This window comes from Rhinolophus ferrumequinum, chromosome 16, assembly GCF_004115265.2.
Source record: "Rhinolophus ferrumequinum isolate MPI-CBG mRhiFer1 chromosome 16, mRhiFer1_v1.p, whole genome shotgun sequence".
Taxonomy (NCBI): domain Eukaryota; kingdom Metazoa; phylum Chordata; class Mammalia; order Chiroptera; family Rhinolophidae; genus Rhinolophus; species Rhinolophus ferrumequinum.
Window position 1 is genome coordinate 65,247,406 of NC_046299.1, and position 72,089 is coordinate 65,319,494.

General features: G+C 40.8%; 1 pseudogene; it reads right to left on the reverse strand.

Annotated features, from left to right (window-relative positions):
• Positions 1-20,902: 20,902 nt before the first annotated feature.
• On the reverse strand, positions 20,903-25,437 carry LOC117035882 (eukaryotic translation initiation factor 2A-like; annotated as a pseudogene).
• Between the last annotated feature and the right edge of the window lie 46,652 nt (positions 25,438-72,089).

Here is a 72,089-nt window from a genome sequence, read left to right on the forward strand (position 1 = left end):
TGCCCCCTCTGCCCAATATGGCAGCCTCTTGCCACACTGAGCACTTGAAGCATAACTAGTGCAACTGAGATACTGACCTTCTCGTTTTTCAAAAGCCTTCATTAATTTTTGGCTACTGTGTGGGACAGTACAGTGATATACAAACCGTATGGACTCAAAACCATATACCTCTGCCAAATGTACACTGGCTGTGTGCCCTTATTTCCTCATTTGTTAAATAAAGATAATAGTATACTTACTCCTTATTTTTTGCAATGATAAAGTTAGTTATTAATGTGTTAGTTATCTATTGCTGCATAAAAAATCACCCCAAATTTAGTGGCTTAAAATACAATAATTTATTGTCTTCCTGATTTCTGTTGGTCAGAGATTTGGGCAAGGCGTGGCTGTGCAGTTCTTCTCGGTGTGTCTTGTGCAGTTGCAGTCACGTCAGCCTGGGCTGCAATAGTCCTGTGGCTCGACTGAGGGAATCCTCTTTCAGTGCCTCATTCACAAGCCTGGCAGGTTGCTCATGGGCCTCTCAGCACAGCATCTGATTCCCCCAGAGTGCACAACCCAAAAGACCAGGGGAAGCAGGAAGGCCTTTAAAGTGTAGCCTCAGAAGCCACACACTGTCTCACAACCTGAGGGCCATCTTGGAGGCAGCGACTGCACTCTGAAGTGTTTGGAGGGGTGCTTGGCACACAGTGAATGCAGTGATTAGTGGTTCTTATCTGATGCTTCCCAAGTGCAACAAAGCCTTGTGGCTCCCAGCTGACATTCACAAGTGCTGGAAGCCCCTGTGCTAGGGCAGAGCAGGGAGCCTGGGGCTGCAGACACCCCTCTGAAGTGCCCACAGCCTGACACTGACTCCCATTGTCTCCCTCCCAGGGCAGCACCGGAAGACACCTTCATGGAAACTTTTGGTGAGGGTCAATCAAAAATGGCCAGGGCAGTCCCACCCAATTTAGAATCTGACATAACTTTGAGAATGCAGCATAGGAAAGGAACTTAGAATCAGAAGTTCTGGCACCGACTCCCAGTTCTTACACTCAGGATTAGGAAAAATAAAACAAAACCATTTTCAATGTATGTGCCCAAGAGGGAATGCTATTCTTGTCCTATACAATGATTGTTTAGTTTAATCCATTTGACCGGTTTGCACAGGGCGCTTCCTGTGTCCCAGGCACTGTGAAGACTGCGGGAAGGCCCAGTCTTCACGCATGAAACAGACTGCGGCGCTGATGTATGTAAAATACATGCAGGTGTGGGAACCCCGGCTGTGTTGATGCCTGGTCTGAAGACCCAGTGGAGGAAGAGGCTAGCTCATCAGAAATGCAGAGAGACAGCCACTGTGACTGAAGATGGCCAGGACGCAAGTGTCAATGCAAGGACGCCTGTGAAACGGGTTTGTAAACTGCTCTTGTTTATGAACTGAGCCTTTGCTGCTCCCAAGGCTCCCTTTTTACTTTTTTCTGCCCTCTATTCTTAATAATATTTCCAAACGAGTAGTACCAACCACAGTCCTGGGGACGGTGTGATGGCCTGATATTTGGGGTTTCTCTTGATCCTCACATGCCTGGAGATTTCCTCCTTCTGGCAGGTCCATAGCTCAACCATCAGAAATGGCCTCTGGATGGAGGGCATGTCCTCTTTGCAGAACTCAGTAAGAACCTGGCTTGCAATTCATTGTTAAATGGCTCTTGTCTTGCCACCTGTTCCCCTAGTGCAAATGTCTTAGGAGACAATGACACAGGTGTCTGACAGAGCTACTTGGCCACCACCCTCCATCCATATATCACCGTGAGCCTTGCCTTCACAGCCCCTCTCCTTCAGCAGACAGCCGGGAGCCTCGACAGACGCCGTGCTGCCTCTTTTCCTGAGCCATCGCTCTCCCTAGACAGGCCTGTCTGGCCCCACTGGCTCTGTGAGCACATTAATAACAGCCAGGCATTGGCCTCCCTGTGGCCTCCCCTGAGGGCCTCTCAGGGTCTCTGCATGGGTCCTCTGCCCCTTTCCCATTTTCCACGATCCAGCCAGCTATGAGCAGTCTCCTTCTCTGCAAAAGAACCCCCGGCTTCCTGTGGTTTTAGCACAGTGAGAAATGGCAATTTGGGATATTTTACAGGGCTGATTATCCTTTGTCCTCCATGGCCCACCTCTCCCAAGCTCTGAAATGTGAGGAGGCCCGTCAGCTACCCGGTGTGGCTGTCCATCCACGGGAAACTCTCTTGGTTATGGAAGCTGGCGCGGGTCTTGGCAGCTTGTTTATTTATCTAGCTGTACTCCGACTCTTAGTAGTCAGCTCATAGAGGAAGAGGCTTTTGCAGCTCACTGTGGAGACAGTGAGCAGAGAAAGCACAAATATTCACTGAGGTCTGAGTTTCCCTTCGTGTTGTCTGCAGCACTGTTGAGCAGGTAGGGTTCAGGGTCACAGCCGGGAAGCATAGGCTCACAGCCCTGGAGGCCTCAACATCAGGGCACCCAGCCCTCTCTTCCAGGGACCGCAGTACTTTGTTAATCTGATTGTGGAACCCAAGCTCTGGCTTCCATCCATGCTCTCAATCTGACTCCCCCACCTCCCAGGACAATATCTGTGTGTATTTCCAGATATTTGAATGTTAACATTCACCCATCTGGTTGAGATATTTTTATCTACATGTAAGATGGACAGCAGTTGCAAAGGAAAACTATCTGTTTCCTGTTGTGTAATCGGAATGTTCAGCAAGACTACCATCAAATAATTGCTCATTTAATAATAATCTCATTTGCTGAATGAGATAAGAAATGGAAGTTCCTCATACATGAAGTGACTTGCCCAGGCTGATGGAAACTCATTTGACCACTACAAATGAAGATTCTACTAACTTTGTGAAAGAGTCATTTGATTAGCAACAAAGAGCTCGGCACCTGGGCCAGGCAGCAGGGGACAGAGCCTGAGCTCTGGTGGGGGATGGCATCGTGCTCCTCTGCTACCCATACCGGGAGGGTCCCCCAATTCTGAGCTGAAAGACTCATCAGGACGGGGCTTCCTCTGGTTTCCTACTTGCCTCGTCTTGCTCTTGTGCTGAAGGGCCACTTTCCCAGGGAGCCATGCCCTGTCAGGCACACAGGCCTACGGAAGAGTGAGGGAGATGCTGTTGGTCTCGCAAAGAACAGATCATGGAGGGGACTTCTACATGGACCCAGTGGCCTCTGCCTCTGCACATGCGTGGGAGGACACGGCTCTGCCTGGAAAGGTGGCCTGCTGGTTTCACCTGTGTGACATCACCTTGGCTCAGGCCTTCTCCTCTCCCACTCAGGCTTTAGGTATCAAATAAAGGGGTGCACATGATGGCCTTTACCATTCTTCTTGCATCTGACATTCAATCATGTATGAAATAGTTTTCAACTTGCTACACAGCAGTTATGTCAACATTTATATTTATGTTTTTGCTGCATTTGAGAGAGGATGGGTCCTATGAGCTATCTTTCTTTCTTTTTTTTTTTTTAATTCATAGAAAAGAAAAACTTTGGATATTCCAATAGAGGAAGTTGTTTTTTGTTTGTTTGTTTGTTTGTTTGTTTTCCCTCTTCCCTAATGACCGGAGTTTGGCCAGTCTCCCTTTCCTCTGAAGACCTGGTCTTCTGGAGATGCAGGCCTGGCTCCTTGTCCATTCCTGCCTACCTCCTTCCTTTTCCTTTCAGGGAAGGAGGCCAGATGTTCTCCTTGAACTCAGCACTCAGGACAGGGACTTCTTCCAGAAGGGGCAAGCACGGGGGTTTGTGCAGGTGGGGATGACCAAGTTCCCTGTCAGCCAAAGACTGAGGAGCTAGGAACAAAAGAGCAGAGTGTCCGTGTGGCCTCCCATCTGTCGAAATGTGCGAAGTCCTGCAGTGATAAAGCACAGATAGGTCCTAGCGACGGCAAGAGAAAGAAGAACGTGCCATTTCTTTTTACTTTTTAATGTGGGTTACTTGAATGTGGTCACTGGGACGCATTAGAAATCACTTTCTCTGATCCACTGGTCAGAGAATTCCCTCCTGAAGAGAGACCTGCAAATGAGGGAGTGAAAGAGAAACAGCCAGGGAGCCTTACCTCTCTAGAAATGAGAGAAGCAGCAGGCAGGCAGGCCTCTGTAACAGCTTCCATACCCTTGTCTTAATCTTGTGTGTGTGGGACATTTTGTATAAATAAATAATATACCTGATTTGACGTAATTTGAGAGTCATTGTCTTTCAAAAGGGGAATTTAACCCACTAACAGTCATTAGAAGCAGTGACATACTTGATGTTATTTATGCAATCTAATTTTATGACTTCCATTTAATAGACTATCTCAAAGGAGAAGCAGCATAGTAGTTCAGGGTGTGGGCTCTGGATTCAAATTCCAGCTCTCAAAGCTACTAGAAGAACCACCATAAGCAAGCTACCGGTTCTTTCTGCATCTAAAGTTTCTTTTCTTTAAGACTCATAACCCAGAATTGATAAGAAATTTGGTTGAATATTTATAAAGTATTTAAAATAGTACTTGGCACAAAGCAAATCCTCTACTTGTTTTACTCTCAAGTTTTGTAATATTTCTTAATTTTTGGCTGGTTATTTTTTTCTTCTCAGACAGGTTTGATTTAAAAGTCCTACCTTTTATTAAGGCTGCCTATTTTAATTAATATATATTTGCTTTATATTATGTTGTAAATTTTCCTGTTAATTAAAGAGTGATTAATCTCAAGACACTGAGATGTATGGTTTAAAGATGCTTTGAATACTACTGAAAATAACAACAAAACCTAAAAGAAAAAGGAAAGGAAACGAGCAATTTAAGTGAAACAGCAAATTGCCACAACTTCAAACCAGAAATGAGGTAAAACATCTGCAAATGTCATGCCGTTCAGCCAACAGGAAACGAGCTTACCTTTAGCGCCTGGGACCACAGGCCATGCACAAAACCTCCCAATGGTTATTACCACCTAGAAATTGCCTTTAACCTGAGAATAGCCATGGTCTAATCCATGGATGGCTTTACTATGGAACCACTTGGCCACAGCCAACACGACTCACCTGCACAGACACTTTGAAATCTGTGGAATCCTGCGTGAGATTACCTCGTGTTCCCTGCTGCCGATGCATTAGCTAGTAAAATGCTTGTGCTCTGCTTTATTGACTTCCTTTATGCGATGAAAGAAAATCCAACACATTGCCTTTGTTTTGACAGTTCACTGTGGCAGAAATAACCTCAGTGAGATGTGTTTGCATGAGATCAATTTAAGGCGTTCTTTGTCTTGGCAGGAAACATTTTCCCGCTGCAGCCTTCCTAGGTGGAGTTCCTTCTTGCAGACTGTGGCTTCTAGAGCAGAGATGTTATTGTCTTCCCCTGAAGTGAACTGATGTCTCTCTGGGAGATTGGATAAAAAAGTTTCGGCATTTCTTTCAGGGGTGGTCAGGTCTTTTGGGAGGTCAATCTCCTTACCTGCCTTTCTTCTAGAAGTGGCCAGGCCAGAGCGATGCCTTTGTCTTAGCGACTGGGGTGGAGGTGCTCCCCACGAAGGCCCCTCCCCCAGGCCCTCAGACCTGCTGGCTCCCACTTGGCTTCCAAGTGCCCACACATCCAGGGGGGCCCTCCACCTCCAGAGCCTTCACATCCCCTCCCATCCTCTTTGGGACAGACTGGCTTCCCATTTTTCCAATGCTTTGGGGTCTTCTCTGCTCAGTTTCACTAGGAATAAATGAGGCCTTGTCCCGTGAGCTGGGCCAGGCTAAGGCTCTGCCTTCTTGCATGTTCTCCCATCTTAGGCAATATGCCTGCACTCACCTGGGTCCAATGCCTTTGGGAGGCCCAAGAGTATAGGAGTTACATTTGGGTTAACTGTAAAGACAAAATTAAAAGTGATTAACATGAAATATTTTTTACACAGAAGCTAATTGTGTGAGTATCAGATAGTGAATGTTTTGGAGTTTGGGTGTCTTGTAGCTTCAATGGGAATCGACATCATCACACTTTGCTAAAAAGGCAACCTTGGCCTGTACTAATGGAGAATGGGGTGTGGATAAGAGGAGGAGACAGTTATTCTGTCCTCTGTGCTGGCTATTTTGTCTGGAGCTTCATATTTCAACTGTTGCGTAATAGAAAGAACCTTGAAAATGAATATTGGAGAGAGTAATTAACATCTTGAGCGAAGTAGAAAATATGCTGTGTGGAGAGGAGTGAAAGAACTGTCTAATCAAAGAGAGCTGTCTAATCTGAAAAAAAAAGCGATGGCTTCGGGGAAAAAGGTTGCTGTCTCCAGATGTTTTAAAGAAATACAACGTGATAGAGAAAATAAACTGATTCTGTGTAGTCACCATAGGGTAGAACTTTGATCTGTAGGTGGAAATAATCAGGGACGGATTTCATTTCATTCTATTTTAACAACCCCAAGGGAAGCTGTTGTGGGAAAGTGGTCACCATGTCACTCCAAACTGGCTCTTTTTCTACAGGAACTCGGGTGGGTATGCTCCAGGTTTCTTGCCTCTGAGCATAAGTGATTCTACATTTGAAGAGCCAGAGGTGATGGAGTCCCTCTTATGGCTCCTGAGGTTCGGAAAGAGAGCAGCAGGACCACACTGTGCTCATGGAGGGTGCTGGCCTGACCAGCGGCAGGGATGTTTGTTCAGCTTTAAGTCTTGAGCTGATGAACCAGGCCTGGAATTTCACCTGCAGCCCCTCCTGCACTCCTAACATCTGAAGGGAAGGCTCCAAACCCCAACTCAGTCCATCTGTACTGAGGTCAAGGTGGAGGGTGATTCACATTGGCCTGAGGATGAAAGGCAGGGGCTGGAGCTCTGGGGTGAGGGCTGGGCTGCAGACATTCTGTGTGGGACTTTCTCTCTCCTGGGGTTCTTCCCTGTTTGTGAAACCCATTCCCATGAACAATTTAGGTGCTGTCCTTCTCGGAAGGTTAAAAGCTAAGCTGGCTCTGTAGGAAGCAGCTCTAGTGTTTATTCAGATCCAGTGGAGTTGTCTGCCCTGCGCCCGTCCAGCTGAAGGGCACTTGGGCCAATGGGCTTGAGTTGGCTCTTGTCTGCCTTTACTGACGGGAAACTCCTCGGAATACTGGCGGACCAGTTTGATGGCACTGAGCAGGGCTCTGAAGGCTGACCCTGACACCACAACGTTCTGCGTACCTACAGCCTTTCCATGTGGCCACTCAGGAATAAGAATCCTTCCCTGCGTCTTAACAGGCAGATTCTACTGGTTATATATGACAGACAAAAGCCGAAGCAAAGGAAAACTGGTGTTGAATTTACTAACAAAATCAAGTTCCAAGGGAATCCTAAAGTTGGTTCTCATTCTTTCCAATTAATCTACACCTTTATTTTGCTTACATTTTAAAAAGTACATTTTAATATGATTTTATACTTTTAAAGGGAGCAAAAACAGTACAAAGGATTCCTGTATACCTTTTGCCAAAATTTCCCAGATGCTAGTGTCTTCTTATACGCAATGATCAAAACCAGAACGTTAACTTGATATGACACTTGTCTAATTTATAGACTATGCAGGTTTCACCAGTTATCCCAAAAATGTCCTTTTCCTAGTCCAGGTTCCAAACCAGTGTTGTATGTTGGATTTAGTTGTTCTAGCTCCTTAGTCTCCTTCAAGCTGGAATAGTCTCACCTATACCTTTAGCAAATTCAAGTCTAGAGGAGAATGTATCCACTCGAGAAATACTGAGTGTCTGCTTGTCTTGTGCTGTGCTCTGCTAGGAATGAAGGAATGCCACATTGAAAAGGACAGAGACCATCCCTGCCAACCAAGGGCTCTCAGTCTAGTTTTGAACACACACAAGAAAACTGGAAGTTTCCATGCAGGATGGCAATTACTGTAAGAGGAAACGAAGGGAGCATACAAGCTGGGAGGACAGACAACTAAACCAAGTTGGGAAGAGGAAGGAAAGGATTCCTGGAAGAGATGATATTGAAGGTGAGTCCTTGAAATGACTAGGAGGTATTCAGGCTTGGAGAAGGACGCTGCTGGCGTGAGATTGTACAGGCAGTGGCAATGGCAGTGGTGAAAGCCCCGTGGCACAAGCCATCTGCTCTAATCACTGAACGGAAATGCATTGCAGAGTCTGGACATGATGGGGCTGGAGAGGCAGGGAGTGGCCAGATTGTGCAAAGGCTTGGAAGTCATATTAAGAGTTTATTGTTGACCATAGAGCAATGGAGACATTGAAAAATGTTTTGTACAGGAGTGTGATTGGATTGTGTTTTAAAAAGAGAAGAAATGATGTTGGCCTGAACCAAGGTGAAACAGTGGGCATGGAGAGATGTGACCAAATCCGAGATTTGAAGCAGAACTGACAAAACATGGAGATTGGTTGGATGGAGAGGAGGAAGGGGGTGGTGGTGAAAGAGGAAGACAGGCTTCTGGCTTTGGCACTGAATGGAAGTTGGAGCCATTCTCTAAGTAGAAGACAAGAGAAGGAAGAGTTCTGAGGATGTTTTTATGCTAAAGTTTTGGGTAATGTGTGTAAATTGGAGTGTGAAGCTGAGGTTCTCTTGACTCTCAAGTCCGGGGCTGTTGACTTTATGGCATGCCTCCTAACTCTTCATCCAGCAAGCCATGAGGTGTGAAACACCAAGACGGGCACTTCTGAGAAGCAGGCTGTGTGGCCTGGTCCTTCTTCCTGGGGAACTCATAGCCTGGGGCCACCCCAGTGTTGGGCAGACGGTACAAGGAGGCCCAAGCCTGGGTGGTGATTTCACAAGGTAGGAGAGACTGCACAGATTGGATCCCATGGAGATGGGGTCAGACTGGCGCCCTAGATGAGGGGATTTGTCCTGACACTGCAGGGTGGCTTGCTGAGAGCAGATGGAGCAGAAGGCCAGGCCAGAACAGGACACAGGAAAATGCCAGGGAGTGGTGGTGGGGGCACCCTTTCCTCCAACCTGTCAAAGAAAGGCTGGCAGGGACAAGGGAACGAGTCAGCATAGAGTTTCTCCTTGGAAGCCACTGTGACAGTTTCCATTCTGCCATTTTACTGCTGAGGAAGGCAGGGCTCTGAGAAGTTAAGTGATCTGCCCAAGGTCACATAGACAGCACGTGTAGAGCCAGGGCTTGGACAAAAAGCTGACTCTAAAGCTCTCTCCTGTGCCCTATGCCTTCTGACATCAAGTAGAAATTCAGGTCCAGTCTAAGCAACTGTCCGAATTGTCCAGGTGTGGGCCGGTGGAGGCATGCCTGGATGGAAGGAATAGAGAGGAAGTTTACAGTTCTCATCTGAAGTAGTCGTTGGCACCATGCGAAGCCCTGAGCTCGTCAGGGAAGTCCTTCCCTAAGAGGAGAGAGACCTAGGTAAGGCCTAATTCTGGGAATGCAGTTGAGGGTATAGCAGGGAGAGAGGTCACACCGCACGAGATCGGGAACAGGCTGGCTTCCGGCAAGCAGAATCCAGCCAGGGCAGTGATTAGTCAGGCTGGCCCATCCGGGGTGAGTGAGGCTCAGTCCTAATGCTCCTTTTTCGTTCCTGATTCAGGATCTTGTTCTTGATCCACTGCAAGGTTACTCTTGGGTAAAAGCCGGTCTAGAAGTGGTGATGCTCCAGCTCAAGCCTCAGCTCCAGGGGCTTTTGCTAATGTGTACAGAGACTGTCTCTTTCCTTCTGACGTGCTCTGTCTCTTCCCTTCCCAGTTTGTAGACCTGCTCTCTCCAGACTGGCTGGCTGGAAGCACTTAAGAAGAACAGGTCTCAGCTGGACTCTTCCTTTCCTTACAGCATCGGATAGACAGACGTTTGCTCCCGCCCAACTGTCTGTACGCCTCTCAGCAGCTCAGCTGGAGGGGGACGTCCAGGCAGCTAGGGGCGGCAATTTGGCTCAAGTAAATGCTCCAGGGTGTGGCACTAAGAACAGGAAACAGAACAGCACTGGGATGAGAGGACTGGGAGAATGACTTGCCCTCCCCAGTTTCTCATCTGCCAGGATTGTAACTGAGGAGTTGGCTGCTATCAGGTAGCGTTAATTGACATCGCAGTCACATCTTCTCATCACTGTGCCTCCTCTGCACTCACAGGCTGATTGTAGATCTGAGAGGCAGGATTGATGGCTAATGTAGAAAGGGACTTACTCCTAGCTGGGTACAGGGTTTCTCCTGCTGTCAATATACCCTGGGGATTCAGTTCGAAGGAGCTTTTTGGTCGTGTAGAAAGAGCAGAGACAAGCAGAGGCAACTACTTGTACTTATGGACCAACTCAGTCCACCACAAATGTATTTATGGACCAACTCAGTCCACCACAAATGTATTTATGGACCAACTCAGTCCACCACAAATGTATTTATGGACCAACTCAGTCCACCACATGTAGCTGGGCTGTGCCTCTGAAAAACGAGTCAGGGGTCTCCCCTGCAGAATCTGAGGGAGGAAGTGAACCATGTGAAGATTTTTTTGTGTGTGCTAAAATTTGATTTATTTCTTGGGAAAAGAACCTCAAGCTTATTCAGTCCCCTTCTATCATGTATTCTTGGCAGCCCTGGGAGATATTTTCCCTATTAAGCAAACCAACAGCTGCTGATTTTGGCTACAGTTTGCCGTGTTGAGTTCTTGGGAGGAAAGAAGATGCTCAGCTGCCCTCAAAAGCTACCAGTGGAAATCAAAATAAAAAACACAGAACAGATGGGCCTGGAGGATGGAAACCCTAAGGGGCGTTGTGGGTTCCCATCCTTAGCAGAAAGCTGTGAACATTCTATAGTTAAGGAGTTCTCCTCCTGCCTAGGCCTGGCCAAGTGTGCTCACCTCTACACGGCAGGGCTGCATGGTGTCCTCAGGGCTCCTCCCATCTGACCTTCAAAGTAGGAGAATTAGGTAAAGTGGCAGATTACTATGAGGGGACAGTGAGCAAGGCACTGGGAAATTTCTTGGATCAAAATTCTTCACCCATCATCACATTACCAATTCTACCATAAATCACTCATTTCTGTGGGTGTCAGTTTCTCCAATACTAGGTTCTGATCTGAACCAACTGAAACAGCACTTAATATATGTATTACTGGTTTCTATGTGTCAGGCACTAGTGTACAGATTTGCAGGTTGCGTTAAATCCTCATCCTATTATTGTGCTGTACCCATTGTACTGTTTAGAAAGCTGAGGCTCAAAGAAGTCAAATAATTTATGCAAAATCAGAGCGTTAGTAATTGGATTGACATTGTTGGTTAGTCCACCACCAAAAATACTTAAATATCAGGATAGACTGCCTACCTGGGAAGACTGATGTCATTCATTCAATACATATAAATGTAAGTAGAAATATCAAACCTAACCCAGCAGCAATATATGTCCATCTACTCTGCAGTCAAGAGAAATAATGCAAAGATGGCCACACACCAAGAATCTCCAAATTACATGAAGAAGATACTGCTTTAAGAAATAAAGTTTAGGAGACGCGGCCCTCACCTATGGTTGTGGAGACGCGGCCCACATCTGCGGCTGTGGAAACGCGGCCCACATCCGCAGCTGCAGAGATGCAGGGGATCCCAGGACGGAACAGAGAACACAAAAGCCAGGAGGTGGGCTCTTTCCCTGTGTCCCACAGCTGATCTCTCCTGCCGAGGGGGCAGCATATCCAGCATTTGAGGCAATAACCTCAGCTGAGACCTCCAGCTGGGCCCTAGGTCGGACAAAGGACACAAACTCCATACCTGGGCCCCTCCCCCCACTCGTCCAATCCTAGCCCCGCCCTTCCAGAGATTTAAACTGGCCCCTGAACTGAGGAGTAGTGTCAGATTACAGAGAAGCCTTAGTGCTCAGGCTCTGGGAAGACTGGCGTGCAGCTCTGACCCAGGAAAGAGGCTGGGAAGAGTGTGATTTTTGCTGGGCTAGGAGAGAAGAGACTTCTCCACCTCCAGCCACCACCTTTTCTGGCCTGCAGGAAGAGGGTGACAGGGCTGGGCTGGGCTTGGAGAGAGAAGACCCCTCCATCTACAGTCCCACCCTTTCTGGCCTGCCTAGGGCAGGGCAATTACAACTGTGGAGGCACTCCCAGGGATCAGCAGTAGGCAGCAGACGCAGCTCTGGGCTTTCAGCTCAGAAATCTCCCGCCCGCCACACACACACACACACACACAGAAGAAGTGCTCTAAGACTCAGGAGAACTGGACACAGGGCTGGTGGTGCTACTCTCAGTGCACATATGTGCAGGCAAGGGCAGAAACTGCACTGACTTTATAGAAACTACCATCCAGACCCATCAGCCTCACTCATCTGAATCTGTAGTCCCAACGTCACTCTGGGCACCAGGTGACTGGCTCTGCCTGCACAATACACAGAGGACTCTTTGGTACAGCAGAGGACAACCTGGTGATTACTTGGTGGGCTTAAGCCAAGACTGGCGCTGCTTTTTTTGTTTGTTTGTTTTGTTTTGTCTTTATATCTTTGATATCTTTGCCTGAGTTGAGTGTGGGGTGTCGGTTGTTTTTACATGTGAATGTATTTGATTTTTTCTTTGTTGTTGTTGTTGTTGTGCTTGGTGATTTGCTTTGTTCTGAGATTGCCCTACCAGGGCCCAGTTTAAGAGGGCCCTGATTCAACACACCCAGAGGCCAACTCCAGACCAAACCAGAGTACTACCGGCTTTGACCTACAAGTGACACACCCAGAGGGAATTCTCTACAGGCACAAGAGCCCATAGAGGCCAAACCACATTTAAGTTGTCAACCCTCACGCAGCAGAACACCCTGCGGTGGGCAGAGCCAAGTCTCACAACTAGTCAGCCTAGGAGTTAACCCAACCTACTCACAAGCGAAAAGCAATTAAAGATCTTCTTTAACAGGACAACATACACAACACAAGAGTCACCTTTGGAGCACACGCAGAGGAGAAGAACGAAGTAGTGCAAGTCAAATATAAAGGACACATATTACATAAGATAACCCAGCAAGAACTAAGAACTCTAGGGGATCTACCTAATACATCGAAGCAAACACAGAGAGTCAGCCAGAATGGGGAAACAAAGAAACATGTCCCAAACAAAAGAACAGAAGAAACCTCCAGAAATGGAACCAAATGAAACAGAGGTAACCAACCTATCAGAGACGGAGTTCAGAACACTGATGATAAGAATGTTTAAGGAGATTAGAGACGACATAAAGAAGTATATAGAAATCATAATGAACAACCAGTTAGAACTAAAAAACACAATTACTGAAATAAAGAACTCACTTGAAGGAATTAACAGCAGATTAGATTAAGCAGAGGATCGAATCAGCGATTTAGAAGACAAGTTAGCAGAGCAACAGAACAACAGAAACAACAGAAAGAAAAAAGAATAAAAACAATGAAGATGGTTTAAGAGACCTCTGAGATAACATCAAGCGCAACAACATGTGCATCATAGGAATACCAGAAGGTGAAGAGAGGAAGCAAGGGATCGAGAACATATTTGAAGTAATAATGGCCGAAAACTTCCCCAACCTGGTGAAGGAAACCGACATACAAGCCCAGGAAGTGCAGAGAGTTCCAACCAAGATAAACCCAAACAGGTCCACACCAAGACACATTATAGTTAAAATGGCAAAGGTTAAAGACAAAGAGAGAATCCTAAAAGCAGCAAGAGAAAGACAGAGGTTTACATACAAGGGAACTCCCATAAGACTATCAAATGACTTTTCTACAGAAACATTGAAGGCCAGGAGGGAGTGGCAGGAGATACTCAAAGTGATGGAAAACAAAGGCTTACAACCTAGATTGCTTTATCCAGCAAGGCTATCGTTTAAAATTGAAGGAGAGATAAAGAGCTTCCCAGAGAAGAATAAGCTAAAGGAATTTATTACCACCAAGCCAGCATTGCAAGAAATACTAAAAGGACTTCTGTAAATAGAAGAAAGATGAAAACAATCTAAATACAAATTTAAAAATGGCAATAACTAGGTACCTATCAATAATCACTTTAAATGTAAACGGATTAAATGTTCCAACCAAGAGACATAGGGTGGCTGAGTGGATAAGAAAGCAAGACCCTTGTATATGCTGTATACAAGAGACTCACCTCAGAACAAAAGACACACACAGGCTGAAAGTGAAGGGTTGGAGTAAGATATTTCATGCAAATGGAAATGAGAAAAATGCTGGAGTTGCAATACTTATATCTGACAAAACAGACTTTAAAATGAAGAACATATTAAAAGACAAAGATGGGCACTATATAATAATAAAGGGATCAATCCGACAAGGGACATAACCCTAGTAAACATCTATGCACCCTAGGAGCACCTAAATATATAAAACAGATATTGACTGACATAAAGACAGAGATCAACAGTAACATTATCATAGTAGGGGACTTCAACACACTTCTGACAACAAGGGACAGGTCTTCCAGACAGAAAATCAATATGGAAACAACAGCCTTAAATGACACACTGGACCACTTGGATTTAATCGATATTTTCAGAGCATTTCACCCCAAAGCTGCAGAATACACGTTTTTCTCGAGCACACATGGAACATTTTCCAAGATAGACCATATGTTAGGCCACAAAACAAGTCTTGATAAATTTAAGAAAATTGAATCATACCAGTTGTCTTCTCTGACCACAGTGCTATGAAATTAGAAATGAACTACAGGGAAAAAACCAGAAGACACACCAATTCATGGAGGCTGAATAACATGTTACTAAATAATGAAAAACAGAGCTTTTCCCCATTGAGTATGATATTAGCTCCCAAACCCTTTTTATGAAGCCACTATCACCCTGATCCCAAAATCACACAAAGACACCACAAAAAAAGAAAACTACAGGCTGATAACTCTAATGAACATAGATGCAAAAATCCTCAACAAAATATTAGCGAACAGAATTCAGCAATACATTAAAAAGATCATACACCATGATCAAGTGGGATTCATCCCTGGTATGCAAGGGTGGTTCAACATCCACAAATCAATTAATGTGATACACTACATTAACAAAATGAAAAATAAAAATCACATGATCATATCAATAGATGCAGAAAAAGCATTTGATAAAATCCAACAGCCATTTATGATAAAAACCCTTAAAAAAGTGGGAATAGAGGGATCATATCTCAACTTAATAAAGGCATATATGATAAACTCACAGCTAACATCATACTCAATGGGGAAAAGCTAAAACCATTCCCCTTAAGATCAGGAACAAGGCAAAGTTGCCTACTTTCTCCACTTCTATTCAACATAGTGCTGGAAGTTCTAGCCACAGCAATCAGACAAGAAAAAGAAATAAAAGGCATCCAAATTGGTAAGGAGGAAGTAAAATTGTCATTATATGCAGATGATATGATACTATATATAGAGAATCCTAAAGACTCCACCAAGAAACTATTAGAGCTGATAGATGAATTTAGTAAAGTAGCAGGATACAAAATTAATATTCAGAAATCAGTTGCATTTGTATATACCAATAATAAAACATCAGAAGGAGAAATTAAAAAAACAATCCCAGTTACAATTGCTTCAAAGACTATAAAATACCTGGGAATAAATTTAACCAAAGAAATAAAAGATCTGTACTCAGAAAATGATAAGACACTGAAGAAAGAAATGAAAGAAGATACAAATAAATGGAAACACATACCATGTTCATGGACAGGAAGAATTAATCTAGGTAAAATGTCCATACTGCCTAAGGCAATATACATATTCAATGCAATTCCTATCAAACTACCAACAACGTTTTTCACAGAAATAGGACATATAATCCTAAAATTTATATGGGACCATAAAAGACCCCGGATAGCCTCAGCAATCTTGAGAAATGAAATAAGAACAAAGTGGGAGGTATAACGATACCTGACATCAAATTATACTACAAGGCTACAGTAATCAAAACAGCATGGTACTGACATAAAAACAGACACATAGATCAATGGAACAGACTAGAGAGTCCAGAAATAAATCCATACCTATATGGCCATTTAATCTACGACAATGGAAGCAAGAATGTACAGTGGGGTAAAGACAGTCTATTCAATAAATGGTGCTGGGAAACCTGGACAGACACATGCAAAAAAATGAAGCTGGACCACTTCCTTTCACCATATACAAAAATAAATTCAAAATGGCTTAAAGACTTAAATGTAAGCTCTGAAACCATTAAATTCATAGAAGAAAATATAGGAAGAAACTTCACAGACATTACCCGGAGTAAGATTTTTATTGATATATCCCTTCGCGCAAGGGAAGTAAGAGAAAAAATAAACATGTGGGATTCCATCAAACTAAAAAGTTTTTTCACAGCGAAGGAAACCATCAATAAAACAAAAAGGGATCCTACTGAATGGGAAAAGATATTTGCCAATGATATATCTGATAAGGGGTTAATATCCAAAATTTATAAAAAACTCACTCAACTCAACTCCAAAAAACCAAACAACCCAATTAAAAAATGGGCAGAGGACTTGAAGAGACATTTTTCTAAAAAGGACATACAGATGGCAAACAGACAGATGAAAAAATGCTCAACCTCACTAACCGTTAGAGAAATGCAAATAAAAACCACAATGAGATACCACCTCACCCCAGTCAAAATGGCTATCATCAATAAATCAACAAACAACAAGTGCTGGCACGGATGTGGAGAAAAGGGAACCCTTGTGCACTGTTGGTGGGATTGCAGATTGGTGCATCCACTATGGAAAACAGTATGGAGGTATCTCAAAAATCTGAAAATGGAACTACCTTATGATCCAGCAATTCCACTCCTACGTATCTATCTGGAGAAATCCAAAACTCCAATTCAAAAATCTTTATGCACTCCTATGTTTATCACAGCACTATACACAATAGCCAAGACATGGAAACAACCGAAATGCCCAGCAGTAGATGACTGGATTAAGAAACGGTGGTACATTTATACAATGGAGTATTATGCAGCCATAAAGAAGAAAGAAATCTTACCATTTGCAACAACATGGATGGTCCTAGAGAACATTATGTTAAGTGAAATAAGTCAGACAGAGAAAGACAAATACCATATGATCTCACTTATATGTGGAATCTAAAGAAAAGAATAAGTGAATGAACTAATCAGAAACAGTTTTGGAGACATAGAGGAAAAACTGAGGGTTGCTAGATGGGAGGAGGGTGGGGGTAAGGGGGAAGGTGAGGGGATTAGAAAACAGTCATTAACCACAAGATGGCCACGGGTTTTGAGAATTAATTTGGGGAATGTAATCAATAATGTTGTAAAGATTTTGTAGGGTATCCGATAGACACTTGTCTCATTAGGGAGACCACCTCGGGGATGATGGAGGTGCCTGATCACTGCATTGTACACCTGAAACTGAAGCTGAACAATAATGAATATCAACTACAAGTTTGTGTATATATATATATATATATATATACACACACATACACATACATACATGTATGTGTGTGTGTGTGTGTGTGTGTGTGTATGTATATGTACATACTTACAAGAAGCGGAGTACAGCATTAGGAATAGAGACAGTGGAAATGTAATGGCTCTGTGTGATGTCAGAGGGATAGTGGATGGGGGTAGGAGGGGTTCACACAGTGTGAGGGATATAAATGATAAACGTCTAAGTATTACTTTTTCTTGTGCATCTGAAACTAATAAAAAAAACAACAACTACAAAGCAGAATAATTATAAGTATTCTATTAATTAGCTTAGTTGTATATCATATATTCTGCTGGTAATTGAAATGTAAATTATATATTTTTTCTTCACCCATTTGCTTTCTAAACAAAAAGTTAGATAAATGAGTCTAAATCCAAACAATTAAATAAAATTTACTTAATGTAATATGTAAAAAAAAAAAAAGAAACAAAGTTTAGTGTACCAGGATATTCTTTCTAATAAGTATAATTAATGTTAATATATGATATAACATTGCAGAAATAGATGAAAGTATTTTATATATAACTAAAAACAAAACTTTTATATCTCTATGGTAATATGTGGCTACAAATTTGTGCTTTCTAATCCCCTCAACCCCATCCCCCTTCCATCTGGCAACCATCAGTTTTTTCTCTCTATCTCTGAAACTATTTCTGTTTAGTTTGCTCATTTATTCTGTTCTTTAGATTTCACAGATAAGTGAGATCATATGGTATTTGTCTTTCTCCATCTGACTTATAAAAAAAGTGAAAAAAAGAAAAAAAAGATTAAAAACAAAACAAAACAAAAAAACCTTAAAGATATGGAGAAAAAATATCAACAAAATAAAAGAACAGGTTAAAGAGCAGAATTAAAATAGCTGAAAATTGAATTTGTAAGCTGGAAGATGGCAACAAAGAATTCTTTCAAAATTGCATTCCAAAAGACAAAGAAATCGGAGGATTAAAGGAGCATTGGGAGACGGAGTGGGTTTATTAAAGAGTTTCAGACTTTGCCAAATTTAACTTGCAAAAAAACAAAAACAAAAACAAAAAAGGAAACCAAACAAGACAAGAGTTGAAGGGAGGCAATAAATAACAGATGATAAAATTTTTAGAAAGGCAGACATAAGTTCTCATATTGAGGCAGCCCACTGGGTGTTAGGTAGGACGGCAGAGAAGTCATACCTACACACCGTGGTGACATTTCAGAAAATCAGTGATGCAAAAAGTGTCCTGAAGTCTAACAAAGCAAAACAAAAGAGAATGTAGTTTCTCTTTAAAGGAATGAGTATCAGATTGGAATCATATTTCTCAAAAAGAAAGAAAGGATTTCTGAAAGCAGTACAGCACTATCATCAAAGTTGTTGGACTGTGATTTTGAACTAGAATCTATTCCAAGAAAAAAAAATTAAATACAAGGTAAAAATAGTTTTTCTTTTAAAAGCTCTTTAGGTACTCAAAAAGTTTACCAATTAGAAGCCCAATCAGAAATTTCTGGGGAATCTATTCCAGCAAACTAAAACAAAAATATTGATAATTAAATTGAGGAAGACCTGAGATATGGAGAGTAGTGCTTAGCCAAAAGAAATAGTTAATTATGAATTCTAAATATTATTTTAAAAATATTTAATGACAATAAAAACTTGAATCCATAATCCTAAATGGTTTCAGAATAGTTCAGATCATGGAACAAAGGAAAAACTTTTTATTTGAGAACTTTTAACAGCACTTTTTCCAGCTTTTGAACAAAGGGACTCACATTTTCATTTTGCACTTGGCACCACAGTTTATATAGCCACCTCTGTCATTCACACACAGAAGACTTGAGATTTCTTTTGCTGAAGAAACTGGAACAAAGAGGATCCATATTTGGAGACATCATGCACATTAGAAAATTGGGTGAAAAAAACGAGAAATAATTTAGTTATTAACTGATTTAGAGGATGACAGGAACTCAATGACAGGTGTCTCAATGACAGGAACCAGACTTCAAACAGTTTTTCAGGAGCCCAGGAAAGCAAAGGCTTTTCCTGCAGTTCCTCGAGCCAAGGAATTAAGGAAAGGCTATGGGTCACGGAGCTACATTGTTGTGACGAGGAATTCCAAGGCTTTCTCTAGGACCAACGGGGAGGCCAGCTTCCTTCGTGCAGAAGCCGCCCTTGTCTTTCCATGTTGACTTTAGAGCCTTTTTTCCATCCCTGAGTTGCCCTTTCCCTTCGGAAGAGAGTCCCACCTCCCCAGCGGTTGCTTTAAGCACCATTTTGTTCCCAACGACCTCTGTCCAAAGGTGTCCTGAGGCATCACAGGCCTGTTTGCCTTGTCCCTGGTCACCGATGATGCATTAAGGAGCACGCCACAGTCACTGCCTGCCTTCCGCAGAACGCCAAGGCCCACAGGGGGAGCCACCATAGTTATTTAGAACAGGTAGCGAACATGGATCGTGGGTGTCCCTAGGCTCAGTACATAAAGTTTAAAAGAGAAATCTGTGCCCTGCAACAGTGCCAACAACTCAAGTTTGCATTCAAGATAAAAACCGAAAACAGGAAAACCACTGGAGACCTACCACTCTGCGTCACGCAGTGCCCTCCCCACAGATTTCAACCATTCTCTGCCTCTGCCGGACTCTTCTGCAGCAGAAGCTTCCTGGCTTCTTCTCCAAGTGGCATCACCGGTCAGGAGTGGACGGAGCCGCCTCCCTGGTTTCTCAAAGCAGCTTCTCTGGATCCCTTTCCTACCACGTTGTATTCTCTTCTCCACGTTCTACCACTTTAATATCGTCATCATCATCATTATTATAAGTTCTGTTACCTGCTAGAAACTTTCTCATGTATTAATAATGTTCTTCCTGACAACTCCAAATAGAATTTATTTTTTATTATATTTTACGATATTTAGACAAAGCTTAGCTTGTGGGAGGCACAAAACACACATACAGAAATAAATGAGACGGTCAGCACAGCAGAATCTGTGTCCAGCTCCATCCCTGACCACCCCAGGCCTCCAAAGAGGTCGCCTTTCTGTAAGGAGAAATGACACCCAAGCACATATTCAGACTCTTCTGGTGGCTCCTCACTGGGTAGAGCAGAGCCCAAGTCTTGGTTTAAAATAGACTCCTGAAGGAAGTGGACTATAAAGCAATTCAGTTTTGCACAAAATTACTGTATTGAATTTCTGTTGAACAGCTTAGTACAAGTTCAAAAGGAAGAGACTAATACTCATTCTAAAGTCACAGAAACAAATTTGTTCTCTACACTTATTTTGCGCTGACTTCTTTTAACCAGTCTAATGGGCTATTCTAAGGAAAGATATACAGGAAGAAAATGAAATGTATTTATTTATTTTAATTTAAAATGCTATTATTCATTTACATGAAAAACAGTACTGAATAAGAATGATATTTGGCTTTTAGTCTGTTGAGCTTAGCTATGAAATTCACATCTTTCTTCTATAACATATATTGAAAGGTAGGAAAATTCAATTTAATTGATGGACATTATTAACTAATTTGACATATATGCCAAAGCTTGGATGAATGGTGAGCGACAGATGAGCAGTAAGTGTGGATACGCAAGTAGCAGATGACATTCAGGGTGCTCTACAGGGTCTAACGCAGAAGATGTGTTTCCACTGACTGAAGCTAACAACTTGCTCTCTGTGAATCTTTAAAGGAACTAATTCCAAAGCTTCCAGCTCCTGGAGAAGGATGGTGTCTTTTAAAATTTTCTCCAACTCGTTGTTTTTTCTAGGTGTTTTAATTTCTGCTTGTTCTTTCAAGGTTCAATTGCTTTTAGGCCTTCTTAGGTTCTTGAAGTTTTCATCTGTCTCAGGGTCTCCAGATGTTAACAGAGACAGTATTTCATGGTGTACTCTGTGGGGCAAGGGTAGGTGCCATGTCTTGGTTCTTGTCACTTACTATTTTCTGCTTTGCAGCTTTCTTAGCCTCATATTTCCTTTGATTTTTGAGGGCTGCTTTTCATAATGACTTATCATTTCCTGCTTATTCTTATTTGGGGGTAGTTTCTCCTCAGGCCAGCTTGGAATTGGTGACTGGTTTCTTTCTTACATCTGGGAGTCTATTAACCATTGCAAATTTAAGTTCCTCATTGGGTACTTCACTTGGAACCCTTTGGTAAGCTATTGATTTGCTGGAAATATTATAGTTCATACATAAATGGCTGCTGTGATAGAGCTGGCATGTCAAACCTTGTACCCAATATTAACATACAACCTGGGAACATGCATGGTAGTCAAAATGTGCTACCCATCTGGGTACCAAGTTAAACATGTAGGATCAGAGGCTACTGGTTTAGAAATAAGTTTGTATTTTTAAACATCCCTTGATTATATTTGTCCCTCAGATTTCTAAATCCAGCTAACATTAATATATGGTTATGAGGACTAAATAAACTGCATTTAGAACACCAGTTCCAAAGTCAAACACAGTACCACATTTCAAGTTGAAATTGTTACTTTGGCAGACATAAAACCATAAATACCATAAAACTAAGTAGAGCTAGAATTGCAAATTATATCATAAATGGGGCTATGTTTTGGTAATTGAATGGATTCAGCACTTTCTCTACTTGCTGGCAGCTAATGAATCATTTGTACCCTGTAGTAGGAAGTTCCTGTCTTGTCAAATCTCTTCTAGCTATTATAATGCAGCAATACCTTTTTCATTCGGTAGCATCACAACCTTATCAACCTTAGAGGAACAATTGTTGTCGGCAGCTGCATGAGGTCCACTAAAGTTGGGGTACAGATAAAATCTAACAAATGGAAGAACACTCTTACTCTTTGGAGCATAGAGTTCCCTTGTATTCAAGTGATAATAGACAATGATTAATTTCTTGGAAATGCAAATTACTTGCAATTTTATTAAAACTGTCTTTAAACAAGTGAGCTTCATTGCTAACATTTCAGGCACAAATAGTTTCACCATCTGAGCAGGATGGTTACCAATTTTGCATTTTTTTTCTGGTTGAAAGACTTCAAGCACGTCCCAGAGTTCACATTATAGAACTACATTTCGAGTCTCCTAGGGGTACATGCATGCGGGAGGGTAAGGCTTCTCTGTTGCCAGGCCACATTTTTTGTTTGTTTTGATAAGTTAAACTGCCTTTGGAGGTCAGAAGAGTGTAGTAATCCAGTATTAGTGAATTGATAATATTTATTGTTTTTTCCTTGCCTTAGCAAACAAGGTCCTACACTTACTAAAGGTATAGATTTTGCAATTTTCCCGAGATTCCCTTGGAAACATTGTGCTTTGTGTAAAATTCGGATCCATTCACTATCGAGCGTCATTTGGACCTTCAGATGGGTTCATACACTGACGGTAGGGTCTTGGAAACACTTCCCAAGAAGAATGTAGGCTCTGTGAGGGAAGGAAGCTTCCTGGTCTCACTCACCACCGATTCCCAGCCTGTATGTAGCACAGAGCCTGGCACATAGTAGGTGCTCAGTATATATTTGTCAAATGAATGGACTTTTGTCCCTTCGCTAGCTCTTAGTGCCCAGTGTGCTCAGTAAACAGCTACTGAATGAGGAGTAAATAGGTGAATGAATCAGTAAATGCATATTTCTATTGTTAATCCTGCTGCAAGTGCCCCCCAGACATGATGTAGCAGCGCCTGACCACAGAACATCTCTTCCCCATCTTCCCTCCTGGTCCTGTTCACATGGCAGCATTGTTTATAACTAGGTTTCCTTTGATCAATTCCAGAACGAGGATGAACCATGTCTAGGTGGAAGACAGCATGACTGTGGGATCCTGAAATATCTCTCTCGGCTTGTCTTTTTCACTGAAAAAGAAGAGCCTGGGGATGGTGAGCCCTGAATGAGAGAGAAAGTTCTGATTTTCCTTGTTTGTGATTTAGATTGAAACAAAAGCGAGTCTCTGACCTGATCTTCCCTCTGACCAGGTCTCCTACTCCTGTGCAAAAGGGGAGGCCATGCCAGGAAGGGCATAGCAGTTGCGGAACTCTGTGAATCAGTGGGTCACAAGCTAGCCAGCGTCTGGGGCCAGAGCTGCCTGGAAGCTTGTCAAGTGGTCAACCTGGGAAGGTATGAGCAGCAGTGGAAATGGTTGGAAGAGAAGCAAGAGAACTTGCCACAGCAGCCATCAAGACCTGCCTCCAAATGCGCCTGCTGTCTTTCCTCATAGGGCTAACCCTGACCCTTCCCTTTGGAGAACGCGCCTCTTAAGACTGAGTGTAAAGTGGAAAGCATCCCTCCAGATCTGACTGCCACCCTTCAGGTCCCAAAGATAAGCCTGGATGAGAAACAAAGGATGCTGTCCTGACTTGCCCGAGTTCCCTCTCCTCACTGCTGGGCCCCGCCCACGGAAGGAGCTGTCTGGGCACACCAGGAGGAGTGGATATTCAAAATCACGTGTCCAGGTGCTCTGTCCAAGTAGTGAAGCAAGGCTCCTCCACAGGAACCCTCCCTCATGTGCCTGTCCTCCCAGGCGCCTGGCTGAGTGGGAGACCCTCTCTTTTCCACCAAGGGCCAGAGTCCTGGTTTGTGTCCTGAAGCTGCTTCACACATTCATGCTTTTAGGTCCTTTGGTGTTTAGCTCACTGCTGGTGAAAACTTGGCACACTCCACATCTGCATCTGAGTAACTCATTTGTTTTAAACTTTGGAAACATCTGAAAAATTAAGACAGTGTTAAAATGTGTGTGTGTGTGTGTGTGTGTGTGTGTGTGTGTGTGTAACAGCAGATGGGAGAATCCCTTTCCTCAGCTATTTATAACCTTTCCCAGGCACTAAAAGCACAATCAAAGCACTTTGATTGTGCCATAACTTGGCCATAACTCTCCCCATCCAAAACACGCTGAGTTCAGTACTTTCTTGTTTTATGCACTTCCTTGCTCTTAAGTGCTCTCTGTTTGAGTTTCTGATCTGATATCTCTATTTAAAAATTGACTTTTATTGAAATTTCACAGTTGTCTGAGCTCTTTCTTCTGACCTCTATGGCTGCTTCCTCTTGTCTGTGAAGCTGGGCAAGGATGGCACCTCTGGTCAGGGCCATCGACTGTCACATGTCTTGGCCACTCAAATACAGTTATCCAGGAGACCCTTACACCGCAGAAGAAATATCGTGTGGGAGACGCAAAGTCCTGCACCTTCTGTCCCTTTCACTTCATCCCTGCCTCTTGACAGAAGCCTGGTGCCCAGAAGGTACTCTGTAAATGCTGTTGAGTGAATGTTCCTGCCTCTAACCTCTGTTCTTTCTGCTACCCAAGTTCTTAAGATTCTCCAGTTAAATCATGATCTTTCACGGATCTGAGTCTATGAACAAGCCCTTTTGTCTTTCCACCTTGCTTTAAGAACTCACATTTTCCAGTTTCACAATGGTAAATTGCGTCCATGTATTCATCTTTGAAATGAAGAAATTGAAAAAGATCTGTAAAGGGGTTGGAAAACGGAAAATGATGCCCTAAACAGTGCTGAGACATAAAGACAGTTTTGGATGATACGAGGCATTGCAGCCAGCAGTTTCTAGGATTCAGCCCAGAGGGAAGGGACAAGTTTTCCCAGAGAGCTCCTAAGCCACCGAGCTCAGAGCACAGGGCTGGGAGCAGAGGACCACACAGGAGACTTGGAGGGAAGGACCGCGGGGATCCTGCTGAGTTCTGTGTAGCTTCCCTTTGTCCATTCTGTGTGTGGAGGAGAAGGAAGATATGTCTACAGGCTCTGAGCTCTGGGCCTCAGCTGAAAATGGACCATAAATCAGGAAACACCAACCTAATAGCTCACCCTGTAGTGAACTCCTAATTCTCCTGGCAGCTGAGGCAGGATAAGCTAAGTTGATATCTATACAGAAGGGAGAATCAAAGTTAAATATTAAGTGAAAAGTGACTCAGACACAAATATTATATGTATATACATACAACACATGCACGCACATACACACTCCTGGGAGAATAGTTACCACCACACTAACACTAGGTTCAGACTTTTAAATAGATATTCTCTTACGGATGTTTTCTGATTCCTTGTTCCATATGATGGCGTGGTGGCTGATTCGGGTTGCGCTGGTGGTCCATGTTCTGGGAGCCAGTCCCTCGTCCCACAAGCACATTTTATATCCCCATTTTCCTTCCACTGCAGCTCCATTTCTGCTCTGCAGCCAATCTGTTTGCTAGGTTGACTGTGGTCTCCCAAGAGAGTCAATAGAGTCTTTGGGGGATATTTACATACCATTGAATAGGGTTGGATGTGAGAACATTTGATTGACAACCAACTTTTAAGTAATGCATTGATTGTGTCCATGGAGGCTACAAGGGCTTCCCCACTTCTTAGGGGCATGCAGAAACACTTGGATTTTCTTTTAAGGTTGAATGGAACCCTAGCTCAGCTCCCACGTCCCTGGCCTCCTTTGGCTTCTGCATAACTACTGGGCAGTACTGGCACAGGGTGGAAAGGCAGTCCTGCCTCCTGGTTCTGGGCCACAGGGAATACTAGGTTCTGAGGACTCAGCTGGAGGTTCCAGAAATACCCTGTGGGGACTCTCACCCAGCCAGTCATTGGCTGACTTGGCTGAAGACACAGTCTTCCTTCAAGGTATTTAGAAAGTGCAGCATGAAGGCTTTTGAAGTGGCCCCAGATGTGGGAAAACAAAATGCATCATTTCTCGGGGACAATTCTCAGTAGCAAGTTCATGTCACTCAGGTGTTCCCAACCAAAATACGTGCTTGACTGTCCCTAGAGCATCCTCCATCCTCAACTGCCTGTAGAACAACTGCAGGCATCATTTCTCAGGTGACTTCAGGGGACCAGGAACTACTGCCCTGAGGACAAGGGACAACCAGAGAGTGACCCTGGTTCTTCTTTCTATGAAGAAGAAATTCACACTATCTGAATTCATAGTATCCTAAGATAATCACTTTTAATAGTCTAGAACCACTTTCATGTCTGTTTTTAAAAATACACACACACACACACACACACACACGTGTGTATGTGTGTATGTGCCTGTGTACAAACATATACCCTATGATTTCATATAAATGGTTCATCTTCACAGCCACTCTGAGAGGTGTTTTTATTCTTATCCTAATTCTAGAAGGAGCGAATTTAATCTAAGCGAGATTCACTGGTGCAGGCCACAAAACAACTAAGTGATGGAGCTGGGATTGAAAGTTGAGCACTTTTGAGTTACGGCGACCTCTCTTTCTGGCATTGGAGCCCTGGGCTGAGGAGTCGGGTGTGAGGTTGGGGTTCCTTGCTCCTCAGGGGCACCTCTGCAGGGACATCCCTCCCTATTTGTAAATGCTACACATGGGTTGGAGACCACCCTGTCCCATGTCTCCAACCCTCCTACTAGTCTCAACTTGGCTCCTTCTGTGTGTCCTTAGTTACAGGACTTCTGTTCAGCTGTACTTGAGGTGATTCTCAATGATGGTTGTTCTGTAGTTTAGTTGTAATTTTGAGGTGGTTGTGAGAGGAGGCAAGCACAGCACTTACCTACTCTGCTGTCTTGACTAGAATATATATATATATATTTCTTTCTTATTTTAAAAACCTATGGATTTGTTTCATAAATAGTGAGTGTACTCATGGTTGAACTTCAAGCATTATAGATTAACTAAAGTCTTCTTCAACCATCAGTTTCAATCCCAGCTTCTTTTACAGGGATGACTGTTAGAATTTTCTGTGTTCCCTTCCACATGTTTTCATAGAAATACAGCATGTTATTTTGTGGTTGGCTTAATTATTTTTAGTTGGCCTTTTAAAAGTATAAAAATACTTAAAGCCAAACATTGTCCTTGAATTCAGTTTAAGTTGTAGAACATAGATATCGATATGAAAGTGTCTCCTTTTCATTAAATTATAAGTAATATTCTATATGTAATTTCTTCTTTGACTCAGGGGATAGAGATGATTTTTAAATTTTCAAATGGATATTTTAGTTATTTTTTGTTGTTGTTGTATTTGGTTTTATTGAATAATGGTTACAAACAGAACTTCTGCAATTCCCTTTTCTGGAGATTAATTGAGATTTTATTTGCGATCAATTGCATGGTTTGCTTTTGTAAGTATTTCATGAAGACAAGAAAACATTCTTTGTAGGGCTGTAGCAGACACCTTTCTATATATTCATGAAATCAAGTTCCCTGATTGTATTGTTACCTTGATCTAACGTTTTTATGTCTGGTACAATCTTCTATACCCGAAGTGAAGGAAATATATCAAAATCTTCTGCTATGATTCAGCTGCTTTTGAAAGGTTTTAAAAGTATTTCCATCAAGTTTTGTTTTATGGTTAATGAATATGTATATCTTACGGATCATATCTTTTGTTATTGGTGCTATTGTCTCAATTAAATTTTTTTGCCAGTAAATTCTACCTAATCTGATTTTCATTTTGACTAACCCTATTTCTTTTGTGTTATAGTCTACTTATTATATCTGTGCCCATATCTCATTTTTGTCATTGTGGGTTTTTTTTTCTTGCATTTTTTAAAATTTTTAGTTTGAAATAATGATAATTTCACTGGAAGTTGCAAAGATAACACAGTGAGATTCTTTGTTCCCTTCATCAAGTTTCCCATATGGTTACCTCTTACCTAATCAGAATAGGGAAATTGACACTGGTACACATTTATGTGTAGTGCTATGTTGTTTTATCACTGGTATATATTTGTATAAACACCAAATCATTCAGGGTACTGAACTGTTTCATCATCACAAACATTACCTTCATGTGGAATCTTTGTAGTCCTCTCTACTCCCCTCTGCCTCATCATCCTTGAGTGCAGGCAACCACTAATCTGTGATTTCTATAATTTTGTTATTTCAAGAATTTTATATACATGGAATCATATAGTATATCTTGATTGGCCTTTTTTTTCCCTCAGGGTTTTTGAGATCCATTTGAGTTGTATGTGTTAATAGTTCATCTCTCTCTCTCTCTGTTTTTTTTTTTTTTTGTCTGAATAGGATTCCATGGTATGGGTGTTCCACAGTTTGTTTGACTATTTACCCGTTGAAGAATATTTAAGTTCTCTCCAGTTTTTGGCTATTACAAATAAAGCAGCTGAAAACAACCACATAAGTTTTTGTGTGGACATAAGTTTTCATTTCAATGGGATAAATGACTGGGAGAGCAGTTGCTAGGTTATATAGTAAGAGTATATTTATTTATTTTTATAAAAACCTGCTAAACTATTTTCCAGAGTGGCTGTAACATTTTACATTTCCACTAGCAATGTATGAGATATATAGTTTCTCCACATCCTTGCTACAATTTGAGATTGTTACTATTTTTTTTTTAATTTTAGCTATCCTCATAGATGTGCAGTATATGTCACTGATATTAATTTGCATTTTCCTAGTGGCTACTAATGTTGATATTTTTTTGTGTGCTTGTTTGCTTTTGATTAAATCTCTTGTCTTTCCTCATTTTCTAATTGGAATTTTTTTTTTAATTACTGTCGAGTTTTCAGAGTTCTTTATAAATTTTAGATATGAGGCCTTTGTCGGATATGTGGTTTGCAAATATTTTTTCCAAGTCTGTCTCTTGTCTTTTTATCCTGTTAGAAGATAAAGTGTTTAGCTTTCACAGAGCTAAACTGTTTAATTTTAGTAGTGTCCAATATATGGATTTTTTAAGAAAATGGATCATGCTTTTGGTTCCACGTCTAAGAACTGTTCACCAACTTCTAGGAATGGATTTTTTAATGCTACCTTCTAAAAGTTTTATACTTTTTACATTTAAATTTATGATGTATCTTGAATTAATTTTGTATATGGTATCGGGTTTAAGTTCAGGTCAACTTTTTTACCTAAAGATGCCCAATTGCTCTGGAGGCATTTGTTGCAAAGACAACAAATTGAAATGCTTTTCAATTTGTAAAACAAACAAAAAAAAGTGTTGACTGTACTTTATGAGACTCTTTTTTGGCTTTTTGTCCTGTTCTATTGATCTATGTGTTTATCCCTCTGAAAATGAAATATACCCTTGAGTAATAAAGCTATATAGTATGTAAGTTTTCCCACTTGATTCTTCTTTTTCAAAATTGCTTTATTTGTTCTAGTTCCTTTGCATTTTATATAAACTTTTGAATATGTCTGTCTATATCTACAAAAGTTCTTCCTGGAGTTTTGATAGGAGTTTCATTAACCTTATTTTTGAATTTGGGGAGAATTGATATTTTTACTGTGTTGAGCCTTTTAATCCATAAACACAGTGAGTCTCTCCATTTATTGAGATCATGTTTTGTTTTATCATTAGTGTTTTGTAGTTTTCAGTATGCAAGTCCTGTACATTATTTGTTAGATTTCCATCTAACTATTTCACTTTGGGGAGAGCTATTGTAAATTGCATTGTATTTGTAAGTTTGGTTTCTATGTGTTCATTGCTAATATATGGAACTATGATTGATTTTTGTGTGCTTATCTTTTATTCTGTGACCTTGCTGAACTAACTCATTTATTCTGGAATTATGTTTTGTTTTGTTTGACCCTTGGGTTATTTAGAAGTGTGTTGTTTAATTTCCAAGTGTTTGGAGATTTTTCTATTATCTTTCATTTATTGAATTCTAGTTTGATTCCACTGGAGTCAGAGAATAATCTGCATAATTTAAATCTTTAAAATTTGTTTGTTAAGCTTGTTTTATGGGTCAGGTATGGTCATCTTGGTATATGTTCTGCAAATTCTTGAAAAGGATGTATTCTGCTGTTTTGGGGTGGTGTTCTATATATCTCAAATAGGTCTTGTTAATTGCTCATGCTGTTGACTTCTATATTCTGCTGATTTTCTACCCAATTTTTCTATTGATTGTTGAGAGAGGGGTGTGGAAGCCTGTAACTATAATTGTAGAAGTGTCTATTTCTCCTTTGAGTTATATCAGCCTTTCTTTCATATATTTTGCAGGTCTGTTGTTTGGTGTCTACAGGTTAGGATTGTTATGTCTTCTTGGCATATTGACCATTTTATCATTATGTAATGTATCTCTCTGTCCCTGATAATTTTCTTTCTCTGAAGTCTACTTTGTTTGATATTAATGTAATCATTCCCTATTTATTTTTGATTAATTGTATGCAAAGTACACTTTTTCCATCCTTTACTTTCAACCTACCTATGTGATTGTATCTGAAGTGAGTTGTTTTATAGATAATGTACAGTTAGATAATATTTTTGGCTTAATCCACCTTGCAAATCTCTGTGTTTTTTAAAAATTGATGTATTTAGATAATTTATATTTATAATAATTGTTCATATGTTAGAGCTTAAGTGTGCCATTTAATTTTTGGTTTCTGATTGTTCTACATTTTATTTTTCTATTTTCTTATTATTCACTTCCTGTGGGTGATTTGACATTTTTTAGAATTCCATTTTCACTTATCTATAGTGTTTTCCAGTTTGTTTTCTTATATTATATATAGTTTTTTAGTCCTTCTTAGGTATTATATCATATATGTGTGACTTCCTTCTGACTTCAATGGTTTCTGATGAGAGATCCATTTTCATTTGAATTGTTTTTCCCAAGCATGGGGAAAACTTATTCTTACCCTCTGGCTGCTTTTAAGACTCTCTCTTTATCTCTCATTTTTCAGAAAATTGCCTATAATGTATTTTGATATGAGTGTCCTTTGGTTTCATTCTGTTTGGAGTTTGTTCAGCTTCTTGAATATGTAAGTTTATATATTTTTCCACACTTGTGAAATTTTCTGCCATTATTTTTTTAATACTTTTTCAGTCTCACCCCCTTTCTCCTCTTCTTCTGACATAAGCATTAGCTCTTTAGTTATAGTCCCATGTGTTCCTGAAGTCTCTTTTCATATTTCTTCTATGTATTTTCTTTTTGTAATTAAGATTTAGTGGGGCTGCTTTTTAAATTTTTCCTCTGGTGTTTGGCTGGAGCAGAACTGTTATTGTCAAAACCTTTTCTGTCTTGTGAAGCCACCCCAATTCTTCTCCTTTGGCTACGGAAAACAGCCTTTTCTTGCGGGGGGCTATTTCTTTCTGTACTTCTTGGCACTTCAAGGTTGCTATCTTCTCTAGTACCCCGTCTAGGATATGCGAAACCAAAAGAAAATCCAAGAAATTCACTTTGGCTTCTGAGGTCCATAACCAGTATGCCTTTTTCTCTTTACTTTTCAGTCTTTTTATATTTGTTGTATAATGTCCAGTTTTCAGCTGTATTCAGCAAGAGGAATAGAAATAAGTATATTTACTGCATCATTGTGGAGGTAGAAGTCCTCCATCATTTTGTTTTTACTGTGTTTCTTCTGTCTAGAAGAAACTGATCAATTTTAATTTTGCCCTATCTGAATAGCTTTACATTTGGATAATAAAATTCAGCCCATTTACATTGATTTCAAATACTGATGCAGAGCAATTATTTTTTTCATTTCATGTACTACTTTTTTTTTTTTTTTTTTACTTTGTAGTGATTGTTTTCTTTCCTTAGTTGATTTAATCAGGTAAAATATTATTTCTTTTCTCTGTGTCCTGGTCTCTCATTCAAAAGAACTTAGATATTCTATTATGCATCTCCATTGCACTCAGAGTGGCTTCTTATATTAAGTGGTTCACTGATAATAAGTGCAGAGTTTTGATCCTCTGTGAGTATTTTCAGATACTGGACAGTTTTTATCTAGGAACATAGAAACTGTGGCTTCTCAATCAGTTAGTTGGAGCAAGGCATATGCTTAGGCCTCTCTTAAAGAACATCAGCAAGGTAAGTTGTGAAGGCAGGAAGCAGAGGAAGTGGACAGCATTGAACCTAGGGATATCTGAAATTAGTTGTCTTCTCTGGGAGTGATGATAATTCCTATAAGTTAAGGCAATGACAACACTAAAACCTCATACCATTGTCCTTTGATTTTGTTGCATATTAAATGAGCCCACTAGTCACAGAACAACGTGAGGCTGGCAAGTCCCCTTTGGATAGGAAACAATCTCAAAGACAGTCCTCTGGCCTCAAGCTGGTTCTTCTTAAAAGGTGACATGAGGGCATGACCTAGAATCTCAAATGTCTGTCTTTTGGGGACAGGCCTTTCTTATCCATCATAATGGTTTGGTGGATGGAGATGGAGTGCCTGAGCCTGGAGCCACCTGGGCTGATAGGGCATTGGGTTAATGGTTTCTGCCTGGTACTTGTCTGTCATTCCTGTTGTCTTTTAGAGACCCCTTGTATTTAGGCTACATTTGGTGAAGAAAAGCAGAGTTGTGGCAATTTTTATTTTATTTTATTTTTCTGAAGCAACACCACCTCCTGAAAGGCTATGCCTTACAAGTCCAAGTATTTACTCAAGTTAGATCAGGATACAGCAGATGGAATATTAACTGTGTGTTTTCCCCATCTGACTCTGAACACTTGCTTAGCCTTTCTATGCTTCCATGACCCCCTCGAGAATTTGTTGTCAGCAATCCCAGGTTAGCTAAGAAATTACATGGAAATGTATCCCAGGATCAACAAAGGATTCATGAATCTGTCCTAATCCGACATGGTGATCATTCTCCTGTTGTATGCTAATACACAAGAGAGTGCTACTGAGGTGTGTCTTAAACGCAATGAACCTGTTTAATCTTCATGAAGTCCCTTTTCCAAATAGAAATATCATAGTTGTACATATAAAACTCAGTTCCTGAAAACATTTGAAATCTTAATGGTATCAGTCCTCTTATTTCACAGTAGGAAAATCTTAGATCTAAAGCATGGCTATGACCAGCCCAGTGTCTCCTGGCCCTGCCCAGAGTGCTTTCCTCCACGCTCAGATCACCGGCCTTTTGGTGCTACTCAGCTCATCACAGAGCTGTGACAGGGGACATTCACATGGAGGGATGAGAACAAGGCTGTTTCACACCAAGAAAAGTGCCGTTTTCCCTCTCCTGTTTCTTTCCCTTTGAGCTGTCTCACAATATGCTTTGTCTATGACCAGAACTTTATTCTTTGAACCACTTTATGGGTTCTCATTTAGTGATTCAAACCACCTTTGTTGAAAATTTGCTCATTTATTCTCCTCCCTCTCTTCTACAAATATGTATTTATGCTGGAAATGAAGTAGTAACAACACAGACAAAAATTCCCCCCCCCCTTTTTTTCCCCTGAAGCCTTGCCTTCTGATATTGGGAGACATACAAAGAAAGGAAAGTACAAAGTAAGTCAGGTGGTGATAAGTGTTATGGAGAAAAGTAAATCAGGGAAAGGAGATGAGGGGATCTGGGGAGGGTGGGGGGAGAGATGCAGTTTTAAATAAGTTGCTGAGAGAAGTCCTCATGGAGAAAGGCAACATTTAAACAAAGAACTGAAGGAGATGAGGGGGGAAATCCTATGGATAGCAGGGCAGAGTATCTCTGGCAGGGGAAACAGCATGCACCAAGGCGCTGAGCTGGGATGTCAGCAAGGAGACCACCATGAGTCGAGCAAAGAGTACAAGGAGAAGAGTGTTAGGAAATGAGAGAGACAGGTGATGGGATGGAAGCTTGGGAGGGGCGTGGCAAGGGCAGGCTGGTCATGTCGACTGTATAGGAAACGGTAATGACTTTGACTTTTATTCTGCTTTTTCTTTTGTTTGTTCGTTTTTTAATTTCTAATAAGGTTGAAAATGTCCTTTCCTAAGGCCTGTCTGGAAAGAGGGCGGGTGCTACTGGATGACTGAAGGTTCTGGTCAGGAGCGTCTTCTCACTTCATCTGGCATCAAGAAGTTGGGACTTCTTGGGTTGAACTCTGCCGGTGAAGAGAGTTGCCTTTTGACCTATCTTACAACTACTCGCCTTGTCAGTTGCCGGGATGAGCACTGCTGTGTCTAGATGGAAAAGAAGAAGCCAACTCTTCCTTTTGCGTGTCTCTTTAAAAGAAAGAGAATCTCTCCTGGTTTTCCAGGGAGAAGCCCTCAGTGATTCTCACTGAAATACAAGAAACTCATGGATGATTGGGTGAAGTAGACAGATGCACACATCACAACATAGTCCACGATGTACTGTGAGAGTCAACCACGGGGTTGCGGGAATGCAGACACCAGGGGGCGCTTCTGCCTGGGGGCAGAGCATTCAGGTTGAGTCTTGGAGGTGGTTTTCAAGGCGACTTCCAAGCTTGATTTCTGATCTTGATCCCAGAAATCAAGTCTGGTCTTCAATGACAATTCCCATAGAATCCCCTGTAATGGAGTATATAAGCCAGGTTTTCATGTGTTGAAAGGTGATCAAATCAGACAAATTGTAAATCTACAGCTGTTGTTTTGTCAGCATGTATATTTTTATAGAAAGGAGCAAATCTCAGCTGAGCTGACTAGATAATTATCTCTGCTTTCCCTTACTTGTTCAGAGCTGTGAAAGAACGCCTTTGGCGAGGACCTGGTTTTAATCACTTCTGATTAACACGGAAGCTTTTGAAGGTGAAGGTGCTTTCTGTAAACTGTGGCAGGGTCCCAAGGCATTAACATTTCAGCCCTTTCCCCAGTATGTGAAATGTCTAGAGCAGGGCCAAGGAATCAAGCCTGCAGAGACAATCCACTGCCCAGTGAGTTACTTTAATGCCTCTGACTCATTCCTCAAAGGATTTTTTTTTTTTTCATTTTTGAAAGATTGCAGGCCATGCAAAACTGGAGACTTCTGGGTCCAAGGAATGTTTCAGCTTGATTTTATTTAGCATGAAAGGAAGGCTTTTAGGAGAGAGTTAGAAAACCAGAGAAAGTCTTGGGAATGGTCCCAGAAATGATTAAGAGGCTGAAAAGATTGAACCTAGGGGGAAAAAAAAGGCAAGAAAGTTTGGAGGACTTAGCTGGGGACAGTGAGGAAAGTCACCTTCTGCCCTCAAGGAAATTCAGAGTTAAAACAAGTGTTCCTGCTGTCCAGAGATTTCATTAAGAGTGGCGTGGTTTGGTTGGAGATGTAGGAACCCTTGGAATGCAGGCAGGATGTCAGGTCAAATCCTGCAGGTCGTTAAAGCCAGGGCCGACATCCGTCCTTTAGCCAGGTGTAACTATTGGCCACTTAGGGGCAATGTGGGTAGCTGATGCCTGACTTTGGGGGGTGGCGCTTTAAGGAGCACAGGAGGGAAAAGAATGAGATGCCAAATGTTTGTGACATTTGCTTTCAGAACCCTTGGAGCATAAGACTGGTTGCAAAGGACTTGAGTAAATACTGAATCAAATAGGTTCATGGGGCCTGGTCATGGCTGCAAAGGTCACGGTGGCTATATTCTCTCCATTCCTTCTCAAGGGCAGGCAGCACCAGGACCATGTTTATTGAGGGAGCCTCTAATTCTTTTCTCAGAGGATGGAACTCCCCTTGGAAAATGCAGCCACTGCTAAGAGCTCATCTTCGGCCTAGGCTTCCTAGAGTTCCCAAGTCTCTGATGCTCCTCATCATGATTAATTTTGCTGGGCCCAGGTGATTCTGCAGCATCCAGCCTACTTGGGATTGTCCAGGAAAGCCAGTTGACAACTTTGAGTTCCAGAAGCAGAGAGCTTCCCTTTAAAACAAGACATATCAGAAGCTACGCCACTGGTAAGGAGTAGGAGAAAATATTCAGAGAGAGGCCCTGAACCTCACTAAGAACCTAAACATGTCTGTGTTCCACGTAGTATAGAATCCTCTCAGAGCTGCTGGGTCTCACAATATCACATTCAGAAGGAGATGAGGGGGAAAGATGCTTGCTGCCCATCTCCCTGGACCTGGGCCTGAAGGTTGAGGTGGTTCTCTACAGTCTCTCTGTGATCTTCACACAGACAATGTTTCCTATTCAGTCATATTTATTTCCCCAGATTCTGAAAATCAAAGCCACCTGGATTGACACGTGTTGCATCCTACTTTCAAATATATGATTCAGCTGTATTTGCCAGCTGGTTTCTGTGATCGCTTGAAAAGTCCAGACTGCAGCCTAGAGGACAGGGCCACGTGTTCTATAAGCTTCGGACCTGCAGCTGGTGTGTCAGATTTACCCCATGGACACATGGAGATTCCAGCACACAGGACATTCGTTTTCCCCGACCCCTGTGGACCCGGCAGGAAGTGCCCACGCAGAAGCCGGGTTGTGCTCTTGTTTCCTTCTCTCTGCCTCTGGCCTCTCTGCATCTGCCCTGACCCTAGGCCTGGGGATTGCCTACTAATCCTCCCGGACAGTTTGAGTTCGTGCTCTCAATGGCAACATTTTAAAATCTATTTAACGTGCTTTTCCACAGTAAAATAATGTGACCATGTGATAAAATGTTTTTGAAAAACGACGCAAGATGAAATAATTATTGCAAATCTCAGCACCACATAAACACCATTATTACTTCTTCCAGTAATTTTTTCTTATCATAGTTGTTCTCATGTCACACAATCATTTTTATGTGCTTGATTTTATCTAATATTAAATTATGTTTTCCATGTGGCTCTATAGTTTTGTTGACCAATACTTTTAATTACTTTGTAATATTACGTATAAGTCTGTGTCATTGTTTACCCAGCTTTTTCATTATTTAACGATAATGCTGCTATGATGAGCAGCATCACGAGAATTTGAGGTTTTCTATTTACTATAGATATGAAGACCAGTAAAGACACTTATATTTACTTTACTGTATATTGACAAATTTCTTTGCAAAAAGATTGTACCAATTACAACACTGCCAAGAAATATGAGTATACAAAGCTCATAGCTTGTTTGGAGTTTTTTTTTAATGAATTAATTAATTTATTAAGCTAATTTAACTAGAAAAAATCGTACATCTGGTGTCTGTAACATTGGACACCCAACATGACATCTTAAGGTCTGAAACAGAATCAGAGGGTGGACCATGGGCCCTCATTGTCACTGTGCTGAGCTGCAGCTCGTGTGCTGGGAGAATATCTGCCACTGGCTACTACAGCACCTGCTAGTGTGCTCATCTCTGCCCATTCAACTGTCTGTCCACCTTGCCACCCATTTCCCTATATCTCTCATGCTTTGTGAACGGCTGAGTGCTGTCATATAGCATAACGAAATACCACACATTCCAAGTAAGTGTACTAATGAAACGAGGGGACAATAAAGGCAGGAGGGTCAGGACGATTTAGAGTCTTCATGGCCACAGACCTCATGGAAGGCCGTAGAGGTGGTGCTGAGGTCCCCACTGACCAAAGAGGAGGGACAATCACAACTGGTGACAAGAGCTGCAGTGTCCATGAGGCAAAGCCAAGGCATCTTCACCAGGAAAGCACACCAATGCTGAGCACCAATCAGGAGAGACTTTCCCCATGGTACTAGTGATGAGACTGCCATGTTCTGTGATGGGCGCATCCATCAGCACATATAGCATGGTTCTCAGAGGTGGTTTCCGCTCAGGCGCCCTGTATGCACCGATGTCTCAGCCCAATGCTCAGGTCGCTGAACCAGTGCCTCCCAGAGCCTTGTGCAGAGGAAGACACACAGTGAGGCCAGCAATCAGGTGGGGGCTCTCAGCTGGTTCAGCTCAATCCAGGAATGAATCTTTTAGGGTATCTGGAGAAATGGATGGACAAGAGTCTCTAAATTGCCATAAACTTTGTTTACCTCAGTCACAGTTTGAACAAGTCTGAGAGGTAGTGTGGTTATGGCAGTGGGATTTGACAAGTGCCCAATGCAACAAGTCTCTCTGTTTGGTCAGTAAAAACTTGAGAACCAATTAGCCTCTTTGTGGGCACAATTGCTTATCACCAACATCCAGGATATGAATGACAGCCCTTGTAGGGAAGAAAGGTGCCCCCCTCTGCTCAAAGGTAAGTCAAGGGAAAAAGCATAGGGAGGGTCAAGTTTCTCCTCCAAGGAGGTGAAAAGAACTGGGGACAAGAGCACCGGTGAAAGGGTTAGCCCACATCAGTAGTTTTTAATGTGGTCCCTTGATCACTGGGATCTTGTTAGAAATGCAGGTTTTTGGGCCCACACCAGACCTGCTGAGTCAGAAACTCTGCAGACAGGCCCAGCACTCTGTTATGGAGGAAGGATCAATTAACTTGAGACTTAGTGAGTTGGTGGAGGGAGCACAGTGGAGCTGATAGAAGAGTGAGCATAGAGACCTGCCATCCGAGTTTCCTCCCTGCTCTGATGGGAATTTGTGGTGCAACTTTGGGTAGGTTGGATTCAGTTGACTCATGTGAAAAATGATTATATTAATCCCTGCTTTTCTACTCCACCATGTTGTTATAAGAAATGAGAAAAGTCTTTGGAGACAATAAAATGTTATCTAAATATACTTTGCATTTAAATTAAGTGCTTGAAATTACTTAGAATCAACATGACAAAAATACAGCTGCACTTCTTTAAAAAAAAACAGTGTACTAGTAAGCACTCAAATATTTATCAAAAGAGTGAGTGGATGAAGTGAATCAATAAATCAATAAAGGCATGGGCAGCTGGATGCCACTACACGGCGTGAGGATTCCCGTCACTGTTGCAGGTATGTGGCAGTGGTTGGTGACAGTGGTGTCTGTAGAGGTAGTGAGTGAAGCAGAGCATGTGGTAAGGGTTGTGCCTCGCGGAAGTGGGTGCAGGGTGCTGCCATTCATGGAGAGAAAGATGAGCAGGTTGTTGGGAGTGGGTGGTGCTTTCAGTCTTTGAACTGTTGACTTGAGAGTTCCTGGTCATCGAAGAGGAGATAGAAAGGAGGTAGTGAGAGGTCCAGATCCAGTGCTCAGTGAAGGGTTCTGGCTGGAGGTACTCATCTGGGCGTCATCTGGTTGTGGGTGGTAAGTGACAGGTGTGGTTGGATGGCATCAATCACGACAAGAGTGAGAAGGGAAAGTACACATTGATTGTGAGCAGTTCCCACATTGTGAGTAGTTCCCACATTGATTGTGGGCAGAGGAGGGTGAGACTGCACAGAAGAAAGTAGAGAGGAGCCAGAGAGAGAGACAGAAGGCCAAGGTCATTTGACAATCTTTGAGAGCAAGCCTGGTTCGGACGTCACCTTCTCTGAGGAGCCTTCCCTGACCATTCTATTGGCCACTGTAACCCACATACAGCACTCCTGGTCTGCCTGGCTCTGCTAATGCTTGTTGTAGCATTTCACCTTCTGATAAACTATGACATTTTCTCATTTTTTGTTGCTCTGTCATCACTAGAATGTAAATTCCTCAAGGGTGGGAGGTTTGTCTGTTTTATTATCGATGTACCCTCAGTGCCTAGAAAAGCGGTGGGACATCGCAGGTGATGTTTGAATGAATGGATGAATGAATGAGGCTAGAGACCAAACTAGAATGGGCCTGTTAGTAAGAAGTGAGGGGATAGCCACAGGGAGAAAGAAAGGATGGACACCCTGCAGATTTTGACTGGAAAGAGAAAAATGGAGAGAGGTAGTCGGAGGGTTTGGGTACTTGATGGGGGGTTCTGGTTGTAGTTTGTTTAGGGATAGATTTGAGAATGTTTAATAGCCAATTAATTGGAAGGATTTAGTTGAGCAGAAGTTTAAGTTAAGTGATAGAAAGGATAATTATTAAGGAATTGTTTCTGAGGAAATGTAGGGAGGGGATTGCAAATTGGGGTGAGGGAGGCTTTAGCCAGGTGGAAGGGGGCCATAGATGGGCACAGAGGTTGAAAGTCTCATTGTTATAGATAAAGAAGATATCCACATTCCCTCTCAAGGGCTCCAATGTTCTCTGCAGATCGGGAGAAGAAGGCAGCATTCAAAAGCAAGGGGAGAAATAGTAGAGAGGGCCTGTGGTTTACACAATCATCAGGAGGAAAGCCATTGCTGGCTTTGGAAGGGCCCTGTGAACTCAGTTCTCTTAGATAGGCGGCCTTTCTGTGTGCTTGCTTGGCTCTGGGTGTTTGGGATTTTGCTAAGATAAAGAGGCAATAGTTCTGACGCCCTGTCTTCACATGACAGGAAAAATGTTCAGAAGACTGTAGTCCACATGGGTCATGTGTGATACACCATGATGTTTCACAGAAAAGGGAATAGAGGGGCTAACACACTGCAGTGTCACATCTCTCCTCATCCTGTGTTTCCTGGTTACCAGGCACAAACCTTCAGACCTTTTAAGGGACACACCCTGCATCTGCCAAGCTCAGTGCCCCAGGGGGTTCTTCCAATTTAGTGACTGCTGCTGCTGTCCACATCCATGCTTTGACCAACAGTCCTGGCTAAAGGCTTGCCCCTGGCCCTTCCTTCTCAGTCACATGGGGTGTGAGTGCCTAGTGCAGAGACCAGACCCTAGTACTGCTATGCCTCAGATTGGTACGGCAAGGATTCGTTTCAGCCCATGAAAGGTTAACCAGGTTACTCTGAGAATTAAAATTTTGGATTAGGAGACATTCTGAAGAAATACAAAAGGTGGGAGTAGGAAATGGGACAGGGATTAGGAACAATGTATAAGTGCTGAAGTGAGGATCAAGCACAGTAGAGGCTTACCACTGTGAAGGGTGGTGTCATGGTAGAATCACATCGCTGATACAGATGCGCTGGAGTCCTAAACCCGAAGACCGCACAATGTGGCCTTATTTGGAAACAGGATCTTACAGAGGAAATCAAGTTAAAATGAGGTCATTAGGGTGGGTCCTAATCGAATAGGACTGGTGTCCCTATAAGAGGATGAAATTTGGACACAGACAAGCACAGATGGAAGACCATGTGAGGACACAGGGGTAAGATGACCACCTGCAGGCCAAGGAGAAAGGCCTCAGAAGGACTCCACCCTGCCAACACCTTGATTGTAGACTTCCAGCTTCCTGAACTAAAACAATACATTTCTGTTGCTTAAGTTGCCCCATCTGCAGTACTAGAAAATGAATACAAACAGGTGAGGATTGGGGGACAGTAACAAATTTGGTAATGAAAATGCAGGCTCCCTCCCCCTGTTTTCAGTTTTATATCCCACACCTCAGTGAAATCATATGGTTCTCTACTTTTTCTGTCTGACTTATTTCGCTTAGCATTATAATCTCAAGATCCATCCATGTGGCACTATTTCACATTTTCTTATGGCAGAATAGTATTTCATTATGTATATATACCACATCTTCTTTATCCATTCATCCATCGGAGGACACTTTGGTTGTTTCCATGTCTTGGTCACCGTAAATAAAGCTGCAATAAACATTAAAGCACATATAACTTTATGGATAAATGTTTTTTAGATTTCTTTGGATAGATACCCAGGAGGGGGATTGCTGGGTCGTATGGTAATTCTATTCTTAATTTTTTGAGGAACCTGTACACTGCCTTCCATAACAGCTGCACCAGTCTGCATTCCCACCAACAGTTCCTTTTTCTGCACAGGCTCTCCAATACTTGTTATTATTTGTCTGTTTTGATAATAGCCATTCTAACTGATGTGAGGTGAGAATTTTCGATAAAGAAGCCAAAAACATACAATGGGGAAAAGACAGCCTCTTCAATAAATGGTGCTGGGAGAACTGGAAAGCCACATGCAAAATAATGAAACTAGACTGCTATCTGTCACCATGTACCAACATTAACTCAAAATGGATCAAAGACCTAAACATAAGACCTGAAACAATAAACTTCATAGAAGAAAACATAGGTGCTGTGCTAAACTTATAGATCTTGGGTTCAAAGAGGGTTTTATGAATTTGACTTCAAAGACAATGGAAGTAAAAACTGAAATAAATGAATGGGACTATATCAAACTAAAAAGGTTCTGCACAGCAAAAGAAACCATTGACAAAATAAAGAGGCAACCAACCGAATGAGAGAAGATATTTGCAAATAACGCCTCTGATAAGGGGCTAATATCCAAAATATATAAGGAAATCATACAACTCAACAACAAAAAAACAAACAATCCAGTTAACAAATGGGCAGAGAATCTGAATAGACATTTCTCCAAAGAGAACATACAGATGGCCAATAGACGTATGAAAAGATGCTCCATATCACTAATCATCAGGAAAATACAAATAAAAACCACAATGAGATATCACCTCACACCAGTTAGAATGCCTTTTCATTTTTTTAAAGACATTTCACATAAGAATTTCAAGAAAAGTATAGGCCTGTTGCTGGAGGTGAAGAGGGCAATTTTAATAGAGAACAGACGGAAAGCAGAACTGTTCACCTCCTGTAATGCTTCTCCTTCTTTGTCAAGAGACATTAGACTGAAAAGGGCTAGATGAATATTAAACTGAAGCTCAAGCTGGTGGAGCTCTGTAAAAGGTCTCAGTGTTGGCCTCTGGAAATGTTTGTCCCTGGGCCCAGAAGGACCTGAGTGCACGGAATCACCCTCTTCCTGCACCTTGGACACGGAGGAGGGCAGGAGTGTTGCCGAGCCAGAGTGAGCGTTATTGTTCCTTGTCATCCTGCACCAAAGCCCCGCCTGTTATATTCCACACTGAATCATCCTGGCCCTGCAAACACGGAACCTTTCACAAAGTGTTGGATAACCAGTAATTACTGCAAAGCACTGGCTCCTCTCTAAACAGTTCTTTCACTGTGCAAAGAACCAGGTGCCCTAGGCTATTTTTACGGTACACATTTAACAGTTCTAGAAGTCTCCTAATTTGACTAGTTTGTATTTTTTTGAAGTATAACAAACCCAATCAGCCTTACTTGTATTCTCCCTTCAGCCTTATGGGTTCTTATCAATTCACTGGAAAGGTAGTTCTCCCGATGGACTCACCTTACAATCGGCTGGTGGATGCCCAGCTCTCAGGTAGCGCCCACCTCACCCCGGCTTCCTTAGTGCTGGAGGCACGCTCATTCATCCACCGAATCAAAGATGGATATTCATGGGGTAGAGTCACTAGGCTGCGGAGCTCCACTAAGTATTTTGTGGTTGAAAACCACAAAGTAGAGGGTGCAATGATTTTTTAAATTGAGGAACATGAGTCTCGGCTTTGTCCTTACTAACTTCTCACCTGGGGCATCATTTATCTTCTCTGGATGATGGGATGGGGAGAAGGTTGTGCCAGGGCTATTGTAATAATAATAAGACTTAAGAGAATTCGTGAGTTTCTATTATAAAACAAATAAGTCATAGGGATGTAATGCACAGCATGGGGACTATAGTTAAGAATACTGTATTGTATATTTGAAAGTTGGTGAGAATAGGTCTTAAAAGTTCTCATTAGAAAGAAACAAAATTTGTAACTATGTTGGTGATGGATGTTAACTACACTTATTGTGGTGATCTTTTCACAATATATACATACATGAAATCATTATGTTGTACACCTGAAACTAATGTAATATTATATGTAAATTATACCTCAATAAACATTTAAAAAGTGAGAATTCATGGGGAATTTGCAAAGACTAATCCTCTGTACAAATTGAGATGTTTAAGCTACGTTTGTCTCTTTACAGAATAAAAAATAATATTTAGGAGGGAAATATGCCTACTAGGAGCCCCAGAAACTGGAGGTGGGAGAGTCACAAGTTCTTTTCAGGAGCCAGAGCAGGCTAATGAAGACATAAAATGTCTTTGCTCTCTGCTGGTCGTAAACCCACTAGGTGAGACAGGATGATTATTCCCTGCTGATTAGAACAGAAAAATAAATGTCATTTGTTTGTGAAAACAAACTTGTAAAAGAAAACATGAGAGTGTGATCCTTGGGATGGACAGGCTTTTAACGTTGGTCTTCATTTGTTTTCTTCCTACTCCATAGCATCTTCCAGCTGAGCGAATGGGACCCAATATCAGAAAAGCCACATTTAGGAGCTTCACAGTTCTCCTAAGTTCCTGGCACCCTCCACGGACATTCTTTCCAGTACACCCAGAAACCAAATCAGACTGGTTTCACAAGGACAATTACAAATTTCATCCATCATGGAGAGTTAGAGGCAGGCAATTTATTGCATCCAATTTAAAGGTTGTGAAAGAATCATTCAGATTTGGGTGCCTTCCACATCTTTTAGGTAAGTTGAACATATCCTTTCGTTCTAAGAAAAACAGCTTGTAAAATGTTTGGGAGCTCTTGGGACATCAAACAGCTCTTAGAGGAGTGCTTTTTAATGGTTTACTTGTAAAAGAATCAATAAAAGAAGCAGAAACATATGGTTTAAATTCCTCTGAATAATATGAGGTATTTTTGTAGGTGTCTTTTTTTTTTTCTGAAGGTCTCAACACATCTTTGAGTGCTTATCCTAAAAATACCAAAAATATCCTTTAGATATACGGACAACAGAGCGAAGGAGACAGATGCACGGGTAACATCGTCTTTTCCATAGGCCTGGGGGCCCAGATCCTAGCAGACCCCTGGGTACATCAAGAAATGTGTGTGGAGGAGGGAAGGGACAAGACTGTCTGTGGAGCTGAGAGTAATTAGAATGCAGAGGCAGCTAGTCCAGGAGTTCATGGCTCAAAAGCTTACAAACTCCAAGCAGGTTAACAATAAGACTTGAATTGTGTTCTGAGAATTAAAAATGAAGGGTTGGGTGGGGTAAACAACTTTAAAACTGTTGAGCTCTTGCTTGCCCAAGGGCATTCAAATTCAATTAAAACAATGTGCTGGTCAGACAAAATAGGTCTGTAGGCAGCACCTGCCACCAGCCTCACCCTTGCTTCAGCCTGAATTTCTTGGCTGTAGGTTAGAACAAGAGAGGGAGAGTGACTTCCCCAAAGTCAAAGGTGTAGAAAGTGGTGGTCCCTGGCATTGCATTCCATCTCAGTGCACAGGCTGGCAAGAGGCCATAGAATACGTGAGGACAGGTCTGGGTCAAGTTCACATGTCCTTGGGTCAGTGACATCACTTTGTTAGTGTGAGATTTCTCAAGTGTGAACCGGGGGCAATAATGCCTACCTCCCTGACTTGTGAGGATGGAGTATTAGATATTAAATTGATTTTTCCTCTCTTAGACATTAATTTAACAAATAGTGATTAAGTACCTACTGTGTGGTCTACACTAGGATACGGTGGTAAGTCAGTACAGACACCGTTTCTTTGCTCTTGCAACTCTGAGTCCTGTGAAAGAGACTGACATCTGTGAAATAACCACACAAGCAAGCATAATAGTGCACTGGGCCAGAGAGAGAGTGAGTCTGTTTGTGAAAAGTTCAGAGGCTCTGGACTAATAGAGAACTGAGGAACAGGGCAAGGTGACTCCAAGCACCCTGGAAATCACAAGGAATAAATGATGTGATGGGAGCTCCACTAGTTTCTGATCCAATGACTTTCTCCAGGCTCATCTGCAGGATGCTCCACCCACCTCTATTCTCAGCTTCTCCACCCCATGCTTCTGTCCACCCACTCACAGCTCTGGTATTGCTACCCCAGCTTTTTTGTTTGTTCCATTTTCATGAAATAACTTTTTTCCATTCCTTTACTTTCTGTCTGTATGTCTTTCAATCTGAAGTGAGTCCATTGTAGGGAGCATTTGCAAGGGCTTTATTTTCCTATCTATTTAGCCCTCCTATGTATTTTGATTGGAACATTTAATCATTTATATTTAAAGTAATTATTGATAGATATGGAGCTATTGCCATTTTATTATTTATAATTTTGATTTTTTTTTTCCATCTTAAAGAAATCCCTCTAACATTCCTTGTAGTACTGGTTTGGTGGTGATGAACTTCTTTAGCTTTTCTGTCTAGGAAACTCTTTATCTGTACTTTGACTTTAAATGACAGACTTGCTGGGTAGAGTAATCTTGGTTGTTGGTCCTTGCTTTTCATCACTTTGAATATTTCCTACCTCACCCTTCTGGTCTGCAAAATTTCTGTTGAGAAATCAGCTGACAATCTTATGGGAGCTCCCTTATAAGTTACTAGTTGCCTTTCTCTTGCTGCTTTTGGGATTCTCTCTTGTTCTTTAACCTTTGCCATTTCAATTATAATGTGTCTAGGTGTGGGCCTGTTTGGTTTTATTCTGTTTGGGAATCTTGGCTCTTTCTGGACTTATATGTCTATTTCTTTCACCAGGTTAAGAAAGTTTTCAGTCATTATTTCTTCAAAGAGGTTCTCAATCCCTTGGTTCTCTCTTTTCCTTCTGGTACCTCTATTATGCTAATGTTGTTACGCTGGATGTTGTCCCAGAGGTCTCTTAAACTATCCTCATTTTAAAAATTCTCTTTTCTTTTTGCTGTTCTAATTGGGTGTTTTCTCCTACCTTGTTTTCCACATAGCTGATTTGTTCCTCTGCTTCATCAAATGTGCTGGTGATTCCTTCTAGTGCATTCTTCATTTCAGTTATTGCATTCTTCACTTCTGATTGGTTCTTTTTTATGGATTCTATGTCCCTTTTTTTTTTTAGTTTATTGGGGTGACAATTGTTAGTAAAATTACATAGATTTCAGGTGTACAATTCTGTGTTACATCATCTATAGGATTCTATGTCCTTTTTAATGCTTGCTCTCTCTTTGTTGAAGTTCTTACTAAGTTCCTTGAGCATCCTTATAACCATTGTTTTGAGCTCTGTCTCTGGTAGGTTGTTTGCCTCCATTTTATTTAGTTCTTTTTCTGGATTTTTCTCCTGTTCTTTCATTTAGGATGCATTTCTTTGTTTCCTCATTTTGGCTGCCCCTCTCTCTGTGTTTGTTTCTATGTATTAGGTAGATCTTTGTCTCACAGTCTTGACCAGGTGGCCTTATGTAGTAGGTGTCCTGGGGGGCCCAGTGGCACAGTCTTCCTGGTCACCTGAGCCAGGTGCTCCAGGAGTGTCCATTGTGTGGGCAGTGTGTGCCCTCCTGTTACTTTTGAGACTTGGTTGCTATTGGCACATCAGTGGGTGGAATTGACCCTCAGGATGACTGGCTGTGAGGTGTAGCCCCATCTACAGCTTATAGGCTTCTGTGTTTGAGGCTTATTCCACTGAGTGGGATTTGCCCCAGCAGGCTCTGGTGCCTGTTGAGACCACCTCTTGTGTGTGCCACTAATTGGGTGGTGCTCTGCTCTGGTCTGAAGGCAACCTCCAAGTATATTGATTCTGGGGCCACTTGGGAGGTGCTCTGGTGCTGGCCCAGGTCAACCACTGCCTGTGACTGCCTGGGGGCTACCTGGTAGGAGCTACAAAGTGATCTGCAGTTGTTTGCTGCCTGTGAGAAACTTGGAGATGTGTGGGAGAGGCCACGCTACAATCTGAGGACAGTTACCATCAGTACCAGGCCTGGGGTAACTCTGCAAAAAACCAGAACACCCCGAGACCTGCCACCTACCAGCTCCCTTAAGGTTCAGCCACTGATAAAGCCTCATGCAGTAAGTGAGTTAGTGATGTAGGGTTTCAGGAAGTCACTAGAGTGGGAAGAGTTGTGTACACCAGGTTAATATAGACTCTGGTTTGGTGTCATTGCTGAGCCTGGAGTGACTTAGCAAAAGTCTCAGAGCACACCGAGGCCAATCGCTGCCTCCCTGGGGCTCATGGACTCTGACAGTTTTCCAAAAAAGAGTACAAAGTGGGAGGGGCTGGCTGCTCACAGAGAAAGTGCATCTGGGGGTGCGGGAGTTGGGTGGGGCAGGGTTCCAGCTGAGTCAGCAGGGTGAAGCTGCAGAGCTCACCAGGGGAATCAGATTCAGATTTGGCCTATGAGGGGCAGGTTCAGCATAGGAAATATGGCCCCTGCTGGTTGATGTGAGAAGGACCCCTTATCAGTAAATAGCCAACTGTCCTTCCTCCAGTTCTCCCCCTGAAGCCACACACCTCAGCCTGTCCCCTGTATGTCTCCGAGGCCTCATACTTTCAGTGGAGTCCAAGGTGAGTGGCTGTGAGTGAGTGAATCTGTGCAAGGACTGTTTAGGAGGATGGCTGGGTTTCCCGTATCCTTCTGTCCCATCCGAATGGTCAGAATCCCACTGTTTTTCACAGTCAGATGCTGTAGGGGCTTCCTCTTCCTGGCACTAGTAGTGCAGGCTGGGGAGCCTGGTGTGGGACGCTGGGGTACCTCTCTCCTCTGGGAAAACCACCGTGGATGAGATATCCTTCCTGATTCTCAACCGCCACAGGGAGGTTTGGGACCCATTCTGTGTCTCTGCCCCTCCTACCAATCTCAACATAGCTTCTTTATGTTTTTAGTTATAGGACTTCTATTCAGCTAGACTTCAAATAGTTCTCCAGGTTGATTGTTATATAATTTAGTTGTATTCTTAATGTGTTTACTGAAGGAAGCAGATGCAGTGTTGACCTACTCCTCCATCTAGGATCAGACTCTCGTTCTATTTTCAAGAGAAACTGTTTTTCTAAAGCACTACACCTAATTCTAAAAACATCTGTACATTCTAGGTCACTTAGTGGGGTATTCCTGGGAACTCACAAATAACAATAAAGAATCTAGACATGATAGGCATACTGGTATAAAACAAAATGAACTGTATTTTTTTTTCAGTTGAAATAGGTCTGTGAAGGGAAAATGATATGAAACAAATGTGCAAAGAATGTAGGAAACGGAGAGAAGGTCAACTTGGAAATAAACATCATCAAGGAGAGGACTGGTCAGTCACAATGGGCCCCAGCTGCTTTCTTCCACCTATGGGAAATGCAGCATCTGCTCTATGCAGATCCCAGCTGCAACTCCACGGTATGCTAAGGTGACAAAAAAAAAAAAAAAAAAAAAAAAGAAAAAAAAGAAAAAGAAAATCAGAGTATTATATACCCTTAAATGTATCTGTATCTATCTACATGTTCATGTACATTTGTTTATTTATTTTTTCATTAAATTTATTGGGGTGACAGTGGTCAGTAAAATTACATATGTTTCAGGTGTACAATTCTATAATAAATCATCTATATATCACATTGTATGTTTTTATTTCTAATCCATCTACATCTGGAATGAAAAACAGAAAATACACACATATATTATCTCTTTTATTTATTTGACTTTTTAAAAATTTTGAATTATAGTTGACATTCAATATTATTTTATTTTAGTTTCAGGTGTACAGTGTAATGGTTAGACATTAATATAAGTTATGCAGTTATCCCCCTGATAAGACTAGTACCCATCTGGCACAATAACTAGTTATTACGATATTGTCTATATACCCTATACTGTACTTTACATTCCTGTGACTATTTTGTAACTACCAATTTGTACTTCTAATCCTTTCACCTTTTGCACCAAGCTCCCCAGCCCTCTCTCATTTGGTAACCATCAGTTTGTTCTCTGTATCTGTGAGCCTGTTTCTGTTTTGCTTGTTCATTAATTTTGTTCTATAGATTCAACATATAAGTGAGATCTTATGGTATTTGTCTTTCTCTGTTGAACTTATTTCATTTAACATAATAACCTGTAGATTTGTCCATGTTGTCGCAAATGGTAAGATTTCTTTGTTTTGTGTGTATGACTGAATAATATTTTATTGTATATGTGTACCACATCTTCTTTATCTAATTTTCTATTGATGGTAATTTCTGTTGCTTCCATATCTTGACTATTATAAATAGCACTGCAGTGAACATAGGGGTGCATATATCTTTTTGAATTAGTGTTTTGGATTTCTTCAGATAAATACTCAGAGGTGGAATTGCTGTGTCTTAAGGTAGTTATAATTTTAATTTATTGAGGAACTTCCAAACCATTTTCCATAGTGTCTACACCAATTTACAGTTTCACCAACAGTGCACAAGATTTCCATTTTCTCCATATTCTTGCGAACACTTATTATTTGTTGATTTATTGATGATAGCCATTCTGAAAGCACTGAGGTGATATCTCATTGTGGTTTTAATTTGCATTTCTCTGATGATTGAGCATCTTTTCATATGTCCGTAGGCCATGTGTATGTTCTCTTTGGTGGAATGTTTATTCAGGTCCTCTGCCCATTTTTTAAAATTGGATTATGTGTGTGTTTTTTAGTGTTGAGTTGTATGAGTTCTTTATACATTTTGGATATTAAATCCTTATCAGATGTATCATTGGCAAATATATTCTCTTAGTCAGTGGGATGTCTTTTCATTGTGTTGATGGTTTCCATTTCTGTGCAAAAGCTTTTTAGTTTGATGTAGTCCCATTTGTTTATTTTTTCTTTTGTTTCCCTTGCCCAAGGAGATGTATCAGAAAAAAAAAATATTACTAAGAGCAATGACAGAGAGTTTACTGACTATGTTTTCATCTAGAAGTTTTATGGGTGTGGGTCTTAAATTTAAGTCTTTAATTCATTTTTAGTTTATTCTTGTATATGGACTAAGAAGGTGGTCCAATTTCATTTTTTTGCATGTATCTGTCCAATTTTTCCCAGCACCATTTATTGAATAGACTATCTTTATCTCACTTTATATTCCTGCCTCCTTTTTTCATAGATAAAATGACTACATAGGTGTGGGTCTATTTCTGGGCTCTCTATTCTGTTCCATTGATCTATGTGTTTGTTTTTATGCCAATACCATTTTGTTTTGGTTACTAAGGCCTTGTAGTATAACTTGATATCAAGTAGAATGACACCTCCAACTTAGTTTTTCTTCTTAAGATTGCTGTGGCTATACATGGTCTTTTATAGCTCCATATAAATTTTAGGATTATTTGTTCTAGTTTTGTGAAAAATGCCATTGGTGCTTTGATAAGGATTTTATTGAATCTATAGATTGCTTTGGTTAGACATTTTAACAATGTCAGTTCTTCCTATCCATGAGCATAATATATGCTTCCATTTATTTGTGTCCTCTTCAATTTCTTTCTTCAAATTCATAATTTTCTGAGTACACGTCTTTTATCTCCTTGGGTAAATTTATTCCTAGGTATTTTATTTTTTTGATGCAACTCTGAATGAGATTGTTTTCTTAATTTCTCTTTTATATTGTTCATTATTGGTGTATAAAAATACAACAGATTTCTGAATATTAATTTTGTATTCTGCTACTTTACTGAATTTATTTATCAGTTCTAATAGTTTTTTTTGGGGTGGTGGTGGTGGAATCTTTGGGCTTGTATCTATGTAGTATCATGTCATATGCAAATAACGACAGTTTGCTTCTTCTGTTCCAATTTGGATGCCTTTCATTTCTTTTTCTTGTCTGATTGCTATGGCTAAAACTTCCAATACTATATTGCATCAAAGTGGTGAAAGTAGACATCCTTGTCTTGTTCTGATCTTAAGGATAATGCTTTTTAGCTTTTCCCCATTGAGTATGTTGATAGGTGTGGGTTTGTCATATATGGCCTTTATTATGTTAAAGTATGTTCCCTCTATTCCCACTTTGTTGAGAGTTTTTATCATAAATGGATGCTGGAGTTTCTCAAACACTATTTCTGCATGTATTGATATGACCATATGAGTTTTATCTTTCATTTTGTTTATTTGGTGCATCACATTAATTGATTTGCAGATATTGAACCAACCTTGCACCTCAGTGATCGTGGTGTACGATCTATTTAATTTATTGCTGAATTTGGTTTTCAATATTTTGTTGAGGATTTTTGCATCTACGTTCAACAGAGATATCAGCCTATAGTTGTTATTGTTGTTGTTGTTTTGTAATGTCTTTGTCTGGTTTGAAATCAGGGTAATGGTTTTCGAATTCTTGCTTTTCATCACTTTGAATATTTCATGTTACTTCCTCTGGCCTGCAGAATTTCTGTTGAGAAATCAGCTGACAATCTAATGGGAGCTCCCTTCTAAGTAACTACTTGTCTTTCTCTTGCTACTTTTAGGATTCTTTCTCTGTCTTTAACCTTTGGCATTTTAATTATGATGTGTTTGACGTGGGCCTCTTGGGGTTGATCTTGTTTGGGACTCTCTTTACTTCCTGGCCTTGTATGTCTATTTCCTTTGCCAGGGAGTCCCTTAATCTATCTTCATTTTTTGTTTAACTTTCTTTCTTTCTTTCTTTCTTTCTTTCTTTCTTTCTTCTTTCTTTCTTTCTTTCTTTCTTTCTTCTTTCTTCTTTCTTTCTTTCTTTCTTCCTTCCTTCCTTCCTTCCTTCCTTCCTTCTTCCTTCCTTCCTTCCTTCCTTCCTTCTTTCTTTCCTTCCTTCCTTCCTTCTTTCCTTTCTTTCCTTCTTCTTTCTGTACTGCCTGGGTGTTTTCTGCTACCTTCTCTTCCAAATCATTATTTCAATTTTCTGCTTCATCTAATCTGATATTTCTTTCTAGCGTATTCTTCGTTTTAGTTATTATATTCTTTATTCATGACTGTTTCTTTTTAATTTTTTCTAAGTCCTTCTTTATGCTTACTATCTCTTTGTTGAAAAATCTAAGTTCCTTAAGCATCCTTATTACCAGTGTTTTGAACTATGTCTCTTGTAGGTTGGTTACCTCCATTTCATTTAGTTATTTTTCTATAGTTTTCTCCTGTTCTTTTATCATGTTTCTTTGTTTCCTCATTTTGTCTGCCTCTCTGTGTTCATTTCTATGCATTAGGTTGATCTCCTATATCTCTCAGTCTTTGGTGGGTGGCCTTATGTAGTAGGTGTCCTGTGTGGTCCTGTGGCACCCTCTCCCTTATCACCTGCATGGTGTGTTCCAGGAGTGTTCCTTGTGTGCCCTTCTGTTGTAGTTGAGTCTTGATTGCTTATGGAAAGTGAGTGCATGGGATTGACTCTCAAGCTGTGAGGATTGGCCATGTCCACAGTGTATGAGCTGCTGTGTGGGGGCTGAACTCTCAGAGAGGGATTTGTCCCAGCAGACTCCTGTCCCTGTTAAGATTACTCTTTGGGTGTGGTATTGCGGTGGTGTTCTCTTGTGGTCTGAAGCTGCCCTCTGAGTGTGTTGTTTTTGGTGCCTCTTGGAAGGGGCTCCCATGTAAGCAAAGTTCAACTGTTGTCTGTGTCTGCCCAGGGCTACCTTGTAGGACCTACAAAGCTGTATGTGGTTGGTTATTTCCTGTGCTGGACCTGGAGGTATATGGGGGTGGCCGTGCTGAGAACTGTGGTTGACTGCCACCAGGATCAGGCCTGGGGAAACTTAGCAAAAGGTTCAGGGAACCCCTAAGCCTGTTGTCACCTGCTGGCTGTCCATAAGGCTCAGCCACTGAAAGAGCCTCCTTAGGTGTTTGGGCCCAGGCTAGTTGTCCCACTGCTGAAAGTTCCTCTAGTTGTGCTGTGAGAGTTTGGTGGGGTAGGAGTCCCAAGGAATCACTGAGGTGGGTTGTGTTCATGATGTTAATACAGATTCAGTTCTTGTGCCAGTGCCAAACCTGTGGTCACTTTGCAAAATGCTCAGAGGACACCAAGGCCAGCCACTTCTCACCTAGGACCCACAGATTCCCACTCCCCACCCTGAGCTGTTCAATAAAGCCTACAGCATGATCTGAGCCTGACTGCCCACCACTGTCCCAGGTGGCAACAAGCCACTGTAGGCAATCTGCTACTGGAAATGTCTCCCACAGTGTGAGGGGTCGGGATGGCTACCCAGGCACTGAGAGTGCCCCAGATGCCATGTGAGTTGGGCAGGGTGGGGACCCAAGCAGTCACTGGGATGGAGCATGCAGAGTTCACCAGGCAAATGTGATCTCAGATTTGGCTGTGTGGGGTAGGGCTCAACACAGGAAAGATGGTGCTCACCTTTAGGCTACATGTGATGCAGGCACTATACAGGGATAATGGAGGCCATCCCTCCAGCCCTCACCCTAAAGCCACACAAGTTAGTCCCACCCTGCATGTCTCTGGTGACTCTCGAGTTGCTGCCCCTCCACTGGAGCCCAAGTGTGAGTGTGCCTTAGAGCTAGTGAGTATGTGCATGGACCCTTTAAGAGGATGTCTGTGGTGTTTCCATCCACCCTGCGTCTCACCAGGACAGGCAGAATTCTCACTGATTTTCACAGGCAGATATGTGGACTCCTCCTCCTAGCACTGGACCCCCTGGGCTGGGGATCCTGGTGTGAGGCTGGAACCACTTACTCCTCAAGGGAGACCTCCACTATTGAAAGATCCCTTCCAATGTTCAACCACCACCCGTGGGTGTGGTGTCAGCCCATTTTGCAACTCCACCCCTCCCACCAATCTCAACTTGTCCTTCTCTTTATAGTCTTAGCCTAGGGATTCTGTTCAGCTAGTCCTCAGATGGTTCTTGAGATTGACTATTCTATAATTTAGTTGTATTTTTACTGTGTTCGTGGGAGGCAGCAGGCATAACGTTTACCTAGTCCAACATCTGAGAATCCTCCACACAGATATTATCTCTAATTTGGCCCTCTAGTGGTGATTTTTTTATTTTTATATTTCTCATTTATTTTCTGAATTTTCAACTAGTGTATTCAAATAAAAATAGCTTTGTTTTTTTCTAAAGGTAACTGTAATAAATGCTCAAATATCAAATAATTGAAACACTCAAAATAAGTGGAATCACTGCAATTTCAATACACGTTCAGTCGGATTTTGTTTATCATTCCAGTTTTCTTTAACTGTACTTATACAGACGAATGAGATTACTTATAAAGGAAAATCCACACGTATACCTATGTATGGTAAAAGGAGTTCAGTATTTGCAATATTTAAATTGTTTTTGTTTATTACACTTTTTTGAAATGTCACAGACACAATCTCTTTGAATAACTATAGATATAATTCATCATTTTAATGAGCTGATTAGTATTGCATCCTATGAATATTTAGTGCATTATTCACATGTATTTGACCAAGTTTCCTAGAAGTAGGGTTATATGTTAAAAGAATGGAGATTTTAAAGCTCTTTATGTATATTTCAGGTTATTTTCCAGAAGATTAGACCAAATTTTACTCTACTACCAGGATTTAGTACTATCTCAGTATACCTTCGTTTAATTTTTTGTTAATGTCAGTATTGAAAATATTGTTTCTTTGGTCTTATTTGGCTCTCAGAGAAAACTTTCAGTCAAAGCTCAGCATGGAGGAGCAGTGGAGACTCTTCTGAAAAGGAAAGCATGTTATTAATTCAAATGATGAGCATTTCAAACCTTCATATATGTAGACAATTCATTTCCACATGTCAAGAACAAAAAGTAGAGATCTTAAATATCATAGTTTGAGAGTATATAAGAAACAGATTTTGTGGGTGTCATCCAATTCCAGTGGAAAGTCATGCTTTACCTTTCATCTCGTTATTTGTGGCATTTTTTGCCAGTTGAAAATGAGTTACATACATTCAATTAAAATAAACTTTTGGCACTATATATTTTTTTTGTTATGCACGCCCCAAGTATTTACTTCTGACTACCTTCTTATTTTGTAAAACATCTTTCTTATCTTTATATCTACATACATGTTGATTTTTCATTCACAACTAGATGTAATGTTTGCATTTTTCACTTTTACAAAATGCATTGAGATAGTCAAACTTAGGTAAACTGTGTGCATGAGATATGCACGTGTATGTGCATGTGTATCCTTGCGGTTGAGGCACAGGGAAAGATAAGGCCAAAAAAGAAATCTGGGATGTTCACCGACCCCTCTGGAAATGCATCCCGTGGTGAGGACCTAGATTTGCAGTGTGGCCATTATAGTCCCAGGCAGCTGACTGAAGCTGATAGTATCCGCATGGGGCAGGCAGACAAGAAGCTAGAGCTTGGAAGAGTCAGTGGCCTGCACCTAAGGCCTTCAACTGGAGGTGAGAGGGATTCCAATTACCCCATCTACTGATTCCCAGCCCAAGTTCTTTCCCTTCCAAGCTGTTGTCTCAGCCTTTAGCAGTCCAAATTCCTCTTCTTCTTGTGCCCCACACCAGAGACACTAACGAAATTTGGCAGGAATGAGCCAGGATAGGTGGATCTGGCCCCATCCTTCCCAGGCATCTGGGAAGTATAGAGCAGAATAGAGCTGCTCTATTCTGATATACTTCCTGCATCCTACTGTAGTTCCTCTCTGTGATTTGTGCCCTCAGGGGAACATGACATTTCTGGTCATAATTCCCCTTTATCTCTTACTTGTGAGGAGCCCGGAGCTCAGAGGACACTATCTATGGACAGACAGGCTCTCTTCCCTGAAGCTGAGCTCACTTGCCTGTCCTCAGGATCTGGTTTTCCTCATCTTCTTCACTTCTCCCTACTCACCATTGTGGCAGATTAATGAGATCTTGGCATGGAAAGAATTACACAAAGGCCCAGAAACACCAGTCTCAGACAGACTTGCAGACTCTGAACATAATCTGTACTTTGGGGACTGTTTTGGTGGAAGATGTCAATCACAGAATCACCCTTCCTGTGGTCCAGCTCAGTTGAGTGGTATCTGTTTGGGTCTCTTCCAATTTTGCCTTTAGGCAAAATGATTCCTTGCGTTCATCCCTGCAGTCAGCTAGGCACCACAAACAAGAAACTGCTTGACCAAGCAGCAAGGGTTGACATGTTCTCAGTGGGCCTTGACTATCACCCAGAAGCCTTATCTCTGACAAAGTGACCCCTCAAGTCAGCCCCAAATTCTTTGTTCATTGGAGAAATAGCTTGTAAAAAAGAGTTTAACAGAAAACAATGTGGGCACATTTTGTTCTGTTTGCAACTGGCATATCAAGGTAACCTCATCTCAGAGCACCTCAGAGAAGGTTAATACGTCAGATCTCTCAGACAAACTTGTCCTAAAAATCCACCAGCTTTCTCACCCTCTACCTCCTTTGCCGTTTTCTCTGCCTCAGACCTGCTCAAGGATTCCTCAGCCTTGTTTGCCCTCTCAGTGCACACCATGAGCAGGATCTTATGCTGCTAAAGTTCCCCAACGTACCCAACCCTCTCCTCAGGACACTCTCTCTTTTCTCTTTCTTGCTGCAGCTCCCACTTTGCCCAATTTCTAAGTGGCCCACTTGTAGGAGAAACCTAGCAGATCCTTCTATGGGCAAATGGATCTAGATAGTGTACTACCATACAGCTATATTGAATGAACCCCCACCACTCAGAAAATACCTTTAGTTCAAGTGTAAACAAAACCAAAGCCCCATAGTTATTTGTTCTAAGATATAATTATCTCACTTTTAATTCTCACCATAAACTCCTTATAGTATCCTATTGGGTGATGTGGTAGGCACAATTATACTCCCCAAAGATGTCTATGTCCTAATCCTTGGAACCTGTAAATATATTGTCTTCATGGCAAAGGGACTTTCCTGTAGTAATTAAGAATGGTGAGATGGGGAGATTACTTGGATTACCTAGGTGGGCCCAAGGTCATCACATGGTTCCTAAAATGGGAGTAGCTCCTGGTTGTGGTCAGAGAGAGAGAGAGATGTGACAATGGCAGCAGTGTCAGGGGAACAAGGACAAAGGTGAAACATTACAAGTTTTGAAGGTAGAGGAAAGGGCCACCAGCTTAGGGAATCCTCTAGAAACTGAAAAATGGATCTGAGCAAAGGAATAGATCTTCCCCTAGAGCCTCCAGAAAGAATGTAGCTCTGCTGACACCTTGATTTTTGTCCAGTGATGCACATGTCAGACTTCCAATCTACAGAACTGTAAGATCACAAATTGATGTTGTGTTAAGCCACCCAGGCTGTGATGATTTGTTATGGCAGCCATGGAAATATAATACAGGTAAGATAGAACCGCTGTCACCCTTCAGTTCAGGTTGGTCTCCCACATGCTCTGCTTACCAATGTGAAAGATTTCCCTCTGTTTGCTGCAGAATCATGTTCCTTCTAACTGATTTCCTTTTTGGATTCCAAAACTCACAGCATGCAGTTGTCTTTCAGTTTGCTTTTAACTCCAGGTAGGTCCGTGGCTTTTTTGAAATGGCCCACCTCCAATAAAGAGAGACCCTTTCTCGTTTCTGTCATTCAATTAGGCAGCAGCAACGTAAGATGGGTTGTATGAAAATTGCTTCTTTATCTTACTCTCTCCAGGAGTTGAAAGTTCCTTTATTTTGAAGGAACAAAGCAAGATGGGAATATAATTCCAGAATTGTGTGTCCCAAATACTGGTTTGCCTAGCATTGCTCAAGAGATACATTAGCGAATATTGAAACAACTCTGCTACTCACCCTTCTGCACTGTTTTCTCCTTGTACTTTTTTTTATTGTTGCAGATCTTTTTTATTTTTTTTAAATTAAAGTTTATTGGGGTGACAATGGTTACCAAAGTTACATAGGTTTCAGGTGCACAATTCTGTAATACATCATCTATATATCATGTTGTGTGTTCACCACCCAGAGTCAGTTCTCCTTCCTTCACTATATATTTGATCTCTTGTATTTTTGTTTTTGTTGCTCTGATGGCTGACTGGGCTTTTAGAATGCACCCAGGGCCTCTCAGAGTGAATTTCATTTGTGCAAGCTAATTGAAATTTAGGTACACCATCTGACATATACCTTCCCATATCAGGAAATCTGGCTGTTTTCCTAAGGCACTACTTGTAATAGGTGGACAGGAAAACAGAAATTTCATGTGAACAGATTCCATGCATGGCCTCTCTGAAACGGAAAGCTGTACTTAATATCATACATGGAGAGAAATCAGCCTTACAGAGTACACGGGTCTTAAGAAGGTCTCGTTACTAGATGTGATTTGTGCTTTCTAATGAGGTTCTTATTCTAATCTCCCACTCATTTGAGTGCTACAGAGGTAAATTTTCTCTTCATAGTCAAGCCAGTTTTGAAGTAATTGTTTATTCTATTGTATCTCTTTCATGCTGCAAGTTCCTTAATTTATCACAAATAATGCAATAAAACTTGAAACCTAAAAAAAAAAAAAAAAAAAAAAGTCATTGCTTCAAAGTGGAACAGCATTGACAATGAGTTGGAAAAAGACATTTCACCTGGGCCCTGGATTACCTTCTTCCATTTTCTCTTTCATTTAGGTTTGAGAAATTAAATTATATTCATGGCTTTGAGAAATTTGATACTCATATCAACAACTGGAAGAAACCACCTTGCTACCAATCAGTTTAATAAAACAATTTGGCCCATGTCAAAAAAAAAAAAAAAAAAAAAAAAAAACTTGAAACCTATGTAATTTTACTAACCATTGTCACCCCAATAAATTTTAATTAAAAAAAGAAAAAATATTTAACACAGTGCTGACGTATAGCAAATGCTTAATAAATGTTAACATTCTTATAATTATTGCTATAAAATTATTATTATAATTAGCTTAATTGGAGATCTTTTAAGAAACAGATTAGGTATAGAACGTTCTTATCAAATTTATGTAGAAAAAAATCCAAATTTCCTTTGAATTCCATTTCACTGCAAGAGATAAATTCACAATAGGATATGAATTGAAAATGAATTTTAAATGCAAACTTTAAAATTTTATACTTCATTTATTCTTTTTCTCATTTTTAAAAATGTAATGCTAAGTTGTTTATTTGGGATTTTTCTTTTTTCCTGAGATAGACCTATATGTTCATTGCAGCATTATTCATGGTGGCCAAGTCATGGAAACAATAAAAGTGTTCTTCAATAGATGGTTGGATAAAGAAGATGTGGTACATATATACAACAGAATATTACTCAGTCATAAGAAAAGATGAAATAGTGCAATTTGTGACAACATGGGTGGATCTTGAGATTATCATGTTAAGTGACATAAATCAGAGAAAGTCAAGAACCATACAACGTCACTCATATGTGAGATATAAAACTGAAAGCAACAAATAAAAAAGACAAACAAACAAAGAAACACACAGTCATAGACACAGACAATAGTTTAGTGTTTACCAGAGTAGGTAAGGCGGGAGAGGGGTCTTAGAAGAAGGAAAAAAGGTTCAAATATACGGTGATGGAAGGAGAACTGACTCTGGGTGGTGAACACACAATGTGATATATATAGATAACAAATTTTGGAAATGTACACTTGAAACCTATGTTATTGTACTAACAAATGTCACCCCAATAAATTTAATAAATAACAAAATTTATACTCCATGTCAACCAGTGGGCTTACTCATAATTTCTCATACTTAAACTATATTTTAAACTCATTTAAGCCTGTCCACAATATTTAATTTAGCTGTATAACTTCTCTTCTTCTCTTACATATATATACTTGTATAGTTCCCAAAAAGAGAAATATAGTTCCTAAAGGAGAAATTTAACCTCCTTTCATTTCACAACACAATAAAAATTGGCTTGAACCATTAAAACTACTTATTAATATCTTTGAGGATTGCATCAATGTGTTTACTACATCAACACTTTTGATTCCTTATGTATGTCCATTTTCTTGAAACTTTCTTTTTATGTCTTCTTTTAAAAAAAATATAGCTAACATGCAATATTATACTAGTTTCAGGTATACATCATAGTTATTCAATAGTGCCCACCTGGCACTATGCAGAGCTATTACCACGTTATTTGTTATATTACTTATACTAAAGAAGTGATCACCATGATAAGTCCAGCAACATCTGGCACTGTACCACACTATCACAATATTATTGACTATATTTCTATGCTGTATATTACATCCCCAAGACTAATTTCTTTTTATATCTGGAAATTTAAACCTCTTATTCTTCTTTATCTTTCCCATCCTTTTTAATTTTTCAGTTAGAGTTGACATTCAATATTATTTTATATTAGTTTCAGGTGTAAAGCATAGTGGTTAGACATTTATATAATTTAGGAAGTGATCCGTCTAACTAGTATCCATGGGCACTATACATAGTTATTACCATATTATTGATTACATTCCCTATACTTACATCCCCACGACTATTTTGTAACTACCAATTTGTATTTCTTAATGCCTTCACTCTTTTTATCCTGCCCTCAGCCCCCCTCCTATCTACTGCACTGATAGATCCAGTACCCATCTGACACCGTTCATAGTTATTGCACTATTATTGACTATATTCCTTATGTTATACACTACATCTCCATGAGTACTGTGTAACAACCAATTTGTACATCTTAATCTTTTCCCCTTTTCACCTACCATCAATCCCCCTCCCATCTAGCAGCCATCAAAGTGTTCTCTGTATTGATGAGCTTATTTGTGCTTTGTTTGTTTATTTTGTTCTTTAAAATGTAATGTTTAGATTCTACTTATAAGTGAAATCATATACGACATTTGTCTTTTGATGTCTGACTTATTACACTTAGCACAATACCCTCTAGGTCCATCCATGTTGTTGAAGATGGCAAGATTTTGTTCTTCTTTATGGCTGAGTAATATTCCATTGTATATATGTACCACCTCTTCTTTACCTATTCATCCATTCAGGGACACCCAGGTTGCATTCATATCTTGACTTATGTAAATAATGCTGCAAGGAACATATGGATGAGCATGTCTGCTAGAAGTAGTATGTTGGGTTTCTTTGGATAAATACCCGGAAGCGGGATTACTAGGTCCTTCTTTGTCTCTTGTTATAGTCTGTTTTAAAGTCCATTTTGTCTGATATAAGTATTGCTACTCTAGTTTTTTTGTTTGTTTGTTTCAATTTTCATGGACTATCATTTCCCCATCCCTTTACTTTCAGTTTGTGTGTGTCTTGATCTTAAGTGAGTCTCTTCTAGGCAGCATATATAAGGGCCTTGTTTTCTTATCCATTCAGTTCCCTTATCTTTTGATTGGAGCATTAAATCCATTTCCATTAAAAGTAATTGTTGATAGGTATGTAGTTATTGCCATTTTACTATTCATAGTTTTATTTATTTATTTTTTTCATTTTAAAGAAGTCCCTCTAAGATTCTATGTAATACGGGTTTGGTGGTGATGAACCCCTTTAGCTTTGCCTTGTCTGCAAGCTCTTTATCTGTCTTTCAATTTTAAATGATAGACTTGCTCAGTAGAGTAGTTTTGATTGTAGATCCTTGCTTTTCATCACGTTCTATATTTTGTGCCAATCCCTTCTGGCCTGCAAAGTTTCTGTTGAGAAATCAGCTGATAGTCAGGTAAATAACGGCTTTTCTCTTGCTGCTTTTAAGATTCTTTCTTTGTTTTTTACCTTTGACATTTTATTTATGATGTGTCTTGGTGTGGATATCTTTGGGTTCATCTTGTTTGGGACTGTATCTTCCTGGGCTTGTACATTTTTTCCTTCACTAGGTTAGTGAAGTTTTCCATTATTATTTCTTCAAATAGGTTTTCAATTCCTTGTTCTCTCTCTTTTCCTTCTGGTACCCCTATGATGTGAATGTGGGTACACATGATGTTGCCCTGGGGCCCCTTAAATTAACCTCATTTTTTTTTCTTTTAGCTGATCTGTTTAGGTGTTTTATGCTGCCTTATCTTCTAAATTGCTGATTTGATTCTCTGTTTCATCTATTCTACTTTTGAGTCTCTCTAACGTATTTTTTTTTTTTTTTGAGGACTTTGGTAAATGGTCTGCCTATTGTACTTTTTATTCACTGATTTATCCAACTATACATTATACCTAATCTAATGTATTCTTTATTTTAGTTATTATATTCCTTATTTGTGACTAGTTCTCTGTTATGTTGTCTATCTCTATTTTTATGTTTCCTATCTCTTTATTGTAGTCCTCCCTGAGATTATTGAGTATCCTTATAACCAGTGTTTTGAACTCTGCATTTGGTAGAATTCTTGTGTCCATTTTGTTTAGTTCTTTTTCTGGAGCTTTGTTTTGTTCTGTTCTTTTATTTGTGACTTTTCTTTTGTCTTCACATTTTAACTGTCTCCCTGTATTTTTTTTTTAATGTATTAGGTAGGATTTCTATGTCTTCTGGTCTTAGTAGAGTGTCCTTATGTAGTAGGTGTGTGTGGGGCTCAGTGGCAGTCTTCCTGGTCACCTGAGCTGGGTACTCCAGGTATGTTCATTGTGTGGGTTTTGTGTGCCCTCCTTTTGTAGTTGAGACTTGGTTGCTCTTTTCACATCAATGAGATTGATTAATTGGTTGTGAGGACTGGCCTTCACTACAGTGGACAAGCTGTTGTACATGGACTGACCCACAGAGGAGGGTTCACTTTAGAAGGATCTGGTGCCTGTCCAGTGTGTCCTTTGGGTGAGTCATCCTGGGAGGCATCCAGGTGATTCCTCTGGCCGTGTTTAATGATGGCCATCAGGCATGCTAATCTGGGAGCACCTGGCATAAGCCATAAAGCAATCCATAGATAGTTGCTGCCTGTGCTGGGCTTGGAGGTGCCTTGAGAGGCAAAGCCACTAACCAAGGCTAGCTGTCACTAGTGCCAGGTTTAGGGCTGCTCAGCCAGAAGCATGAGACATACCAAAGCCCAATGCTGCTTTTTTGGGTTCTGTGAACCTTTGGGAGACTTTAGGGAAGTCTGCATCATGAGACAAGGCAGGCCATTTATACTAAAAAGCCAATGGAAGAGGTTTGGGTGGGCCTGAAAGTTGGGTGGAGCAGGGTTACAGGAAATCACCAGGGGTGGGGGAACATTGTTAGCCAGCTTGATGGAGATTCAGATATGGTGGCAGTCTGTGTTTGCACACTGCGAAGGGGAGGATTAATCAAAGAAACAATGGCATGCCAACTCCTGCCTCCAAGAGAAAGTTGCCCCTTCAGCCCTCTCCCTGAAGCCAGGCAATGCAGTTTCTACCTGTATGTCCCTGGCACCTTTTGAGCTGCTGCCCAAGTGCTGAAGCTAAGAGTGAGTAAGTCCTTCAGCGAATAAGTCTCTGTGTGTGGGCCATTGAAGAGGAGCACCTGGAACTGCAGCCAACCTAGTCTCCCTCAGCCACAATCTCTGCTGGTTTTCATAGCCAGAAGTTATGGGGACTTCTCTCCCTGCACTGAAACCCTGGGATGGGGAGCTTGGTGTGGGCCTGGGACCCCTTGCTCCTCTGTGGGGGGCTCTGCAGCTGAGATATCCTCCCAATTTTTAATGTGGGTTTGGGACCAGCACATTCCTCATCTCTGCCTCTCCTACCAGTCTCAATGTGGCTTCTTCTGTATGTCCTTAGTTGTAGGACTTTGGCTCAGCAAGACTTCCGGTGATTCTCAATGATGGTTGTTCTGTAGTTTAGTTATAATTTTGATGTGGTCATGAGAGGAGCTAAGTACAGCATTTACCTACCCTGTCATCCTGATTGGATATAAAGTAATCTATAATTTTCATTCAATATTCGTTAGAATATTACAATGCTATTTGTGGAATGTAAAATTCTAGCTTGGAAAATCATATGTCTAAGACAATTTGAAAAAGAAAATAAGTGACCATTTTCTTTACTGATTATTATCATTTATTATAAAGACAAGAAATGTAAAACAATGTTCAAGAATAGACACATATATCAAGAAATGGAAAGTTTATGTGGGTAGTCAATAAATGATGATAATTTTTGAAATTAATGGGGAGAAATAGGCTATCTAATATAATTGTGTGGAACTTTAACTATAAACTTTGAAAAAATAAAAGTTAGATCTCTACCTTACATACCATTCTTAATAATAGTTTCTAGATGAGTTACAGAGTTTGATGATGATAATGATGATTATGATGATGATAATAATAATAACTAAAAAATAGTAGAAGGGAGAATGCTTATGACAAATAAGATAGCATCGACATTTAAAAGTATAAAATCAAACACATTTTTAAAAGGTTAAAAAAGTAATAGGCATTACTTTAAAAGAAAAAAACAAATAAGTAAATATTAATAACATATGTAATAGGGGAGGCCAGTTAGCTCAGTTGGTTAGAGCGCGGTGCTCTTAACAACAAGGTTGCTGGTTTGATGCCCACATGGGCTACTGTGAGATGCGCCCTCCACAACTATATTGAAACAACTGCTTGACTTGGAGCTGATGGGTCCTGGAAAAACACACTTAAAAAAAAAAGTTTAAATAACATATGTAATAGACATAAGACCAATATGCTAAATATATGAAGACCTCACACAAAAAAATGATCAAAATATATGAAGAGGTTTTCACAGTAAAAGAAGTACAAATTGCCAGTAATTTATATTGACTGATAGTAATGTTCTCATCCAAAAAATTCCATTTAAAACAGCAATGATATCATTTTAAACCACAAGCATGGTGAAATTTTTAAAGTTTGATAAAATTGGTGACAGGGTGATAAGTTTATTGGGACTGTACACCGGCATACCTGCTTTCAAGGGCAGCTTTACAGCAACTCTACATACACTTTGATTTAGAACTTTTACTTCTTGCTAACTCTCCTAGAAAAAGAATCACACAAGTTGGTTAACGGGCAGGTAGAGGGAATGTACAGGGATGTTAATTATAACATAATTGGTAATAGCAAACAAAAAATAATATGAAAATGGAAACAACTTAAACTCCATCAGTCTGGAAATGGTAGGTGCTTAAAAGACATGGGGATACACATGCAGTGACATTAAAAGATCTTCAAGACACATTATTTCATGACAAAAAAGTTACAACACAATATGTGCAGTGTAGTAAATTTATCTAAAACAAAACAGTCACACATCATATGAGCACAGAGACATATATTTCTATAGATCAGTACTGCCCAATAGAACTTTCTATTATGATGGAAATTTCCTGCAATTTTTGCTTCCTAATATGGTAGCCACTAGTCACATATGGCTTTGAACATGTGAAATATGACAATGGTGACTAAGGAGCTGAATTTCAAATTTTATTTAATTTTAAATCATTTAAAATTTAAAAGCTGTATGTGCCTAATTGCTCCCATATTGGACAACACAGCTAAAGATTCCCACGCATGCATGATAAATCATTGATGGAGGATTGTATTCCAGTGTTAAAATGCAGCAGACGAGCATATGTATTACTTGTTTTATTGGAAAAGTAATGTTTAAGGAGTAAAATCACTTCACAAAAGATATACAAAATCTGTTGGAAAAAAAATTACCAGTTGAACCACATTTCCTTAGTAATTGTATGCCCCTGGAAACATAAGAGTGTGGCCAATTGGTCAACCCTACCTAGAGAAACAGCATGGCCAAAGAGGGCTGGTGCTGCCATTGAGGTGAGGTCCCATTCTGGGTGGGCAGAACAGAAGGGGCAGATTCCTCTGAGGACTTACGCCTGAACTGGAATGACCTATGTCAGCTGCTAAATGAAAGAGTTGGGGTAGGGTTGGAAACATTATGGTAAGAAGGGTGAGGCAGGGTCAGGAACTCAAAGTAATTCGGCCTGTTTCTGTGAGCCAGTGTTGAGGGCTGGGAGAACAGAGGCACATGGTGCACCAATGCTATCTTCTTGCTTGAAAGCCAATGGATGTTTCAATTTGAGGATGAGTTGTGCTGGCTAAAGCACCCAGAGTCACAATGGGTATTGTTTTTATTGCACTTACTTAAATGTGTTGCATCCCTTCGGCCCATCCTTTTCATCAAGAGACCATGTCCTTTGTTGACAAATTGTTGATGAGCACAGTGGAGATGGATCAAGCACACAATCAGGCCAAAGGAGACGTTCTCTTAAGAGCCCCTATTGTTGTGCCCTGAAGACCCAGTGGGAGGAATCAGGCAATTGGATTTCATGATGGAGAAATGCCTCACTGCTTCCTAAGTCCTGCAAAGTAGAAGGACTATTGCTGATGAGCTGTTTTATAGAGACCAACCATCCAGTTCTAAGGAGGAACAGACATGTGTTTGTTTATTCATTTACAGCTTCTTGAAGATAATAAAAAGATCAGATTTAGTGAGCCAAAACCCAGAGATAACAACATCCTGAATTCATTGTGTTTCTCAAGAACAGGATCTGGCCTCAGAGAATAACATTAGAAGCTGAATATTCTTCATTAGAATATTTTGTACAAGGTGCTAAGTGCTTTTCACTGCTCTGCTGCAATGTATGCAAGTAAAAAAATGATAATGAGGAAAAAACTCTGATTAAGAATGACCGAATGCTGCATGTGTGACAGTGTCCACTGATTATTCAGCTCAGCCCAGTGACTTTTCCACAAGAACTCAGTCTGCATGACTCCCTGCACTATACTTCGGAGTGCTGCAAACGCAGATAAGGCTGTGGTGAAGAAAACCTGGGACAAAGAGCAGTAGAAGCCAGAGAGTGGCTGAGGCAAGATGGAATCCAAATGGGGATGTGCCCAAACCAGGCCATACCAGGCTGGCAGTGTGAGTTAGACGGGGCAGCCCAGGCTACCTGGAGCAGGCCATGGACACAGCCTCAGAGGAGCAGAGTGGTGAGGAGGAGGCTCTTGCAGACTGAGGTGGGGTTGGTGAGCAGCAAAGCTGACCGGCATGAGGGGGCAAGCAGGGCCTGGCCAAACATGTGGGACCTAGGATCAGGCGCTGACTTTGGTAGTCATCCTGCTTTGCTCACACCATGCATTAGTTTGCTGGTGTCAGAAATGGAGTGGCTTAAACAATGAGAATGTAGTGTCTCTCAGTTCTGGAGGCTAGAACTCTGGAGGGTGGGGTTGGTCCCTTCTGAGGGCTGTGAGGGGCAGTGCTTCAGGCTGGTCTCCTTGGCTAAAAGATGGGCACATTCAGGTTCACGTGGCCTTCTCCCTGTATGGCTGTCGGTGCCCAAATTCCCTCTTCTCATGAGGACACTAGTCATATCTGATTACAGCACGCCCTAATGACCTCATTTAAACTTGGTTACTTTGTAAAGACAGGACCTCTGCACACAGCCACATTCTGACCTGCTAGGTTAGGACTCCCTATCTTACTATTGACAGCACAATTCAACCCGTAACACCCTGGAAACGTTTTTTCTCACAGGGTGCCTCTCACTTTTGTTTCTCTGTTTAACTTTTAAGCAACCTGCAAAATCTCACTTCTGGTGTGACTTCTTCCAGAAAATATTCCCAAACTTCCAGCCTGGGCTAAATGTTCCTCCTTTCTGCACCAAACACTTCCCACCCAGGTTCTTCCTCGATTTTTGCATCTACTGAATCCTGGTGTGTTACTTATGTGTCCTACAGTCACTGTGATACCATGTGTGATACATTTCTGTGTTCCCAGGACCTGGTGAGACATGGGTGCAGAGCAAGGTGTGTGGTAAATGTTGTGGACTCAGCCACCTGAGACACCCTGACCACATGGCTAGATCAGCAGTCTTACCTCGATGTGGTTTTCTAGGACATATTGACACCCTAGAGGAGCATCCAGTGCTGGGAATGGAAATCATGTATTGTGGACTGTTTGTGACCCCCACCCCCAAATTCATATGTTGAAGTCTAATCCCCAAAGTGATGGTTATAAAGCCTGCCTTGAACCACAAAATCAGCCTATAGGTAAATTTTTTAAGATTATCTCCCCAAACTGGGACAGGCCAGTTGAGCTCAGCCAGCTGCAAAAAAGACCTCAGACTGCTGCCTTTGAGCTGCTGTAACTCAATATGAAAGTAAGAAAATCATATGTGAACCAAACACTGTGGGAATTTTTGAATCCTGACTTCACACAAGCCCGTGAGAACACTTCACATTTTATACCAGTTCCCTATGCTAAAGAGGTCCATATGGACTCAGATTGTCTTGACCTTTGTTCATCTGCTATTTCCCAAGTGGGTTTCTCAGAAAGCATAGAGTTGACCCTTTGCATGACATGTGCCCAGCAGCTCAGATTGCTCAACAGAAATGCAAAGGTACTTAGGACTCAACTATTCTCCACACAACCAGTTTCCTAACTCTAATGTGTGCAGGTGTTGAGTCTGTTTCCAATTATCCTGGGAAGCTGCACCCTGGTTTCACCCTTTACTCAGGACACTGTTGGGCTGCCGTGGAGAGAAAGATACGGAGCCATCACTGAGAAGGGGCATTTCCATTTACGGACCATTGGCACATTTATCTGTGTGGTCACATTGTATGAGAAATGAGACTGAAGGGAACCATATTCCTTCAACATGTGTTTATTGAGTACTTTGATGTTTCGGGAACTATTCAAGGCATTAGGGAAAGAAAAATGGAATAAGATAAACTGCCTGTCCGTGTGAAGCTTCCATTCTAGTGGAGCAAACAAACGTCTATATCTGCATCTATACCTACATCTAAACCTATACGTCTGTATCTATCTGTTTATATTCTCTACATTGTGTGTGTGTGTGTGTGTGTGTGTACTCTAATTACACATAGCGATACGTCTTATGAGGTCCAATAAAGGAGGATCAGGGACTAGTGGAGGGGTGTGAGTCTCATCTTTCTCCTTTATTCTTCCTCCCATATTTACCACTTTCCCATCATATTAGCTGAACATTTTATGAATCTATTTTTAAACATTTTATTGAAGAATAATAAATATACAGGAAAGGACACAGAGATGCACATCTGGATGGGTTTTCATGCACTGCACACACTCAGACAGAGACACTAAACATGACAGTACCACAGACGTCCTCCCACTCTCTTCCTTAAACATCTCCCTAGAGTATCTAACAGCTTAGTTAATTTGGCCAGTTTTTGTTTTTCATTTAATGGAATCATAAAACATGTGCTCTTTACTGTCTGGTTTCTTTTGTTTAATTTAACATAATATTTGTGAGATTCATCTGTATTATATGCAGTTGTGCATCATTTGTTCTCATTGCTTATGGTACTCTGCTGTGGGAAAATACCACAATTTCTTCCTTTATTACTAATGGGCATTTGGACAGTTTCCAGCTTTGGGTTATTTACAAATAGTGCTGTAGGAATGTTTTAGAATATGAAATTTGGCAAACACATGTATGCATTTTTCTTGAGCACATGCCTAGGAGTGGAATTGCTCAGTCGTCGAGTAGGTGCATATTAAGATAGTGTAGCTATTACCAAAGGGATTTTCAATGTTGTTTTATTTTTAAATGATACTTATTTTTATGATAATAAAAGTTATGCATATCCATTGTTGGAAATTTGGAAAAAAGAGTAAAGTAAAAGTAACTAAAAGTATATATTAGTCTTTATTTCTATAATTACATAATTGGGACCATGCTATATATTCTTCTGTTTTCAGTTTACATTGTAGCATTTTGAATATTTTTAAATGTTTTCTTTTATGATGTGCTTTCTTTTTTAAAAAATTATATTAAGTTTATTGGGTTGGCATTGATTAGTAAAATTATATAGGTTTCAAGTGTACAGTTCTATAATATATCATCTATATATTGCATTGTGTGTTCACCACCCAGATTCAGTTCTCCTTAATTATGTCAAATAAATTTAGCAATTTAAATTGTTTTTAATATTTTATTATTGTAAACAGTGCTGCAGTGAACATTACTACCTAGATTTTATGCACACTTCTGATTACTTCCTCAGAATATATTTTGAAAAACAGAATTTCTGAATCAAAGGACTTACTACATTTAAAGTTCTTGCTTTATATTGCCCATTTCTCTCTCAAAATAAAGAAAACAATTCATTTACAATCCTACCGGTATTTGGCTTATTAATTTCACTGACAAATAAGAATATAATATTTTATTAATTAGCATTTACACGGTAGCTATTAAGATTAAATATTTACATGTTTATTGGCCATTTGTATCTTTGATAACTTTTAGTTGGAATGAAAATTGGAAGTGTGACCCTCTCCCATTGTTCTTAAGCCCATATAAAAAGAAGTAGAAGTGACTTAAGGGAGTATCTCATCCAGTGTCCTCATTGTACAGGTGGGAAAATTGAGGCACGTAAGAAACTTGTTAAAGGCCATAACCACAGATTGGTATCAGAGAATCAGAACACAGGTTTCCTCCCACTCATTACCTCACGGACTGTTGAGGACAATTACACCCTCTTTCTATGAATTTCTTTTTGTGTTATGTGCACATAGATGCACACATTGTATCTCTCATTTTCTCCGGCAATTGTGTTCAGTTTGTGGAACACTCCAGCAGCCGGAGGTCCCTGAACTTCAGCACCTGGGAGACCCTGCAGAACACCTGGCTCGTCCCTCCTTGGGATCCAGAACAGAGGTCCCTGCCTTGGGTTTGACTTCTCAGATTGCTGGTTAAACCCCACAGCAAACACACTTGTCCTTTATATCTACTCACGGTCTCTTCTGCAACCCTGGTGCCTGAATTGGTTTCCTCCAAGATTCCTCTCTGGTGTCAGCTCCATATGTAGAGGTAGAGCCTAAATGAGCTCCTGGAGCATTTCCAGAGCCTTGTGGGAAAGCTGGAGTGTGACCGGTGCCAAATGGGCCTGTGCACAGGTTGGATAGGATCCAGAGATCGAAAGATGTCTGAAATCCTCTGAGCACATCCTTTCAGTGGACATTTCCCAAAGCAAGACTGGCCCCTAAGGATGACATTTCATTAGAGCTCAGTTTCTTGGCAATGTTCTTTGTAAATCTACAAGGAAGTTTACTTCAAAACCAAAAATCTGGACTATATCTCTCATCATAAAGTCAAATTTGCAGAAAATTTCAAAGTGGCACGAGAAATCAAGGTCTAGAGTTTAGGAATCATATTGAGCCACACCTCATAGTTGGCTGTTTATGACAGCGAGATGGATTCACCAGATTCACCCCCCTGCCCAGCTTGAAAGCATCTGGCCTCAGGGGATAAATTAGGGACTGTCAGGTAATTCAAGAAGAAATCTTGCAGGAATCTCTGAATTGTAATACCTACATGATTCCTATATAGACTAGCATTAAACAATTCACATATTAACCCTTTCCTGATTGCAAAAATAAACATGTAAGGCTTTCATTTTGCACAAATTTACAAACATTCCAAAGTTAGAATGCATAATATGTGACTAGCATTCATTTCTCTTGTCCAGCTTCAAGAAGCTTAAAAGTGTAGATAAGCAACAGAACACTGGCTAATGTCTAGAGTAAAACAATCCATAAGTCACTGATTGTTTTTCCATAATTCAGGTAAAAGACAAGGTTTCTTTTCTTAGCAGTAAGTTTATTGGTTTTAGATTCTGTATCTATTAATAAAATAATTTCAAAGCTATGTTAGGAACTGTTTAAATCATATCTTCTATTTAATCAAGAGAACAAAGATAAGCCAATACTTTCAAATGGAAAAATAACATTAATCAAAGGAAAAGTATGATTTAAACCAACTGCCACTGGAATTGAGCAATGAAAAAGAAAATGCTCTCATGTGTTCTCTGTTCTTCCCTGCAGTGAAAATATCCCATGCTTTGTTTTTAGACTTTACCAAGGTAGACACAGCAGAAACTAAATCACAGCCAGAGGATCTCTTCCTTCCAACTGTCTGCATAGTCCGTATTGATCACCACTGAAATAGCTGTGGTTCATGTTGACTTATCCACATAGCACCTGTGGTTGCTGGAACAGTTCTCTTGATTCCC